The sequence below is a fragment of the Mesoplodon densirostris genome, chromosome 9, assembly GCF_025265405.1.
Source record: "Mesoplodon densirostris isolate mMesDen1 chromosome 9, mMesDen1 primary haplotype, whole genome shotgun sequence".
In the NCBI taxonomy this organism is placed as follows: Eukaryota; Metazoa; Chordata; class Mammalia; order Artiodactyla; family Ziphiidae; genus Mesoplodon; species Mesoplodon densirostris.
Window position 1 is genome coordinate 56,081,126 of NC_082669.1, and position 72,089 is coordinate 56,153,214.

The following is a 72,089-nucleotide window of genomic DNA, read 5'->3' on the forward strand; positions in this document are numbered from 1 at the left end:
TCCCATTTGGTTATTTTTGCTTTTGTTTTTTTGTTTTAGGAGAGAGATCCAAAAAAACATTGCTACAATTTATGTCAGTGTTCTGCCTATGTTTTCTTCTTGGAGATTTACAGTTTCCAGTCTTACATTCAGGTCCTTAGTCCATTTTGAGTTTATTTTTGTATATGGTGTGAGGGAGTGTTCTAATTTAATTCTTTTACATGTAGCTATCCAGTTTTCCCAGCAGCACTTATTGAACAGACTGTCTTTTCTCTGATGTATAGTCTTTCCTCCATTGTTGTAGATCAAATGACTCTAAGTGCATGGGTATATTCCTGGGCTCTCTATTCTGTTCCATTGAGCTATATGTCTGTTTATGTACCTGTACCATTACTTTACTTTAATTAATTTACTTTAATTACTTTCCAAAGGTAGCTGTCATCATTTTTCCCATCCATGCATGAATATGACATGCCTCATTTCCAGAAGTAGAAAGTACCACAGTAAAGAGAACTGGCATTAATGGATTTACAGGCAAAAACATCTGATCTTTATTAAACATCCAGCTTACCTGGATGTGTGTGTACTTAGGGGAGAATAACCTACTAGCCATAAATTCAATGTGCAATAACACCTATCTGATCATTTTACAGAGGTGTTAGTTAATCCAGTAATTTGGTCTGGTTAAGAATGTTTCTATATATTAATTTGATAATTGAAAAGAAAATCCATTAGTAGACAAGAAGAGGAAAATAAACTGCAATATTCCTGGGAGAGGTAATAACTTTTGAGGGAGAGGAATATATCTTATGATAGAGAGGAAGGAGGATTGTGTGAAAAGAAGGTTTGGACTACCTGAATTAACTTAAGAGGTAACTGGATGGGAGAAGAGAGGATTCATTGGACAAAAGCTGTTGGAAGCCATCCTGGAGCCACTGCACCATGACAAAGTCATGAAGCAACGGAAGGCGAAACTGCAAGGCAGTTTCCGTGCCAGGAAGGTGGACTACAGCTCTGTTGTTATGTTTTATGATAATAAATTTACACATAGGGGAAATTTTGGGGGGATGTTGCTCCATGTGAAAGAAAAATTCCTCTAGGACTCCGCCTCCTGAAACTACCACAGAATGGGAAGTAGCCACTAAAGCACTGGGGAAATAGGTAAAGAATTAAGAGCCTGGAACTAAGGGAATGTTTTTATGAAAAACACACTCTAGTATGGAGTTATGGCCATGGGCCGGAGTTTCTGATGACATAGGAAATTTATGGTTCTATTATAAAGGAAGATTAATTATAGAAAAGCAAATGACTAGAGCAGAATTGGTTGCTAGGGTAGGGAGAAAACACTGTCTCAGTTGAAGGAAACAACGAGAAAGGGCATGCAGGGTATATTGTAAATATTTTCATGGAACCATTGTAAAAGGTTGCCCATGCAAGAAGAGAAATAGGAACAAGTAGCTCCAACTTTTACAAATAAAATAATCATATAACTGCTTGGCTTGGTTACTAAGAAATAACCTGTGATTAATGGGAACTTGGGGAAGTATTTTAATAGGACATCTAGAAACTAGGGGATATTTTTTTTAAAAAAATCTTTATAGAATATTTTGAGGTTTGATTGTGCTAAGATTGTTTGGCCACGTACCTGGTAATGTAATCAACTACAATATATAAACCTGTGATTGTAAACAATAGAAGAAGAATAAAGACATGAGAAAGAGAAACATGCAATGCTGATACTTTAAGAAGTGTAATAGAATTATTTCCTTCACCGACGCTATCCATCCCTCGGGTATCCCTGGACTCGCTGGAGCTGGACTCCAGCAAAAAGCATATTAAGTCTGGGCACTCTCTATTTGGCCATATTGACAAAGTTTATACCTAGTTCCTCAGGTCAATTCAAAAGATGTGATGCTCCCACATAAAACAGACACAGAAAGCTGAGGGCAATTTCTCAGCAGTCTAAATGCATGAGTTCATTTCTAATAATCAGTGTTTGATTTAATGGCATCAAACAGGCAACTCATGGGGTTATGGATAAAAAAACTCACTGTCAACATATAACTTTGCCAGAACTCTTGTCTCTTAAGGTGTCTATAAAGTATTGGATTATTTCTGTATGAAAGAGTGGTTTGAATATTGTACATCATCCATATGTCAATTAAAAATATATATATATATACACACACACAGCTTAAAAAAAAAAAGTGTCCCAAGGAGCTTTTCAATGTGTGTGTAGCTCATCATAACTCTAATAAAACTTGTATCTGATTCTTCTCCCCTAAAACTGACCCCTGAGTTTGTCCTCCTGGCTAAGCTGTGGTCTGCTAATCTAATCAATTTTATTTTACCTCTGATTTATCCTGGTCCACATTTTTCAAAAGAATCCATCATAGAAATTATTATCTGTGAAACTGGGAGGAAGATACAATTTTGAGCCTTATTGAATTTATGTCATTTACCTTTGCTAAATATTGCAACAAAAGGACATGGAAGTCAAATTAATTTTTTACTACTCAACTAATGAAAATCACCTGTGATAAGAACTGGTGCTCCTGAATTTTATTTTAATTAAAAGTTAATATAAAGTTTTTCAAGTCCAAATAAAAATCATTTCAATAATGTTGTGTACAAATTTATATTAGAGTCTATCTCCACTGATTGTGTCAAGGATTGGCTTTGAGTTTTTAAAAAATAAGCTAGCAATAACTAGTTGATTTTGGTCTTTTTTTCTCCCTTAGGAGAGCCATACCTGACCGAAGAGGATAATTTGTATTCCCCTTTTAATTTCTGGTTCAGTTCAGTTTAACCAATAATTACTTAACCTCTATTATGTACCACTTGCACTAGTGCTGGGGAGGCTAAAGGCACATTAGACATGACCCACATCTTTGAAGAACTTCCAGGAGATAGTCACAGAGATTTTAAAAAAATTATAGTATATTATAGTGACTAGTTAGGATATAATAGGCATAAAATAAATACATTTTGATTGATAGATTAGAAGTATGTTCAGGATTTCAGGGAAATCTTTCAATGCAAAGGTTCCTACCTGCACCTGGGGCTTCCTGAAGGAAATAATAGCAGACATGAAGGATAGAAAGCTAGGTGAAGGAAGGTAGGAAGTGCATACAAGGCAGTGCTCATTGAACTGTGAAATTCCTGTAGGTTTACTAGAAGCATTCTGGCATTTTGGGGGCTTAAAGTGGTAGGTGATAAGTGATCAGACGGAATGAAACTGATCTTTGATTTATTATTAACAAGATTTGAATTTACTCTGTAGGAAATGAGTTACCTTGGGAAGGTTGAAAGCTTGAGAATAACATTCTTATGTTTATTATTAATACTCAGTGATTAAAATATTTAGGAGGGTAGAGTTGAGACTGGTAGCAAGGAATCTTCTTAGGATGCTAGCACAGTTAGTTGACCCTTGAACAATGCGGCGGTTAGGGGCGCCTACCTTCAATGTAGTCACAAACCTGAGTATAACCCATAGTCAACCTTCTCTATGCGTGGTTCCTCCGTATCTGCTGTTCCACATACATGAAGTCAACCAACCCTGACCCTCCAGGACTGCAGTATTTATTATTGAAAAAATATATGCATATAAATGGACCACAGATTTCAAACCCATGTTGTTCAAGGGTTAACTGTAAATTAATTCCAAGTGGGGGAAGATAAAAGTGTGGGCAAGTCCTATTTATCAAGGGATTTGAAAACTGAAAAGATCATGTCCCATTTTTACCTATGCAGAAATGCATGTTTCCTGATAACCATGGGGATATATTGGGTCATGTAAGAAACCCAGCTGTTCTTATTGAACAGGGGCTGAAACTGTTCAAGCCACAGAGGCTAGAACTGAAGATGTCTACAATGACTTAGGAACTTATCACAATCTCAGGTTGATTTCAACTAAACTACTCCTTCTTGGGTGATTACAGGACCAAAACTTGCAGGTCATAATGGGTTTTACAAAAGTGACTTAAGCATCATTTGAGAATAAAGATTGCTGATTTACATCTAGAGAGAAGTTCTAGATCTCAGAGAAGAGAGAGGCATTAAGATTCAGGTGTTATAACACTAGCAGTGTCATATGTAGATTATGTTTATCACTCCCACCAAAGACTTCATTTTATTTCCCAAAGTAGCATATCACAGAAGGGGAAGTATAAAAATAATTAAAGCATAATTTGAGTACTAATTGGTCACATTAAATAAAAGCACTCAGCATAACTCCTGTTGAAACAGGATACAATGGCACTATTAATAATGCGAGTCTAAAAATATTTTTTTTCTTTTGAAATCTTCTTATTAAACTATTAAACTCAAGACAGCAACAATAACACATGGATCAAAAATTCACGGTACAATTTATTACACAAACCCATCCTCCTTAAAATGGAAGGTACTGATACAGGAAAAATATCTCCCCACATATTTCCACATATTTTGAATTGCTTAAGGTTTCCACACAGAAGGTAAAATAGAGGGGGGAAAATCACTTTTATTTAAAAATTTAGTTCAACAAACATTAACCAAATGCCTACTATTTGCAAAGTCCAGTGCTAGTATTGTAAGAACTAAAGCGTCTTCATGAATCCTACCATCCTGTTGAAGAATAAGACAGGGAATTAAATTGTCATAAAAAAGTACGGTAAGCACTATGAAAATTACAGCACCCCTCCACCTAATGTGCCCCCTGCACCAACACACACACACACACAAAGAAACAAGTTAAGTAGAGGTAATGCCCTGTGTTTGTTATCACATACTAACAGAGGAGTTCACAGGTAGTGATGTCATTATATTTCTTTAGATCTCAGAAACGTACCTTCTAGGAATTAGTAGGAAGGCATATAATTAACAAAAAAAGCAATACCTTTGCAATAGGTAAATCATATTTCTTTGAAGTTAAACCTATATTTGGAAGTTTATCACCTAGACCTTTTGCAGGGTTTCAGGGTGAGAATCTAAGCAATTTTTACCTTAGGATTCAGATAGATCTGTACTTGTATGAGCTTTGGTCTGATGGACCAGCCTACCAGGAGTCTAAGGATAGAGAGATGCCAAGAAGGGCAAGTGTGGTTAATGACAGTGTTTTTCTATCTGAGAGAGAAAAGTTTTCAAGACACCTGGGAATGTTATCTGAAATATCTAGGACATTAATAGATGGAATAACAATGGCAGAGATTTAATTATTAGATGCTTCAGGAATCGAAGTGTAGATGGAATTTTATACTGCATGGTTTTGAAAATGGCCTCCTTGAGAGGACTAAACTGACAACAAAATATAATTCAGGTTTCTAACACTTATGGTAAGCTTTGCTCCTTAAAAACATATTTGCAATGCTGTGAGAGTTTTCATGTGACCTACCCATTTAAGGAACGTATTTCACATAGCTTTTGAACTTGAAAGTTGATTACGGATTGAGTAATCAGAGTGATAAGGACCTTTAAATAAATTCCACTTAGGATTATAGTGAATTAAAACCCATCTCCCAGACACAATTTTACATTGATTTAAGAGGATATGAAGCACTACTTTGGAGGGAGATCTGATAGTTTCTTTTTCCTTTGAATCCTCAAAAAAATTCAAAATACTTCAAGCATAATAAATGAAGAATTTAGAAGACCCAAATCTGGACTTTTAATATGTGTTAGTGGAAGAAATGAGAACTACTTCAGACATAAAGTGTTTGAACAACAGTTTGTGAATCAGTGGAATTAAGTGCTATTAGAATTAGATATGTCTAAGAGATTTTTCTTTTTTTTTTTTACCATTCATTGAAACAGCTTTTAAACTACGAAGCAGAGTTTTGAAGAAGAATTTTTCATTTGAAAAATGAAAAAAAAATAACAAAAAGTATTCAGAGATAATCTCATTTATTTCCAAAGAGAGATCTAGTATCTCTAACCCTAGCAGGGACAGTGTGATTTGGTAAGAAACACACAAGTCTTTCGAAATAACTAGGCGTGAACCCTGGCTCTTCTGCTGCTTGAATTTGAGCAAAAGTATTATATTCTCTGAACCTTGGTTTGCTTGCCTATAAAATGTAGATAAGTGTCTTTTCAGAGAAGATATTTAAATATCAAACGAGATATACTATGAGAAAGTAGTCTTTAAAGTCAGAAACCCCATAAAATTCATATATTCATTTAGCCAGTGTTTGCACAGTACGCTATGCTATGGACCCTATGACATGAGCTGGACTAGGTACCATGTATGCTTCTCCATATGGACTACAGTGGTGAATATTGATTATGTGAGTTATTATCTTTAAAAGTTGGCTTGTTAAAATTCCACAATGTAAAAAAAAATAAAATGTCTTACTTTTCAGGGTGAGTTGTCATGTAAAGTTTTGCTCTCATCCTTCTATTTCCCTTCGGAAGGTATAAATGCCCAGTTGGCCTCTGAGGTGGTCCAGTGATCCACCATAGCATCTTCCACAGCATGTTACCTAAACTCCCCTAAGCTTATACAGTCTACAACTTTCCTTGGCAATTCACTCCATTAACAACAGTTGTGTCCAGAAATCCCTCTGTAATGGAGTCTGACTTCAATTTTGATGTTTAACTGCTGAGAACTTTTAAAACTCACCATTCCTCTTTTATTCCTGCCTTACACCTTGGCAAGCTAATAAGAAAGCCTAGGTGCTCCCTCCTCTGGAAGAAGGTTCAAACCACAAAAGCCCCTTCCTGTCATCCCTTAATCATCATTAAAACCCCAAAGCAGTCTCTTTTCTCTGTTCTCTCAAGCCACTTTCGGACCTGTTTGGGAAGCCTGCTGTCCTCCTTCCAGAAAGTCGCATTGTGTAAATAATAAACCTTTCTCATACCCTCTTGGTGTGTGCCTGGAGTCTTCAGACTTGACATCCAAAACAAATTTTGGTGGGGGCCCGTTCTGTGTCTGTGTATGGTCCCTGTCTCTGCAGAATGAATGACCACTGTTGGCTCTAAGAGTGGAGTGCCGAGACAAAGATCACCATCACTTGGGTGGGGTGAGGTGGGGGGTGGGGGAGAGGTGTTCCTTCTTTTCTTTGGCTTGCTCACTGGCTCTGCTGCCTAGATAGCAGGCATGCACTTTGAGCTGCTGCCTGCTGGCTAGCCTGCAATTTGAGCTGTGCTACTTTGTGCTACAGTTGCTGAGTTCTACTGAGCTTCTGTTATAGTTCTAACTAATCTAAGTCAGAAGTTTCAATAATTAATTGGCTTTCAGGGAAAGAAGTATGGGATTCAGGTCCTCATTAAAGCAGCCCTGGGTCATGTGTCTCATATGCCCAGACCCATCTGTGTGTCTTAGATTAAATCATGTGTGTCAGTTCACACATAAGCTGTTACTGACCCTAGATTCAGAGAATGATTCTTGCCCTGTGACCAACTGTGACCTGGTTTGTTTCATTCAGGTGTACGCCCTCATTCTATAGAGCATTCAGGGGAAAGATTACACCCTATGTAATAAATGTGGGTTTATTGGGTGGTAACACATAGAGGAAGAACAGTCACTCACTATGTGAATAGCAGTCATTATTTGAAAATTTGAATTGTGGAATTCCACACTCCTAAAAGCAGGTGGCTCATTAGGACCCTACAAAATGCCTTTGCTGGTGCTGCTACTGTTGTACTTATGTCTCTGCTGCCAAAAAAGATACTGATCATCAGAAGTACAGGGAAAAATACCCATGGCATTCCTGTAGTACAATCAAGGATTAATTCAACTGTTGCCAGAGGGGAGGTCCTTAACCCTGATGATACTGATTTGAGGCTCTCTGGAGCAAGGAGTATATAAATATGACCAGGGTAGAGAGGAACCCAGTAACCACACACACACACACACACACACACACATACACACACACACACACACACACAGAGGCACACACAAAGCAAGCAAGCAAGAAACCTGGATACAAAGGGAGGAAACATATAAAAATGAATAAAAAAGAGGTTCACAGTTTGATCCAACTGGAAATCCAAAAGTTACTAAAATAATTTACACAGCATAAGAAAAAAAAAGGGTGCTGATTGGGTGTTGTGCCTCTACAGCAAAGGTTCTCAATTAACTTTAACAACTGCTGAAATGCACAAACTGGCAAAACTTCATGGTCTTTCATCATATGGAGGCTCAATTTACAGTTACACTGGGGAATCCCACTAAACTGAAACAAAGTACACCCCCTAAGATCTCAGAGGAGTTATTGAACATAAAGTAGAGGACATGTGCTTCATTTTAGCCATTGGAACTACTGCCTTACCTAAATTCCCCATATTCATAGCAACTATTGCCCTAAAATATTCTATAATGAGCATAAATGCCCTGACTTAATGAACAGTAAATTAAAATTAAACTGTCTTTGCGCTTACAAATTAATTTGACAAAATGGGACCACATGGACCCTTCTCTCTAGTTAAAATAGTTAATACAGCTCAAGGGTAAACCAGAACCGGCGACTTCAAGGATTGATCCCCATTATAAAAGACCTATTTAGGAAACAGTGGTTATTCGCACTGTTTCTCCATTTAGTAGTTTAATTTTGCATCCTCTTATACTTAGAAAGAATGAATGGCATCACAAAGTAGATTACCACAAACTTGATGCCTTGGTCTCATGCATTAAGGTTTCCATACCCAATAATACTGAAATTATTGACTCCACACAAACAGCAACTGGTGAATATTTCACTATTGTAGATTACAGCAAAAAGCTTTAGAATCTATCCAAATTGTGACACAGCAGGCACTCTTGTAAGTGTCCCCAGAGAATCCTTTACTGTAAAGGCTTTAGTAACTTCCTCTCATGTCTTTTGCCGTTTCTGGACCACCTATAATGGTCATAAGTTGTTCACAGGCTTCAGGAAAAACTGCCCTCCTTCATCCCATGTTATATGTCATTATTGTGGCAATTTCTGGACACACACTGGGCATGTGACCTGATCCTCCATACCCACCTACCTAAATTGTTGGGTCATGGAAGCAGCAACTCTCAAGCTCAGCATGACTACTGAGACTGCTTGTTATGGGACAGAGCCAAACCTGGGCCCTCTGACTTATCCCACGTTTAGGAGTGGTTGCCCTCTTCTGTCATGTGTCTTTTGCTATATATCAGAGTGCTAGAGAATGTAACTCCTCTCCATGTTCCTCTGGCTACCTGAGCTCCTTGGAATCAACTAAATGAACAGCAAAGGGAATTTGTAAACTTTATGGATGACATTATCACTGTCACAAATGATGGAGCTCACTGGAGAGCAGCTGCTTTCCATCCCTTAACCAGGATGTCCTTGATGAAGGACAGGACACAAGGGTCAACACAATTGGTAAAACTTCAGGCACTGAAGCATCAGATGTCAGGCATCTTAGCACTGGATGCCTTGGCCAGCAATCAGCCCTATCTGTACAATATTAGTCTCCTGAGCCATTACAAATGATCTGGCTGTTTGATCCACCCAATGGCCACAACAACAATCCTTTACGCGTTATTGCCCACTTATGGGTAAAGAATTCTGATAATTTCTTGCCTCACAGATACTCAAAACATAAATCAAGGTCACACGTGTCTCCATACAAACTAAAGTACAGCCCAAGTCCTCACCAAGATGCTCCTGACTCTCTTCAGAGTTCCAGATTTATTGATAGTGACCAAGGCTTTTATTTTACTTTTCAGAATATATAATGCCTTTGAAGAAGACATTTTTTCTTTCTCTTGTCAGTCTCATACAATATAGGCCTCATAGAGTGCAATAATGGCTTACTTAAATAAGCTCAAATTCAATTACATGAACATGGCACGTTTCAGGCATCAGTCAAACATCAGGAGCTGGATTATAGCAAAAAAATTGACTCCAGTTTTGGATGTTTGATTGTTGAAAGCTTTTGAGCCTCACTACTGCTTCTTCCCCTTTGTCTTACACCTGGACAAGCTTATAAGGAAGCCCAGGTGCTCCCTTCTTTGGCACTGACAGGAAATTCATGCCCTTTTTCGCAAGGGAACCCTTACTGCAGCCCCGGTCCCTCTCCCGACCATAAAAATCCCAAGCCCACATAATACTTCGCCTGTATCAAAATTTTCTTTACCAATGCAAAATAGAGAAATGCAAACCTTAACAAATTTTGTTTTTTCTTGACCTTTCTATTAAAAGTAATACACAGATGGAATGTTTCTATTTCCTGCCCCCCAGACAGGACCTATGTCCCCAAAAGCTAAAAAGTATTTATCCCTTTGTTGTTCGATGAGACCATATCATCTCATCTCACTTGTTAAAAGAATACCTGGTGTAATGGTACATAATTAGTCTGAGGGCACCCATGGCAGACTGTGTTTGGGTATATACAATGACATTCTTTGGATTTCCCTCAAGAACACTGCTAGGTTACCAGAGTCTTTATCTTTTCCTGGCTTTGCCTGTGATTGCCCCTCTTCTTCAATTCCAATTATATTTATATTGTTTCCGTATAAATATCCCAAAACTTAGTGGCTTGAAACAACCACCATTTTATTTGCTCATGATTCTGTGGGACACGAATTTGGACAGAGGATGATGGGAATGGCTCAGCTCATCTTTGCAGCACACGGGACCAGCTGGTGCAGCTCAAGTGATTGGGGGCTGGTTACGTCAGTTCCACTAAGGTCATATGCCATGGGCCTCTGTTCTTACTGTTGACTGATCACCTCATCTTTCATCCATGTGGACTCTTCACATGATCAGCTTGACCTTCCTCAGTGCATAGTGTTCTCAAGGTAGCCGGACTTCTTACACGGCAGCTGGTTCCTCTTAAAATGCAAAAGTGCAAAGTGCAAAAGCAAAAATTTCTGGGTTTTCCTAAGGCTTCAGGCAAGAACTGGCACAGTGTTACTCCTATTACATTTTATTAATTAAAGCAGATTCAGAGCCAGCCCAGATTTAGAGGGGAAACTTCACAAGGATGGGGTACTGGGAGGCTAGTTAATTAGCTGATAACCAAAGTAACAGTACCCGCCAAACTATCTAACTATCTATTTCCAGAGCTCCTACATTCTCCACACAAACTAGCCTGACTCCTGGCAAATTGGACGTGTTTTGGCCACAATATTTGTGAATAGCATAATTCTGTAGTGGTAGACACCATAAAGTACCACACTTAAGATCAAGTGTGCTAGAGAATATGAAAAATATTGGCTAAAAAACAGAGAGAACAGGAAAGCAGAGCTCAGATTGCCTTTCTCTTAATAAGACTGTGAGGTTGAACAACTATGAGTAGTTTTCCAAAATCTAACTGGCCCAAGGTCTCATTTCTATCATATTATAATGTCTTAAGCTCACTATATTTTAACAGAATATATTGTGAGAAATAATAGCTACCATTGAACTCTATGGGGTTTTCTATTTTATATCAGTTTTGTTTATCTTTTAGAAGTATTTAAACAGTGTCTGCTTAAAACTTATGTGGGGGAGGGAGAGAGCAAGAAAAAGGGGGCACTCATATGTGCATAGATTATAAAGAGAGGGAAGCAAAGTGATCGAGTGAAAATGAAATGAATTGCCGAGTGTTCATTTAGATAACAAGCAGGATAGTGTTATTTACTGTTCTGCTCCATTACTGACATTTTCTTTCACCACAGGTTGCCATGACCCCTCATTTTATAGCATTTCATGATTGGAATTCTGCCACATGACATTTCACTAACCACATTTCACTGAACATCTCTTAACCCTTGACATTTGGGCACTGATGATATATTTGAACCTGAAATCCTTTTCTAAGAGCAAGTAATGTTTTAGAGTCAATGAAAGGGATGGACATGTCCACTCTATTTTAAAAAGACATTTTCAATATGTAAGATTTTCTATTAATATTCTTTAGATGCAAGTTAAAAATATGATTTTCCACTCTATCATGATTTTCTTAGCATATGTTATAATCTTTAGTAACTACTAAAAGCTGTTCAGAAGAAATATCTTTTCTTTTAAGAACTATAGGTAGCTTATTATTTTTTAACTGTTCTTTGCTCATCAGAGTCTACTTGCCAAATAAGACTTTTTCCCAGCTTTACTCAGGTATAAAATTATATATATTTAAGATATACAACTTAATGATTTGAAATACATGTACATTATGAAATAATCAAAGCTATTTAGCATATCCATCACCTCATAAAGTTGCTATTTTCTTTTCCTTTCTTTCTTTTTTTTAATGTTGAGAATACTTAAGATACACCCTCTTAGCAAATTTCAAGTACACAATACAGTATTGTTAACTTTAGTTATACTGTTCATTATACATTAGATCTCTGGAACTTACCAAATAGACTCTGATTCAGAATTTTTATTTGTAAATTTCCATTGTGTTCTACAATTTTTAAAAAGCTGAATTACAATTTAATTTTATTAAACTTTTAATTTTCCTGTTGAATTTCTATGTAATCTTTAGAAATCCAATTAACTTTCATGTCTTCCTCAAATAGCTGACAATACTTGATAACCAACTATATCAGAAATTGGCAAACTATAGTTCATGGGCCAGTTATGACCCATTGCCTGTTCTTTTTTTTTTTTTTTTTTTTGCTGTACGCGGGCCTCTCACTGCTGTGGCCTCTCCCGTTGCGGAGCACAGGCTCCGGACACACAGGCTCCGCGGCCATGGCTCGCGGGCCCAGCCGCTCCGCGGCATGTGGGATCCTCCGGGATCGGGGCACGAACCCGCGTCCCCTGCATCGGCAGGCGGACTCTCAACCACTGCGCCACCAGGGAGGCCCTGCCTGTTCTTGTAAATAAAGTTTTATTGGAATATAGCTATGCAATTCATTTATGTATTATCAATATCTACTTTTGCTTTCCAACGGCAGAACTGAGTGGTTGCAAAAAACAGTGTAGGCTGCAAAGTCTAAAATATTTACTATCTGGCCCTTTACAGAAAAAGTTTGCTGAACATGAGAATATTGTATAACTTAATAAGACAGCATTTTGAAATATTTTGACTAACTTCTGAAAAACAATAATAGTTCTCTATCTCAAAATGAGATCAGATATACACAAACTTCTTGACACCTACAGAAATTTACCTGTTCTTCTCTGTCACCCACTTTTGTATTTTATTTTCCTTTCTCTTCCTCTGTGCAATCTCACTGATTCTTCTCTTTAGTTGCACTTCTTTTAACGTTTCTCAAAATGTGATCCTGGACCACCTCAAGATCCCCCAGTCCTCGTAAAAAGACAGATTATTGAGTCCCATGTCAGACCAGCTGATGATTCTTCAGCTTTCTAAAGGCATTTAGGGTAGGCATTCCCATTCCACTATACTTCCCACTGGTCAACACAGATGGCAGGTTTATAGTAACCTCTAACTCCTTTCGTGATTCACTATCAGAATCAGTTAATAGTTTTTGATATCACTAGAAAGCTTCGGGGATCAGCTGCCTAAAAGCAAATGCTGTTCTTACTCTTGCAATTTAGCTTTACCAGAAACAAAATGGGTATCTTGATCACTCTCTGACTTTTGTCCCTACTTCTCAGTTGAGTTGAACTCCAAACATAAGGGGTGAGTGATAATTACACTAAGCCAGACAGATGCCATCTGCAAGGGACTTGTGCTGGGACACAAGGACTCTAATTAGTCTCTTCGGAGCACATGGCTTTGAAATTTAGGCCAAGCCAAATGGAACAATCCCAGTTGAAATGGATTAGCTTTTAAACATAAGTTAGTAAACGGATTAGCACAGAACTACAAATACATAAAGTACCAGAAATTTTATTACATAAATGTATTTGGAAATATTCGCTATAATTGAAAAATCTTAATGAGAGAGAGATAGAAATGTATCTGTGTGTAGAGAGAAGGTTGAAGACCGGAGCAGAGAAACTATGGCATAGAAATGGAAGGGATGGTTATGATTAATAAAAGAGTCTAGTTTTTGCTCCAGAAACTTATTAGGCCCAGTTATAGCCCTTGAGATATGTAAAATATCCATGTATCCATATAATAAATTTCCATATTGATCTTAATTGGTTAAAAAAAAAGCAGGGGTGGGGGAATTTGGTGAAGGGGGTCAAAAGGTACAAACTTCCAGTTATAAGATAAATAAGTACTAGGAATGTAATGTACAACATGATGACTGTAGTTAACAATGCTTTATGGTATATTTGCAAGTTGCTGAGACAGTAAATCCTAAAAGTTCTCACTACAAGAAAAAAACATAACTTTTTTTGTAACTATATGAGTTGATGGATGCTAACTGAACTTATTGTGGTAATCATTTCACTATACATATATATGTTAAGTTATTATGCTGTACACCTTAAACTAACACTGTGTTGTATGTCAATTATATATCAATAAAATTAGGGGGGAAAAGAAAATGTTATTGATTTGAACCAGATTGTTCACATAAGAGAAGAACTTACATGGTTTCAACAAACTTCTTGACATTTGGTAGTTGTATTAGTTATCATTTCTGCATAGTACAAATTACCTCTAGAATTTAGCAGCTTAAGATAACCAACATTATGTTGGGAAAGCTGGCATGGCTTATCTGGATGCCTCTGGCTCAGGGTCTCTCAGAAGGCTGCAATCAAGCTTCTGGCCAGGATGACAGTCATCATAAGGCTTATTTCCAAGTGCACTCATGTGGCAGTTAGAAGGCTTCAGTCCTTCGGGAAAGCTCACAGCATGGCAGGTGACTTCACTCAGAGCAAGCAAGCAAGAGAGCAGGAGAGGCCATCACAGATGCCACATTTCAAGCTGCCCTCATGGAAAAACCCATACAGGAAGGAACTAATGTCAAGGGCCAGCAGTCTGTGAAGCCACGTGAGGGCTCTTGGAAGCTTACTCCCTTTGAACCTTGTGATGAATGTAGCCCCTGCCAACACTGCAGCCTTGTGAAAGACATGGAGCTAAGAAATGCTCCAGAGAACCTATTTAATACAAACATCATCCAAAGAAAGTTTGTGTTGCTATATCAAATATCAAACAAAAAGGGCGGTAAGGCAAAAAATATAACCATAAATTAAGAGAGGCCTATCATAATACAATAAGGCTTAATTCACCAGGAAGATAAATAATTCCAAATTTTCATGCACCTAACTTACATAGCCTCATTAAATGTAAAGCAAAATTTAATACAAGTAAAAAGAAGGACAGACAAATGTGCAGTTATAATGGGTCAAATTTACATACTTTTATCAGTAATTGATTGAGCAGACCAAAAATTAGCAAAGACATAAAAATTTTAAACCATGCCATTAGCAAAACTCACCTAATGGAAATGTAGAGAATAGCACATAGGACAGTCATTCTTTCCAGGTACAGAAAGAACATTTTAAAAATTCACCATATGCTGTGCCATAACGTTAGTCTGAACAGATTTCAAAGGTCGAAAGAAAAAAAAATATGTATCTATTTCTATCTCAGGTCAATTACAGTATAAATGGAAAAAACCCAATATTCTGTACTTACCATTATGGATTTCACATTCTAGAATACTATATAGTTATTTATTTATTTTCTCTATTGTCTACTTTACATTTCCCTCCACTACAGAACAGAAATTTTTAACTTTTGGGTTTTTGTTTGCTTGCTTTTTGTTTTCGCTGATGCATCCATCTCCAAGCACCTACAACAGTGTCTGGAACATAGTGATATTCAATATATATTTGTTTGTGTTGATGTTGTTGATTGTTAGGGTCCAAAAGAGAAGTTATATGTCACCTAAAAGAACTCCCCCCCCATTTTTGTTTTTTTGAGTTATGGCTCAGCAACTCGTAACTGTGTGACTAAAGCAGGGGTAGTGAGGAAGGAATATGGTCTTTCAGGGATAGTTGTAGAAAGGGGAGAGGCTGAGGAGATGGCTGCGGAATACTGATGGAGGCTGATGCAAAATTAGCACTGAGGCACTGAGGGTAACACTGAGAACAACATTGTTCAGGTGAGGGTGGGGACGATTGCTGGACAATTGCTTAAATAGTTAAAGGAGCATTAGTAAAAGTAGAGATTACATTTAATTATACATGATGTTTTCTTTGCGTAGTTATTCTAATTTCTTTGTTCAGCTGTGTCTAACATACTGGTAAACTTCCATCAAGTCCTTAATTTTATATTTGCAATTTTTCAATTTTTCAGTTTTAGAATTGCCACTTGCTTCTTTTTTAGAGTTTCCAATTTTATGCATGAATTTCCTATTTTGTGTTTTATTTCCTTACACATATTAAGCAAAGTTAATTTAGATGGTATCTGATAACTATTATCTGAATCTCTTTTGATTCTGTTTCTATTGTCTTTTATCCTGTTTTTTTTTTAAATTACATTGGTTAGTTTTTACTGAGTGCAAAACATAAACAAAATGTTTTGAAGATAATTTGAAACCTGATATGATATTATATTCCTCCAGACAGACATAAATTCACTTCGGCAGATAATTATAGACACTAGCTATCCTGGAATTTCATAATTCAATTACAGATTAGACAATTTGTATCTGGCTTTCAAACTTGAAGAGGAAGGTTCTACTTTACTTTCATTCTTATTTTTAGGCTAGAGGTTTCAAGGTCCCCACTCAAACTTGGAGGTTTAATACTTCCCTTCCTTAGTGATCCTGAATTCCAAATTTTTTTCTTAGTCCAGTAAGTCCTATTGAAAGTCCTTTTCATCTTTCTCTACCTCCTTTCTACTTCTACTGCAATCAAATAATGCTCCTTGGGGAAAAGTGTCCCCAAATGCCAAATTCATCTCTGGATTTTCTTCTTTGCCCTGATGTTTGCTCCATAATTCTCCCCTGCCTTAGCAGCCTTCAGATACCTTCACATAGGATTTTTTTTTTAATAATTTGACCAGCTTTATAAATTGTTCTCAGTGGAAGGACTGGCACAAATGGTAAATTCTGCCATTGTCAGAAGTGGAACCACATTTACTTGACCTTCTGGCACAATATAATTTCAAGGTTCTGGCACAAACTCATGGAAATTACTGTGAATAAAATCACAATTATTACTTTATATTAGACTCTTGTCTATTCTGATAGGTTGTTACTCAGAGAAGACAATTTTAATTATACAATAAAACATAAGACAGCTTCACACATGGAAGAACTTTTCAAATCTCTCATAATTGACTTAGTTATCTTAGGTCATCTAGAGTGGAGACTTGGCATTAAAAGAATATTAAGAAGTCTAGTCAGAAAAGGTTTAAGAATAAAATAAGGGGAATTCATGCAGAATTTTTCATCTATCCAATTAGCAGAAATTATTTCAATGATCACTTCCCATGCCAGCAAGGTCTCAAAACAACCTGCCTATACTATTATGGTAGAAGTATAAATTGATATTACCAATTCTAGCAAGCAATCAAGAGTTTTTCTAAATGTTTATACTCTCTAACCAATTAATTCCATTTTTAGGAATTTACCTTAAGGAAAGAATTAGAAATGCACACAAATATTTCTATGCATGGATATTCATCACAGCAATATTTGTAATACTGAAAAAAATGAATACAACCTAACAAAAGGGGAATGGATAAATTATTTATGATCCACTTATATGACTGAATGTTATATAGTTATCTTATCTTCAAAAATACTCACTGAAATATTAGCCGATGAAATGATGTTCTCTAGACTTTGCTTCAGATAAATAATCCGGGGGGGGGACAGTAGAGTTATACATGAAATGAGATTGGCTGGTTGACAAATACTGAAGCTGGTTGGTGGATTCACGGGGTTGGCTAAACTATTCAGTATAGTTTGAAATTTTCCGTAATAAAGTAAAAAAATACATGGGGAAAAATGTCCCGTGTGTGCTTTAAAAAAAAAAAAAAAGTCTAGTCTTGACCATGTGTCTTCCATTTATTCTTCCTCTTCTCTCTCAGTTCAAATATTCCTCCCTCTTTATGTCTCGGAAACATTGAGGACTAGTGATACATTTGCATTACATTCTCTCTCTTCCACGTGCCACCACCACCTTCAATTTCTCCTCTTAATGTCTGTGTCTCACTCTTTACATGTAAGTCGCATTCGGGATTACTGTAAGAGCACCTGGCCAGCACTCCTCAGCACCTAAGCATACAGGCTTGTAGGCCAGATCATATTCTGTCTCATGCCTTCCAGAAAGAGAGAATTGCTGATGTTGGCAAGTAAGGTTCAGAAATTTGGGCATCACTTTATATGTGGGTGTGTGCCTGCCTATGGAAGTGTGTGATAGTGATTAAAATTTTTGACATTGATACTGATTATGGGTACCAGGAAACTAGCAGAATGAACCCAGGAAAAATTTTTTAATTGTTTTGTCTGCAAAAAATTAATGTTAATTACTGTCATTTCTGTGAACTACTTACCATTTATTCTTAATTACAATATAGCAAAATAATAATTATGTGTGATTAAACATGTTTTAGATTTACTTTAGTATAAAAAGCTTTTTTTATATAAAAGCAGAAAAAATTGCGTATCAGCATTAAAAATTTCCTGGATTCTAACAGCTGGTGACTAAGAATGGATCCAAATTAAGTGAACTCAAATTTTACCATTTTGCTTACTTTTCTCATATGCAGGACATATTCTATGACCTCTTAAATGGGAACTTGGTATCAGAAGAGTTTAGGAAGTCTGGGCTTGGCTATCTTTACATGCATGAAATGACTTCAGCCTCTAGCAAAGGCTCCCCTATATTTCTATGATTGTCTGAGAATGTCCCGTGTGCGCTCATAAATAAGCAAGATCAGTGCTTTGCTGGGCTCCACAGTCCTAGTCAGGGTCAATGTTGCTCTTCTAGGCACTTGTTCCTGCACCAGGGTTATCTCTGGACTATGCCTGTACCTTACTTGATATAGCATTCCCTCCAAGTACCACGACCTCTGACGTTGCCACCTTTGGCATCGTATTCTCTGCTGTGGTTTTATCAGATTCATCAGGGTAAGAGAAGTCTGCTTGTATCCCCAAATGTTTTATAGAATTGGGGGGGAAGAATTTGTCTGTCTCAATTATAGCTTCCCTATTCTGCATAAGACTCTTACATGGAGGTGTTGGGGAGCTGGACTGAAAGACAAGTCTGAGTGGTAGACACCATGCAATATTCATAATCATCTCTTTTTCCCCAGTGATTACTTATTTGATGCAGGTCAATCTTTCCAAAGCAAATAAATATCATTGATCATGGGCTGTCGTACCATTCTTCACATAGGCTCAGAAATGTTTGAGCCCCATTGGTGAACTTGCAAAATCCTAAATTCAAGATGAGATTGCTGCTCTATCAAACTGTATAGTATGTGGCAGCATGAAGTTGTAGTACTGACAACCTAAAGACTTTAGGAAAGCATTGTCTCTAAGTTTGTAAGAAAGACTCCAAAGAATAGTTGCCAGAGGCAAGGTATATATTTTGTGCTATAATCAGTAAAGTATACACAAGATCAAAGTGCATTAGAGTTGTATTTTTAAAATTCATAAACTAATAACAATTTGTAATAACACATGTATGAAATCAGAAAGCACACTTTTTATTTGTTTGCTTGTTTTTAACTTCTATTAGCATGAGCCCAGCATATGGTGGGTCCTCAGTAGATACTGATTGAAAAAATAAAATTAAAAAAAGTTAGTTTCCTATTTAGGATGAACTTTCTAGCTGTAAGCATGTTTTCAGATGATAATTTTAAAATCCTTAAATCAGAAAGCCTGGGGAATGTCTTTTTTGGTCAGGCCTGTCAGTGACAGAGGGTTTAGATCTCTTCTATGGTGTATCTGGTTCAGTGATAGAGGCAGTTCTTTCTTGTATCAGTTGACACAAGTACAATTATTTCTGTAAAAGCCCTTTCTGTTCAAAGTTCTGGAATAAGTACCTTTAAGTAATATACATTTTTCCCTGAGTAAAATCCAACTTGCCCTTCAAAACCAACTTTAAAATTGAGCTAAAAAGGGTCAATCTTCTAAGTGCATAGCACTTTTTAAAAACTGTGATAGCAGACTAAAATGATAGCAAAATTTACTTGAAAAAATATAAGAAGCAAGTTTAATGTTATAAAAATTGAATTTTCCCTCAGCTTTATGAGGTATACCTGACAAATAAAAATTGTATGATTTAAGGTATACAACGCATTGTTTTGATACATGTATACACTGTGAAATGATTATCGCAATCAAGCTAATTAACATTTCCATTTCTTCACATGGTTATCTTTGTGTGTGTCTGTAGTGGGAACACTTAAGATATAATCTTTTAGCAAATTTCAAGTATACAATACAGTATTATTAACTGTAGTTACCATGCTGTACATTAGAGCTCCAGAACTCTTTCATCCTGCACAACTAAAACTTTACCCTCTGACCAATATCTTCCTATTTCCCCCACTTTCCAGTCCCTGACAACCACCATTCTACTCTCCGTTTCTATGAGTTCTACTTTCTTAGATTTTATATATAAGTGAATGGCTTATTTCTTTCTGTGTCTGGCTTATTTCACTTAGCATAATGTTCTCTAAGTTCATCAATGTTGTTGCAAATGGCAGGAATTCCTTCTTTTTTGAGGCTGAATAATATTCTATTATGTATATTATATACCATATATTACTTATATAGTATATGTATTATAATAGGCTATATGTTTCATATATATATATAAAATATACCACATTTTCTTTATCCATAGATCTGACTTAGGTTTATAATGATTGAATTTTCTAGGACATTTTGCATACACAGATAAGCTGGTGATAAGGAGGGAGAACTCTGAAATAAATGCAGATCTCCTGTCTGTTTAGGTCAGTGTTAGCTCCACTGAAGTCACTGATATAACTGAGATGAAAACGTTCCAAGATCATAATTTAATCTTACTTTAAATTTTTAAAAATTTCTTCCCTTGCAGAATATTATAGTAGAATATTAGGAATTGGCATAAAGCAATTCATTTATGCTAAACATTGTTGGTAGTTACCAGAACACATCATAGCTTTATGAACTAGATTACTAAAACTTCCCTTGGACAAGATTAATTCAACATTTTAGTATTTGAGATATTTACAGTCCCTGATGATCCACCAACTCTGTTAGTGAGATAATTCATAGTTTTTTGGTATTTCTCCAAAGTGATTGCAATTTACCTCATGGCTGTACAGATAATGTTAGACAGATATCTCTGATTTTATCTATTTGGGAAAATACTATAACTTCCTATTAACAGGGTATAATTTGATTCCATTTCCAAAAATACATATGTTGAATTTTCTTTGATATTGTGATAATATCTCAAATTATACATACCTGAGAAATAAAGAAATGTGATGTCTTTTTCTAAAAACTATCAGTTCATAGACGTTTTCTTCTGTCATTAAAAACAACATCATTGAGAGACCTTCAAGATGGCAGAGGAGTAAGACATGGAGATCACCTTCCTCCCCACAAATACATCAGAAATATCTACATGTGGAACAGCTCCTACAGAACACCTACTGAACGCTGGCAGAAGACCTCAGACCTCCCAGAAGGCAAGAAACTCCCCACATACCTGGGTAGGGCAAAAGAAAAAAGAATAAACAGAGACAAAAGAATAAGGAAAGGACCTGCACCTCTGGGAGGGAGCTGTGAAGCAGGAAAAGTTTCCACACACTAGGAAGCCCCTTCACTTTGGAGCCACGGAGGAGAGCGCAGCAACAGGGGTGCAGAGGGCAAAGCAGAGAGATTCCCGCACAGAGGATCGGTGCTGACCGGCACTCACCAACCTGAGAGGCTTGTCTGCTCACCCGCCGGGGCAGGTGGGGGCTAGGAACTGAGGCTCAGGCTTCGGAGGTCAGATCCCAGGGAGAGGACTGAGGTGGGCTGTGTCTACACAGCCTGAAGGGAGCTAGTGCGCCACAGCTAGCCGGGAGGGAGTCAGGGAAAAGGTTTGGAACTGCTGAAGAGGCAAGAGACCATTGTTTCGGGGTAGGCGAGGAGAGGGGATACAGAGCACCGCCTAAACAAGCTCCAGAGGCAGGCACGAACTGCAGCTATCAGTGCAGACACCAGAAACTGACATGAAACGCTAAGGCTGCTGCTGCAGCCACCAAGAAGCCTGTGTGCAAGCATAGGTCACTATCCACACCTCCCCTCCTGGGAGCCTGTGCAGTCCGCCACTGCCAGGGTCCAGTGATCCAGGGACAACTTCCCCTGGAACACGCGGCATGCCTCAGGATCCTGCAATGTCATGCCGGCCTCTGCCACCGCAGGCTCCCCTGCATTCAAAACCACTCCCTCTCCCCAGCCTGAGTGCTCCAGAGCCCCCTAATCAGCTGCTCCTTTAATCCCGTCCTGTTTGGGTGGAAACAGATGCCCTCAGGTGACCTACACACAGAGGCAGGGCCAATCCAAAGCTGAACCAAAGGAGCTGTGCCAAAAAAGAAGAGAAGGGGAAATTTCTCCCAGCAGCCTGAGGAGCAGCGGATTAAACCTCCACAATCAACTTGATTTACCCTCCATCTGTGGAATACCTGAATAGACAACGAATCATTCCAAAATTGAGGCGGTGGACTTTGGGAACAACTGTAGACTTGGGGTTTGCTTTGTGAATATAATTTGTTTCTGGTTTTATGTTTATCTTAGTTTAGTATTTAGAGTTTATTATCATTGTTAGATTTGTTTATTGATTTGGTTTCTCTCTTCCTTTTTATATATATATATATATTTTTTTTTTTCCTTTTCCTCTTTTTGCAAGTGTGTATGTTTATGCTTCTTTGTGTGATTTTATCTGTATAGCTTTGCTTCTACCATTTGTCCTAGGGTTTCATTTGTCCGTTTTGTTTTTTTTTGTATAGTTTTTAGCGCTTGTTATCATTTGTGGATTTGTTTTTTGGTTTGGTTGCTCTCTTCTTTCTTTTTTTAAATTACTTTTTAATTTTTTTAAATCTTTTTAATTTTTTATTTTAATAGCTTTATTTTATTTCTTTTTTTCTCCCTTTTCTTCAGAGCTGTGTGGATGACAGGGTCTAGGTGCTCCACCCAGTTTCAGGTCTGTGCCTCTGAGGTGGGAGAGCCGAGTTCAGCACATTGGTCCACCAGAGACCTCCGGGCTCCATGAAATAACAAACAGCAAAAGCTCTCCCAGAGATCATCATCTCAACGCTAAGATCCAGCTCCACTCAATGACCAGCAAGCAACAGGGCTGGACACCGATGCCAAACAACTAGCAAGACAGGCACACACCACCACTCATGAACGAAGAGGCTGCCTAAAATCATAATAAGGTAAAAGACAGCCCAAAACATACCACCGGATGCAGTCCTGCCCACCAGAGAGACAAGATCCAGCCCCATCCACCAGAACAAAAGCACCAGTGCCCTCCATCAGGAAGCCTACACAAGCCACAGAACCAATCTTAGCAACTGGGGGCAGACACCAAAAACAACAGGAAGTATGAACCTGCAGCCTGTGAAAAGGAGACTCCAAAGACAGTAAATTAAGCAAAATGAGAAGACAGAAAAACACACAGCAGAAGAAGGAGCAAGGTAAAAACCCACCAGACCAAACAACTGAAGAGGAAATAGGCAGTCTACCTGAAAAAGAATTCAGAGTAATGATAGTAAAGATGATCCAAAATCTTGGAAATAGGATGGAGAAAATACAAGAAACATTTAACAAGGACCTAGAAGAACTAAAGAGCAAAAAAACAATGATGAACAAGACAATAAATGAAATTTAAAATTCTCTAGAAGGAATCAATAGCAGAATAACTGAGGCAGGAGAAAGGAGTGACCTGGAAGATAAAATAGTGGAAATAACTACCGCAGAGCAGACTAAAGAAAAAAGAATGAAAAGAATTGAGGACACTCTCAGAGACCTCTGGGACAACATTAAACGTACCAACATTCAAATGATAGGGGTCCAAGAAGAAGAAGAGAAAAAGAAAGGGACTAGGAAATATTTGAAGAGATTATAGTTGAAAACTTCCCTAACATGGGAAAGGAAATAGTCAATCAAGTCCAGGAAGCACAGAGAGTCCCATACAGGATAAATCCAAGGAGAAACACGCCAAGAAACATATTAATCAAACTATCAAATATTAAATACAAAGAAAAAATATTAAAAGCATTAAGGGAAAAACAACGAACATAGAAGAGAATCCCTATAAGGTTAATAGCTGATCTTTTAGCAGAAACTCTGCAAGCCAGAACGGAGTAGCAGGACATATTGAAAGTGATGAAAGGGAAAAACCTACAACCAAGATTACTCTACACAGCAAGGATCTCATTCAGATTCAACGGACAAATTAAAACCTTTAGAGATAAGCAACAGCTAAGAGAATTCAGCACCACTAAACCAGCTTTACAACAAATGTGAAAGGAACTTCTGTAGGCAGGAATCACAAGAGAAGGAAAAGACCTACAATAACAAACCCAAAACAATTAAGAAAATGGTAATAGGAACATACATATAGACAATTACCTTAAATGTAAATGGATTAAATGCTCCAGCCAAAAGACATAGACTGGATGAATGGATACAAAAACAAGACCTGTATATATGCTGTCTACAAGAGACTCACTTCAGACCTAGGGACACATACAGACTGAAAGTGAGGGGATGGAAAAAGACATTCCATGCAAATGGAAATCAAAAGAAACCTGTAGTAGCAATTCTCATATCAGACAAAATAGACTTTAAAATAAAGACTATTACAAGAGACAAAGAAGGACATTACATAATGATCAAGGGATCAATCCAAGAAGAAGATATCACAATTGTAAATATTTATGCACCCAACATAGGAGCACCTCAATACATAAGGCAAATGCTAACAGCCATAAAAGGGGAAATTGACAGTAACAAAATCATGGGAGGGGACTTTAATACCCCACTTTCACCAATGGACTGATCATCCAAAATGAAAATAAATAAGGAAACACAAGCTTTAAATCATACATTAAACAAGATGGACCTAACTTATATCTAGAGGACACTCCATCCAAAAACAACACAATACACTTTCATCTCAAGTGCTCATGGAACATTCTCCAGGATAGATCATGTCTTGGGTCACAAATCAAGCCTTGGTAAATTTAAGAAAATTGAAGTCGTAACAAGTATTTTTTCTGACCGCAATGCTATGAGACTAAATATCAATTACAGGAAAAAATCTGTAAAAATACAAACACATGGAGGCTAAACAATACACTACTTAATAACCAAGAGATCACGGAAGAAATCAAGGAGGAAATCAAGAAATACCTAGAAACAAATGACAATGAAAACACGATGACCCAAAACCAATGGGATACAGCAAAGGCAGTTCTAAGAGGGAAGTTTATAGCAATACAATCCTACCTCAAGAAACATCTGAAATAAACAATATAACCTTATACCTAAAGCAGTTAGAGAAAGAAAAACAAAAAACCCCAAAGTTAGCAGAAGGAAAGAAATCATAAAGATCAGATCAGAAATAAATGAAAAAGAAATGAAGGAAACGATAGCAAAGATCAATAAAACTAAAAGCTGGTTCACTGAGAAGATAAACAAAATTGATAAACCATTAGCCAGACTCATCAAGAAAAAAAGGGAGAAGACTCAAATTAACAGAATTGGATATGAAAAAGGAGAAGTAATGACTGACACTGCAGAAATACAAAGGATCATGAGAGATTACTACAAGCAGCTATATGCCAATAAAATGGACAACCTGGAAGAAATGGACAAATTCTTAGAAAAGCACAACCTTCCAAGACTGAACCAGGAAGAATTAGAAAATATAAACTGACCAATCACAAACACTGAAATTGAAACTGTGATTAAAGTCTTCCAACAAACAAAAGTCCAGGACCAGATGGCTTCACGGGTGAATTCTATCAAACATTTAGAGAAGAGCTAACATCTGTCCTTCTCAAACTCTATCAAAATATAGCAGAGGGAGACCCGGGAGCTGTGAGAGCAGAGACAGGGAAATCTCTCTGTGCAGCCTCGGAGGCAGCGGATTAAAGCTCCACGGTCCATTTGATGTGCCCTGCGTCTGTGGAGTGCATGAATGGACAGCAAATCATCCCAAATTGAGGAAGTGGACTTTGAGGACAAGATTTAAGACTTTCCCCCCTTTTTCCTCTTTTTACAACGAATCATCCAAAATTAAGGAGGTGGACTTAGAGAGCAAGATTTCAGACTTTCCCCCCTTTTTCCTCTTTTTACAACGAATTATCCCAAATTGAGGAGGTGGACTTGGAGAGCAAGATTTTTGATTTTTCCCCCTGCTCTCTTTTTGTGAATGTGTATGTGTAATCTTCTGTGTAGGATTCTCTCTGTATAGCTTTGCTTCCACCATATGTCCCAGGGTTCTATCGGTGGATGAAAGGCTCTTGGTGCTGCAGCCAGGAGTCAGTGCTGTGCCTCTGAAGTGGGAGAGCCAACTTCAGGACACGGGTCCACAAGAGATCTCCCAGCTCCACACAATATCAAGCAGCGAAAATCTCCCAGAGATCTCCATCTCAACACCAGCACCCAACTTCAGTCAACGACCAGCAAGCTACAGTGCTGGTCACCCTATGCCAAGCAACTAGCAAGGCAGGAACACAACACCACCCATTAGCAGAGAGGCTACCTAAAAACATAATAAGGCCATAGGAACCCCAAAACACACTACCAGACGTGGACCTGTCCACCAGAAAGACAAGATCGAGCCTCAACCACCAGAACACAGGCATTAGTCCCCCCCACCAGGAAGCCTACACAACCTACTGAAACAACCTTAGCCACTGGGGACAGACACCAAAAACAACGGGAACTACGAATCTGCAGCCTGCAAAAAGGAGACCCCAAACACAGTAACATAAGCAAAATGAGAAGACAGAAAAACTCACAGCAGGTGAAGGAGCAAGATAAAAACCTACCAGACCTAACAAATGAAGAGGTAATAGGCAGTCTACCTGAAAAAGAATTCAGAATAATGATAGTAAAGCTGATCCAAGATTCTATTTCCAAGATCCATAATCTTGGAAATAGAATAGACAAAATGCAAGAAACAGTTAACAAGGACCTAGAAGAACTAAAGATGAATCAAGCATCGATTAAAAACACACTAAATGAAATGAAAAATACTCTAGATGGGATCAATAGCAGAATAACTGAGGCAGAAGAACGGATAAGTGAGGTGGAAGATAAAATAGTGGAAATAACTGATGCAGAGCAAAATAAAGAAAAAAGAATGAAAAGAACAGAGGACAGTCTCAGAGAACTCTGGGACAACATTAAACGCACCAACATTCGAATTATACGGGTTCCAGAAGAAGAAGAGAAAAAGAAAGGGACTGAGAAAATATTTGAAGAGATTATAGTTGAAAACTTCCCTAATATGGGAAAGGAAATAGTTAATCAAGTCCAGGAGGCACAGAGAGTCCCATACAGAATAAATCCAAGGAGAAATACGCCAAGACACATATTAATCAAACTGTCAAAAATTAAACACAAAGAAAACATATTGAAAGCAGCAAGGGGAAAAAAACAAATAACACACAAGGGAATCCCCATCAGGTTAACAGCTGATCTCTCAGCAGAAACTCTACAAGCCAGAAGGGAGTGGCAGGACATAATTAAAGTGATGAAGGAGAGAAACCTGCAACCAAGATTACTCTACCCAGCAAGGATCTCATTCAGATTTGATGGAGAAATTAAAACGTTTACAGACAAGCAAAAGCTGAGAGAGTTCAGCACCACCAAACCAGCTTTACAACAAATGCTAAAGGAACTTCTCTAGGCAAGAAACACAACAGAAGGAATATACCTACAATAACGAACCCAAAGCAATTAAGGAAATGGGAATAGGAACATACATATCAATAATTACCTTAAATGTAAATGGACTAAATGCTCCCACCAAAAGACACAGAGTAGCTGAATGGATACAAAAACAAGACCCATATATATGCTGTCTACAAGAGACCCACTTCAGACCTAGAGACACATACAGATTGAAAGTAAGGGGATGGAAAAAGATATTCCATGCAAATGGAAATCAAAAGAAAGCTGCAGTAGCAATTCTCATATCAGACAAAATAGACTTTAAAATAAAGACTATTAAAAGAGACAAAGAAGGACACTACATAACGATAAAGGGATCGATCCAAGAAGAAGTTATAACAATTGTAAATATTTATGCACCCAACATAGGAGCACCTCAATACATAAGGCAAATACTAACAGCCATAAAAGGGGAAATCGACAGTAACACAATCATAGTAGGGGACTTTAACACCCCACTTTCACCAGTGGACATATCATCCAAAATGAAAATAAATAAGGAAACACAAGCTTTAAATGATACATTAAACAAGATGGACTTAATTGATATTTATAGGACATTCCATCCAAAAACAACAGAATACACATTTTTCTCAAGTGCTCATGGAACATTCTCCAGGATAGATCATATCTTGGGTCACAAATCAAGCCTTGGTAAATTTAAGAAAATTGAAATTGTATCAAGTATCTTTTCCGACCACAATGCTATGAGACTAGACATCAATTACAGGAAAAGATCTGTAAAAAATACAAACACATGGAGGCTAAACAATACACTACTTAATAATGAAGTGATCACTGAAGAAATCAAAGAGGAAATTAAAAAATACCTAGAAACAAATGACAATGGAGACACGACGACCCAAAACCTATGGGACGCAGCAAAAGCTGTTCTAAGGGGGAAGTTTATAGCAATACAATCCCACCTTAAGAAACAGGAAACATTTCGAGTAAACAACCTGACCCTGCACCTAAAGCAATTAGAGAAAGAAGAACAAAAAACCCCCAAAGTGAGCAGAAGGAAAGAAATCATAAAGATCAGATCAGAAATAAATGAAAAAGAAATGAAGGAAACAATAGCAAAGATCAATAAAACTAAAAGCTGGTTCTTTGAGAAGATAAACAAAATTGACAAACCATTGGCCAGACTCATCAAGAAAAGAAGGGAGAAGACTCAAATCAATAGAATTAGAAATGAAAAAGGAGAAGTAACAACTGACACTGCACAAATACAAAAGATCATGAGAGATTACTATAAGCAACTCTATGCCAATAAAATGGACAACCTGGAAGAAATGGACAAATTCTTAGAAATGCACAACCTGCCAAGACTGAATCAGGAAGAAATAGAAAATATGAATAGACCAATCACAAGCACTGAAATTGAAACTGTGATTAAAAATCTTCCATCAAACAAAAGCCCAGGACCAGATGGCTTCACAGGCGAATTCTATCAAACATTTAGAGAAGAGCTAACACCCATCCTTCTCAAACTCTTCCAAACAATATCAGAGGAAGGAACACTCCCAAACTCATTCTACGAGGCCACCATCACCTTGATACCAAAACCAGGCAAGGATGTCACAAAGAAAGAAAACTACAGGCCAATATCACTGATGAACATAGATGCAAAAATCCTCAACAAAATACTAGCAAACAGAATCCAACAGCACATTAAAAGGATCATACACCATGATCAAGTGGGGTTTATCCCAGGAATGCAAGGATTCTTCAATATACGCAAATCAATCAATGTGATACACCATATTAACAAGTTGAAGGAGAAAAACCATATGATCATCTCAATAGATGCAGAGAAAGCTTTCGACAAAATTCAACACCCATTTACGATAAAAACCCTGCAGAAAGTAGGCATAGAGGGAACTTTCCTCAACATAATAAAGGCCATATATGACAAACCCACAGCCAACATTGTCCTTAATGGTGAAAAACTGAAACCATTTCCACTAAGATCAGGAACAAGACAAGGCCCACCCTCACCACTCTTATTAAACATAGTTTTGGAAGTTTTAGCCACAGCAATCAGAGAAGAAAAGGAAATAAAAGGAATCCAAATTGGAAAACAAGAAGTAAAGCTGTCACTGTTTGCAGATGACATGATACTATACATAGAGAATCCTAAAGATGCTACCGAAAAACTACTAGAGCTAATCAATGAATTTGGTAAAGTAGCAGGATACAAAATTAATGTACAGAAATCTCTGGCATTCCTGTACACTAATGATGAAAAATCTGAAAATGAAATCAATAAAGCACTCCCATTTACCATTGCAACAAAAAGAATAAAATATCTAGGAATAAACCTACCTAAGGAGACAAAAGACCTATATGCAGAAAATTATAAGACACTGATGAAAGAAATTAAAGATGATACAAATAGATGGAGAGATATACCATGCTCCTGGATTGGAAGAATCAATATTGTGAAAATGACTCTACTACCCAAAGCAATCTACAGATTCAATGCAATCCCTATCAAACTACCACTGGCATTTTTCACAGAACTAGAACAAAAAATTTCAAAATTTGTTTGGAAAAACAAAAGACCCCGAATAGCCAAAGCAATCTTGAGAACGAAAAACGGAGCTGGAGGAATCAGGCTCCCTGACTTCAGACTATACTACAAAGCTACAGTAATTAACACAGTGTGGTATTGGCATAAAAACAGAAAGATAGATCAGTGGATCAGGATAGAAAGCCCAGAGATAAACCCACACACATATGGCCAACTTATCTTTGATAAAGGAGGCAGGAATGTACAGTGGAGAAAGGACAGCCTCTTCAATAAGTGGTGCTGGGAAAACTGGACAGGGACATGTAAAAGTTTGAGATTAGATCATTCCCTAACACCATACACAAAAATAAGCTCAAAATGGATTAAAGACTTAAATGTAAGGCCAGAAACTATCAAACTCTTAGAGGAAAACATAGGTAGATCACTCTATGACATAAATCACAGCAAGATCCTTTTGGACCCACCTCCTAGAGAAATGGAAATAAAAACAAAGATAAACACATGGGACCTAATGAAACTTCAAAGCTTTTGCACAGCAAAGGAAACCATAAACAAGACCAAAAGACAACCCTCAGAATGGGAGAAAATATTTGCAAATGAAGCAACTGACAAAGGATTAATCTCCAAAATTTACAAGCAGCTCATGCAGCTCAATATCAAAAAAACAAACAACCCAATCCAAAAATGGGGACAAGACCTAAATAGACATTTCCCCAAAGAAGATATACAGATTGCCAACAAACACATGAAAGGATGCTCAACATCACTAATCATTAGAGAAATGCAAATCAAAACTACAAAGCGATATCATCTCACAATTGTCAGAATGGCCATCATCAAAAAATCTACAAACACAAATGCTGGAGAAGGTTTGGAGAAAAGGGAACCCTCTTGCACTGTTGGTGGGAATGTAAATTGATACAGCCACTATGGAGAACAGTATGGAGGTTCCTTAAAAAACTACAAATAGAACTACCATATGACCCAGCAATCCCACTACTGGGCAAATACCATGAGAAAACCAAAATTCAAAAAGAAACATGTACCACAATGCTCATTGCAGCTCTATTTACAATAGCCAGGACATGGAATCAATCTAAGTGTTCATCAACAGATGAATGAATAAAGAAGATGTGGCACATATATACAATGGAATATTACTCATCCATTAAAAGAAACGAAATTGAGTTATTTGTAGTGCAGTGGATGGACCTAGAGTCTATCATACAGAGTGAAGTAAGTCAGAAAGAGAAAAACAAATACCATATGCTAACACATATATACGGAACCTAAAAAAAAAAAAAAGGTTCTGAAGAACCTAGGGACAGGACAGGAATAAAGACGCAGATGTAGAGAATGGACTTGAGGACACGGGGAGGGGGAAGGGTAAGCTGGGACGAAGTGAGAGAGTGGCATGTACTTATATATACTACCAAATGTAAAATAGATAACTAGTGGGAAGCAACCACATAGCACAGGGAGATCAGTTCTGTGCTTTGTGACCACCTAGAGGGGTGGTATAGGGAGGGTGGGAGGGAGATGGAAGAGGGAGGGGATATGGGGATATATGTATATGTATAGCTGATTAACTTTGCTATAAAGCAGAAACTAACACACCATTGTAAAGCAATTATACTCCAATAAAGATGTTAAAAAAAACCTGGTTTCTTCCAGAGCAATTAAATTTCATTTCCCCACAAGGGGGATAAATAAAAAATCATTATTATCACTATTAAAGCTTAGAGTTAAAAAGTGAAAAAAGAAAAAAAACAGAAATGTATCTCCCATCACATAAAACCTTACTAATAATATATAGAGAAAGGGAACTAAACAGGCTGATATTAATAATATTTTTCAAAGCCAAATCACAAGAAAAAGATCTGAAGTTTTAAACTAAATACTGCCACATAAGTTTTTACAATAAAATTGTATATTATTTTTAAAGGAAAAGAAAAAAAAACACCCTGAATTTAAAGTAAGTGTTCTTTACATCCTTTAAAAGTATTCATCCTGGAGGTCTGGTCTCTAACTTCCACAATGCAGGAAGTTCTCAAATGTTGTAGAGTACTTCTTTTGGAACTACTGTTAGAACTAGGCTGTGAAAATAACAATAACAAAAAAACACAAAAAAGAAAAACAACATCATGAGGTAGGCTTTCTCTAGTCAACTGATGTAGGTCATAAAAAAATTCAAAATCTGATGATGCTTTAGATTAATTCCAAAAGAAAAATATGGCCAGACCTGTTTACCCTCAATTTTGAACAGGATGAGCATATTATGTCCTATTTGCTCCAATTCTGAAGAAAACACAGACATTTACAATTACCCCTGGCTCTTCAGAGAGATGCCAATATTTTTCCCACACCATTTTGTGCCTTTTCTGCTTCGACTTGTCAGGCAGAAGTTCTGCAGAAGAGCCAGGCATGAATGTACCTATTTAATCAGTGGCTCTCAACCCCTAGCTACACATTAGAATCACCCACCAGGGAAGTGTTTATAAAATTGCAATTCCCAAATCCCATCTCAAGATAATTAAATCAGAATTGATTAGAGGTAGAGCCTGAAGAATGATAGTTTTTAATATCTCCTTGAGTAATTCTCTTGTGGATACAAGAATGGGAATCACTGCTTTAGATGACACTAATGGGTGGGGAGGGATTATTAGTGTTCACTCATGCCAGCTCTATTCTCATTTCTTGGCACTTTCTATTCCCTTGAATTAAGTGGGGCCATGTCACAAGCTTTGGCCAATGGACTGTAACTGATAGTAAATGGGCCACTTCTGAGTTCAGTTAGCAAAAAGTTTCTGCTTAAATCTCTAGCTGTCTCATTTTTTGATGCCAACTTTGGAAACTCCATTGACATGGAAGAGCTGCAAAGTAGAAGCAATGTGGAACCCTGAGTTACTGAATGAAGGAGAACCGCCCTGGAGAGTGTCCTAAGCTTTTCAAAAGAGGAAAGAAAGTTTTGTTGCATTAAACTACTACGATTACATTGTGTTATTGTGTTGTTGTTAATAATGCAGCCTAGAACCTTGTTACCCAAAGAGTCCACAGACCCAAAGCATTTACATTAACCTAGAGGCTTGGTAGAAATGCAGATTCACAGGCCTTATCCTAAAGTTACTGAATCCCAAGGAGATTTGTGTTCACATTAAGGTTTGAGAAGTACTGATCTAGCATATTCTGACTAATCCATTATCCTTTTGTGAGATATCCTGGAGGCAAAAGCATAGCCAGAGGCAAAGGCCAGTCAGGAGAGTCTCTGGGGCAGAATTACTCATTCATTCATTCATTCATGCACCCATATATCTATCCTTCTATCCAGGAATTAAGTCAAAGAATGTATTTAGCTTTTTTTTTTTTTTAACATCGATTCACTAAATATTTGTTGAGAACCTATACTCAAAGGCACTGGAAGTATAGCAATAAGTCAGTTAAGGTTGCACACATAAAAGTTATAAACTAGTTGCAGGATAGAAACAAGTATGTAGAGACTTCCCTGGTGGTAGAGTGGTTAGGAATTCGCCTGCCAATGCAGGGGACACGGGTTTGAGCACTGGTCCGGGAAGATCCCACATGCCGCGGAGCAACTAAGCCCATGCGCCACAACTACTGAGCCTTCACTCTAGACCCCAGGAGCCACAACTACTGAGCCCACGTGCCACAACTACTGAAGCCCACATGCCTAGAGCCTGTGCTCTGCAACAAGAGGAGCCACTGCAATAAGAAGCCCGCGCACCACAATGAAGAGTAGCCCCCGCTCGCCACAACTAGAGAAAGCCCGTGCACAGCAACAAAGACCCAACACAGCCAAAAATAAATAAATAATTATTTAATTAAAAATTAATAAAAAAAGAAACAAGTATAAAGCAAAAATGATAGTAGCATGGGGAATACTATGATTATCGATGGTCAAGGTAGACGGTAACATGGATGCACATGGGAGACATAAGGGAAGGTTTCCTAGAAGATGTGACATTTAAGCTAAGATCTGAAGGATGTGTAGGAGGTATTCAAATTAAGTTGTGAGAAAGCTATTAAATATGGCTGGAATAGAGTGGAATTTGTGCAGGACGACAAAGAAAGAGCACGGATAGATAAAAGCAAGGGCCTGGGTTCTGTGCTCAAACATATAAAGAAGAGCAAGGATAACTGCAAAAAGGGTTAAAATAATTTTTCAGTGGCATGAATAAGGTTTGTATTCAGACCATTCAAATCTTGCAAGAACTCAAGTTGGTTGGTCCACTAAAGAAGATCGGTGAGTTCGGCAAAGATACAAATACTGTTTCATGCCCCTGCCTAGTTTTTTCCATTTCAGGTGTCAAGTAAAGAATGTTTCTAGCTTTCCACTGACATCAAAACATTCTGACCTATGCTTGTTGCCCTTGGACCTGGTGAACTGGTAGGTGAGCATCTCTTTCTTCTGAAATCCTGAGGAGCTTCTCCCAAGGCATGTATTAATGGCATGTTAATATAGCACATATTGAAATGGAGTTGGATGGATATCTTATTAAACAAATTGGTCATGACTAGTTTATTTGTAAGAACTAGAGGCAACAAGCTTTGGAGCAATAATTTAAAAGTCTAGAAGTGTTTCAATTCAGAAGGTGAATATTGCCATAACCATGAAAACAGAAGAACAAAGACTCAATATGATACGGTTTGCACAGGAACCAAAAGAGCTGGGAATAGCAGGGAGGCTGTTAGTGATTTAACAATGTGGTGTCTCTATTTCTATCAACCCCTTTTCCTTAATTTGCCAGTTCAAGGACTTCAGAAAGCAGAACAGGCATGCTCATTGATCACATGATCTTTTGTAGTTATGGATCTCATTCCTGATAACTGTTTTCCAAGCAGCCTTTGGGGAATCAAAGGCCCTGGGTACATAAAAAAAGCAAATGTATAGACTGTAAATTCTGGAAAACTTTGTATGAGAGCCCTCATTTAAATGTTGCCAGTGTATCTGCTTATATAATGACAGTAGAGTTAGAAGTCAAAGCCCATTATTATGAAATCCGAGAGTTATCCTCCATTCTTCTATTGCTAACATTTTATTAAACTGAATATTTTCAGTTATCAGGATTAAAAATATGTTTTGCAGATATATTTGATATTTTAGCTGCATCGCACAAGTTTGGTATGCTGTCTTTTCATTATCATTTGGTTAAAAATATTTTCTAATGTCTTTTGGATTATTCACAGATTATTTAGAAGTGTGTTAATTTTAAATATTTGTAGTTTTCCTAGGTGTCATCCTGTTAATCTCTAATTTAATTTTAATGTTTTCAGGGAACATACTCTATGATTTTAATCCTCCTAAATTTATTGAGGCTTGTTTTAAAGCCCAGCTATTGTTTAGCTTAGTGAATGCCCATGTGTACTTGAAAAGAATATGTATTGTGCAGTTGGTGGATGTAGGACTCTATAAATATTAGTGAATCATGATAGTTGTGTGTTGTCCAAATCATCTTTCTTTACTCCCATCAAATTTTTAATTGGAATGTATAGCCTATTAATTTTTACTGTAATTATTGATATGGTTGGATATAGAATTACTATTTTCTTATTTTTTTCTGTTTGTCACCACTGCTTTGCTTTTCTGTTTCTCCTTTCTTTTCCACTTTTATATTATTAAATACTTTTAGAATTTCATTTTAATTATCTATTTTTTTAGCTATACCTTTCTGTAGTATCTTCAGTAGTTATTCAGATAACAATACACCTATTTAACTTTTCAAAGTCTACACAGGTTCTCTCCTCTCTTACTGCGACTATAATTCCTTGAATGATAGACCTTTTGCACAGGTCCCTTAGTACTCAATTTTCTTCCCATGCTTTTTGCTCTCTACTTCAGACTGGATCATTTTTATTGATCTATGTTCAAACATACTATTTCTTTTTTCATCTCCATCTTCCAAATAAGTCCATTTTATGAACTGCTTATCTCAAACCTATGTTTTATATTTATAAAATATCCCTCTCTTTTATACTTTTATTTTTCTGATAAAATGTCTTATATTGTTATTTGTGAAGATTTTTTTTTCATCTCACTGAACATGGTTATAGTAGCAGCTTTAAAGTCCTTGACTGAAAATTCCAACATCGAGGTTACCTCAGAGTTGGGCTCTACTGATCATCTTTTCATTTTAGCATAGTTCCTTATATGTCAAGTAAACTTGGATTGCATTTCAAACATTGTGAATATTATATTGTAGAGCCCCTAAATCCTGGTACACTACTCCAGAAAGTGTTGACGCTTTTGTCTTAGCAGGGAAATAACAGGCTCAAACTCCACCTCTGATTTAACTTAGGTAGGCATCATTTTCAGTGGGCTTTCTGGCTTAGGCTCTCTCCTCTCTAGGAGTTTCCTCCTCACTCTCTGAGATCTATTGTTGCCAGAGCTCTGTCTCCTGGTTCCTCATCCTGTAAAGATAGGAGACTTTCTATAAAAGTTTTAACTGCCGGGTTTCCCTGGTGGCACAGTGGTTGAGAATCTGCCTGCCAATGCAGGGGACACGGGTTCGGGCCCTGGTCTGGGAAGATACCACATGCCGCGGAGCAACTGGGCCCGTGAGCCACAATTACTGAGCCTGCGTGTCTGGAGTCTGTGCTCCGCAACAAGAGAGGCCGTGATGGTGAGAGGCCCGCGCACCGCAATGAAGAGTGGCCCCCGCTTGCCACAACTGGAGAAAGCCCTCGCACAGAAATGAAGACCCAACACAGCTATAAATTAAAAAAAAAAAAAAAAAAAAAGTTTTAACTGCCTACTCTACTCTGCAATTGCGGCTTGCTATCAGGCCAAAGTCGCAAAATGAGAATCTCACATTTTATATCTCATGTTCTCTTAAAATGAGAAAATGGCAGTCTCTCTCCAAAGTTTAACTACCTGTTTCTGATCACTCTCTAGAGTCCTCAAATAGTTGTTTATTTTGTACTTTTTCACAGTTTAGTATTTATTTACTAGATACTTGGTTATGAGTTTCCTCTTTCATATCAGAAACAGAATATTCATACTGTTTTCACTATAGGGTATCTCTTAATACTTGAAGGAACTAGCTTCCCTCATCAGCTTTGACTCTGGATTCACTTTTCTCTCTAGGTTTCAGGGAGGCTGTTTGTCTTGTAACCTCAGTTCTCTAATGAGACAAAGAAAAGTCACTGATTTTCAGTTTGTTCAGCTTTCACTTATTGTAAGGACAGGAGCAATGACTTCCAAGCTCTTACATGTTGAGGCTTGAAACTAGAAGTCCCTATTATGTTTAAAATGTCTCTTCAGTTTATCATCTTTAATTCATGGTGTTCTCTTACCTCCAATTACATTGTTTCATTCATACTGACATGTACAACACTACATTCTCTGCCTCAAATGTTTGTGTATGTGTGTTTCATTTGCTTAAACACATTGATACTTATTTCCTGTTTTCTTCATGTTATGTGGTTAAATGGATTCTGGGTTGCTTATTCTGCTCATGAGGATATCTGATGAATTTTCTGAATAACCAATAGCAGGTGATCTTAAGGGGGTGGAGGGGGTATTTGTAAAGTTTACTAAATTTCCTCCTGAAATTTACCAAACTCTTACTTCACTACCTTCCTCTTTCCTCTTTACTGTATCCACAGTAAAAGTGAAGTTTCCTTAATAAAGGGTGTTGGCTTTCTTTCTTTTTCTGTTTTCATCTAATTCTTTGAAAATATTTCATTTCTTTAGAGCCTTTTTTTTCTGCCACTTCCTTCTTTGCCTCTTACCATCATGTCTCCAAGGGATACCTTTCTTTTCAAGGTTCTCCCACTTCTCCAAAATAGTGCTGCCTTTTTTTTTTTTTTTTCCGGTATGCAGGCCTCTCACTGCTGTGGCCTCTCCCGTTGCAGAGCACAGGCTCCAGACGTGCAGGCTCAGCGGCCATGGCTCACAGGCCTAGCCGCTCCGCGGCATGTGGGATCTTCCCGGACGGGGGCACGAACCCGTGTCCCCTACATCGGCAGGCGGACTCTCAACCACTGCGCCACCAGGGAAGCCCAATAGTGCCTTCTTAATACTGTTGCTTCTGGGCTGCATACTTTCCAATTTCTTAGTGTTCACTATTTAGTAGCCAAGTGTTTTGATCAGATCTTAGACCTGTTCTCAGTGTTTCCTGAGTCAGGATGGAGACCACTTCCTGTGGGCTTGAACCCTAGTGTGCTGTCTGTGACCCATCACTTCTCTTGCATTTTCTGTTCATTTCTTGCCTGAATCTCTGTTTTTATGTGAGCCCGAGAGACAACACTGCTGGTTTCAGATTTTTATTTCTCTACCTAAAGGTAAATTTAAGATTATTTTATCACCCATCTCCCAGCTGTGCTGTAGGAATAAGCAATGGGTAGTTTTATTCTCTCCCATTTTATTCTCTATGGTTTTACTTTAGATGTGTGAAGATATGAGAAACATAAGTAGCCCACTTTCTTTACAAATGGAAAAGAAAGTCTTTTACTGGTTCCCTTTATATTATTTTTTGTTTAACCTTTACAGTAAGCCTATGAAATAGATATTGTATAACCCCCATTTTGCAGACGAGGAAACTCTGAAAAGTTAGTTTACCTGTAATTATTTCCTTGGAAAGTGAGAGAGTAAGGGTTAAATCCATTTTTAACTCTATAGTTCTTTTTTTTTTTTTTTTTTTTTGCGGTATGTGGGCCTCTCACTGTTGTGGCCTCTCCCGTTGCGGAGCACAGGCTCCGGACGCGCAGGCTCAACGGCCATGGCTCACGGGCCCAACCGCTCCACGGCATGTGGGATCCTCCCAGACCGGGGCACGAACCCGTGTCCCCTGCATCGGCAGGCGGACTCTCAACCACTGCGCCACCAGGGAAGCCCCTTAACTCTATAGTTCTTAATCACAGTATTATACCATGTGCTAGCTGTGACCTTCAGTAAGTCATGGAACCCAGAGGGCTTAGAGAACCTCTAGTTATTCATCCATAAAATGAGGATGGTGTAGTGCTTTTCCTTAAAGGAATATCTTAATATTAGATGCAATAATCCATAGCAAATATTAAGTACTTAATATATATTATTTATATTAATTCCTGAAGAATATTAAACTGGTTGAGGCTGTTAGTGTTTTCAAGTATCTTCGTGGTTTCTAAATTTGAGCACATAAAAAACAACAATATTACAATATTAAGTATTTGACTGCAAACTTCTTGAGGCCAAATTCAAAACAAACTCCAATTTGCTGATGTCTCCTCTCTGCTTGACCCCGGAACCATTAATTCATTTTAGACTTCCCCTAAGAGATAACCCTACTAATAGCTTCCGGTTTTCAAGGTCTAACTGCACTCTAATCACATTGGAGTGCTGCTCTATCTCTCTGTTCACGGGACAATTTCCCTAAAGCATCCTTTTGCAATCAGATTAAATCCCCTTGCTTTTAGTAGCTCCCAAAGGTAGTTGAATTACAAATTTTCCCACTGAAAATGATCACGTTGAAGAAAACAAACATATCTCAAATTGGTCACACTAGAGGTATAGATTTGAAGTAAATATTCCTGAGTGAAGCTAAAAGAAGCATTTTAATAAAGCTACTAGTTGGCATCTTCCATGACACTGAAATGATTGTTGCTGAGAGAAGAGAGGAAATGATTGTTTATTTAGATAGTTTACACCCTGATGCCTCCTAAGATAAATCTGAGGAAGTAAAAGAAAAAAATATGTAAATTATTTATGTAATTATATATATATTAAAAATATGTAATTATATATATATTATATATATAAATATTTTGGCATTCATTTTATATATATATTTTTATATATTTATTTATATATTTTTATACATATATATAGAACAAATGCCAAAAATATTCAAAAGAGTAGAATTATTGCACAGCCTTTCCTCTAGAACAGATTGTTCGGGTCATGAGTTGTCAGTGAAGAATTCTCCTTGAAATGATGTCTAATATCTCTTCTCATATAAAATATGACATTTCTATCCGTAGGCCAGCAAACTGCGCTATCACAGTTAGAAAACAAAAGTGAGAATTTATTTTTAAAATGGTAAAACGGAAGCTAGTGCTCCTACGCTCTAGGTTTCTACGCTTCAATATAATCTCATGTTCACTTTAGAACTGCTGAAAACTTGGCAGAGCAGAAAAGATTTTGCTATTCTATTATACTGTAAATCTACAATGTTTGTGAAGTTGCCTAGTCTAAAAAATCACGGGTACTTCAAATAAAAGAACTATTGAGAGGATGAGGTAGTAAATGTGCTTTTCAGATTTATTTTTCAGGGAAAATATGCCTCTTCAACTGAAGTTGGAATCTCTACAGTGCATCAGGGAAAATGTTCTGACTTAGCTCTATGTTCGGTGTAGATAAACTAAATTATATTCTGAGCTCTCCCATCCCTAAGATGCATTGTTGGATTGTGGTTTACAGAATTGTTCAGATTTTGGAACTATTATTAATAATTATACATTAGTGCAAGGTTATTTTTACTCAATTATTTTCTGACTCCTCCCCTCATCTCTCCATTTCTAGGAATACACATATGTTAAAATAATAACTACCTGCCAAGATACATCACCCTAGAGTGAAAAGTGGGGAGGAAGGGAGGATAGTGGGGTCATTTTGTTTAACTTAACATTTTCTGCCAATGGTAAGAAACAGCAAAGAGAGGAAAGATGATATAAAGCAGGAGGGCTGGGAGGCCAATCTGATGCAGCAAAGCATACCTGCTCTCTCTACATCCAGAGACACAGCTGCTTATCCTCTTGGTATAACTTCTCTTAAGTCACATATGCTCTAGCATATTCAAACTATAAATGACCTTATTGATAACAGTTCAGAAATAGGGCCTGGGTATGTAATATACTCAAAAGCTGCACAGTCGTATCTGTTATATCACCACAACTGAGAGCCATCAGTGCGGACAGAAGGACTTGATGAATGCATTGTTCTCTTACAATTCTAAGATTTGTGGATATTACAAAAATTGAGTTTGCTAGAGCCTCAAGAGTACACATTTAATTTCTTCATAACGTGTGAAATTGGCCTAAAGTGGAGGATACTTCAGTACAGTGAACATTTGAAGATGCATGGTTGGCAAATCAAGTCACTGACAAAAGAGATGAGCTCTTCAACTTTTCCCAAATTTTAGTTTCATGCTGGGTGCTGTCAGCATAAGCATCAAAGCCAGAGAACAGCCTGATTTGAATTGCTTTGTATTGTTTGCAGCCTAGTGTGATCTATATAGATATTTTGATAGTATTTTTTCTATAACATTAATTTGGCACTAAATAGTGTTTCTAAAAATAACAATTAAATGGATGCCCAAATTTAAAATGCATGTTTTAGCATTAAAATATGTCTATATATACACACACATGAAATGTTATATATATGACATATATATATATAAGTACTTTTATACTTTTATTTCAAAGTAAAAGATCTATATTTGAAGGCACCATTATCTATTTATCAGTATATTGTTAGTGGGGTAAATGATATAAAAGAAACAAAGATGAATGAGACGTTCCTTGCCATCAAGAAGTATGCCATATTCAAGGAAGATTTTAGAAGTTACCTAAATGTCCCCAGACTTGCAAAACTCTGGCTAAAAAGAGTTTAATTTAATTTTTATATATAGATTATTGTGACCTATTTGTGTGAAATTACCCTCATCTACGTACACCAGGTTTGGGAGAGTTTTCAAGCCACACATTTGTTCTGGAAAAACTCCTCAGTTTACATTGTTCTCATTTCTGTTCTGTCATGATGCTGGTTAACTTCATGAGCCACATGAAGGTAGTGGCTCAGACAGTCACAGCTTATCTAAGAGAGGTGACACTGCTCAAGGTCAAGTAAACATTTGTCTAATCACCTTTTTCCCTCTTAAAATTTCAACCTCATGTCACTTTAATTCAAAGATGATGATTAAATTGTTTTATATTGTGAAGAAGCCACATGGTGGACCCATATTATTCATTTTCTCTCTCTCTCTCCATATATGTGTGTGTGTGTGTATATACACACACACACATATATAATTTCTATATATCTATAACCTCTATATATAGTTTACATATGCAAATATATATAGTTGATATATAAAATACATAGTATATAAATGAAGACATAAATATATACAGTTTATATAAAACTTAAAATCTATATTATATATAGTTTCTTTCTTTAGGTGTAGTTTCTGTCATGCTAGAGCTATGAGGGGCAGGGCAGTAAGACATATGAGTGCTGTTCTCAAGGAGCTTACAGGTCATGAAAGGACTGGAGATAAATATAAATAACCATGATATCAATAGAAAGGAATATAAATAAAATTATATGGAGATTAGTTAGAATCAGGAGATATTACTTCTGGTTGAAGGACTCATAGAAAAGGTGACAGTATAATTTATTATATAAACTTGCACACTTTTAAGAATGAAAGGGAGAACAATTGACAATAATGCCAGGAAAACAGGTGTTAACCATGATTGTTGCAGGCAAACCAGGACATATGAGTCACCTTGGAGGGAGGGTCTTGGAGAAGAGATATCATTTCATTTAAAGATTGAAAAATGGCCAGAAGCTGGACAAATAGAAATAAGGCAAGGGTCAGATAGAAGCAACACTATAAGCAAACTCATAGACATGATTTTTAAAATATGGATGTTTTTTTAAAATCAAAGATGATAAATTTATATACTGAAAAACACCAACAAATATAGGTGCTGTTTTGTGATCCTGGAAGGAATCAGTTGGCATGATCAAACTGGGTAATTCAATAAAGTGACTATTTACAGACATGCATGAAAGTTTATGAAACTATAATGGATAATTAAACCTCCCACACCAGCACCAACTGTGAGTTGTTTCCACCCTCTAAACTTGAAGTGGCAAAGGGAATGGAGAGTTTCTGGAACCTGATGAGGGCTACTTGATAGGACCCATGACTTTCAGTAAGGACCATCACCCACTTGCAGTGACCTAGAATAGAGACAACGATACTGGAATAAATACCCGAAGTCACAAGTCACTCCCCTCACACCCACTGATCTCTTGCTGTTACATTTCACTGGCCAAATCTAAATGGAAGCCAGCAGGTAAAAGAACTGTTGACAACATATTGTTCAGCTACCTGGGGAACAATACAGGATGGAGAAGGGTGGGGAATGGATCTGGAAGTACAAAGAGGATATACCTAAAACAGATATCATAGCTGGGAGCAAGTTCAGTAAAGGAGAAGATGAAAAGCTGATTCTGAACATGGATAGATCTAGGAGTGGAAAGAAAATATAGGATTGAAATTTGGAAAAGGTCAAAATTCTTTTGGGATCAACTAAATAATGTTGAGATTAACACATTTAACCCTGGTCTCCTTTACCTCTTGGGGTCTGGACTGGTTTTTATGGTATAATGTTTTTACATAATGTTTGTAATGGTGACTTTAATGATTACTAGTTCAGATAGATTTGTGTAGCTCCTTCGTATGTATGTATGAATGAATAAAAGTATGTGAAACAAGAGCACCTCCTGAAAAGTGAAAATTTAAAGACCTTATATTAAGATAGAATCAAAGATGACTCTTGCTCAAATCCAGTGTCATGCCCTGAGGGAATTTTCAACTAGAGCAACTTGAGAAGTTCCTATAAGCCTACTGTAAGTCATAAGGATGAAATGACCAATGCATTTTACTCATGGTATTACTTTGGAACTTCAGTCGTGGTATGGCTAAAACAATTTTATTAAGTAAGCTCTGTCTTTGTATCCTGTACCTGGATTTTTGACTTATTTATCTTTGTTACCATTCTGCCTAGCTCTTATTCCTCCTTGCCCCTATTATCTATTTCTCTTACAATCCCTAGCGTTCCAGTTTATTGACTATAACCTCACTAACATATATTAGACTTTCCTGAGGCCAAAGTTTTTGTTGGTAATGCTAAGTGTCATTTAGGTTTTGTGCTATTTTTGAGCCCCATATCGTATTAGTACAGTTTTTTTTTTTTTTTTTGCGGTACGCAGGCCTCTCACTGCTGTGGCCTCTCCCGTTGCGGAGCACAGGCTCCGGATGCGCAGGCCCAGCGGCCACGGCCCACAGGCCCAGCCGCTCGGCGGCACGCAGGATCCTCCCGGACCGGGGCACAAACCCGCGACCCCTGCATCAGCAGGCGGACTTCCAACCACTGCGCCACCAGGGAAGCCCAGTACAGCTTGTTTTTAATGTAACTTCTCATTCTTATCCCGCAGTAATAGCTGCTCAACTGGATTATCATCTGTTCTCTTCTATTGTTCCTAATTAATTTATTGCACTTATCACAGACTGGACTTCATCAACATTTGCAAATGAAACAGGTTTAGTTCTAGAATCCAGCTCCTCTCAGCTGCCAAAGCATGCTGTAATTGCCTGGGCCATATCTTCTTTCTTTACCACTTCCCTGAAATAATGCTGGCAAAATGCACCATTGATTACCTAAATGTCTAATCCAATGCACACTTCTGAGTTCTTATTCTATTTTTATACTTGCTGCTTGTAATAACTTTTTTTCCATCTTAAAACATCTCCTTTCATTTCTGAGACACTAATCTCCCTTAGTTCTCCCTAAATTTCTGACTCTTTCTTCTCCCTCTCTTTTGCTGACTCTTTTTCTGCTATGGCAGACTGTCTCCAGCACGGTTATCAACGACCCTTGCCTTCTGGTATTTACACTTTGTGTTGGACCTTCCACACTGAGTAGGGCTGACCTATGTAATCAGCTGTAAAGGATATTGCAGAAATGGTCATGTGTGACTCCTGTGGCTAAGTCACAGAAGACATTGTAGCTTCCACCTTACTCTCTAGGATCACTTGCTTTCAAGAAACCAGCTGCCAAATCAGAATGCAGTTATTAAAGAAGCTAAAAAGGTAAGTAGAGTTTTTATGAATTTCAAAGTCCTGAAAAAACAAACAAACAAAGACTGAAATCAATATGCATTAAAGAGCAGAGAACCTTTAGATGTGAGATACCACAGAGGGTAAGACCTTTGAATTAGGGCAAACTGGAAATAGGTTAGTCTTGAATGCATCAAGTTGATCTACCTGTACTCTTTGCCTACCCAGGAGAAAACTGTATCCTCTCTGGAGGAAAATGGCACCAGTGAAAGCGTCAACCATTTTTTCAGACATGATGTCTAGAATTCAATTAAAAAAATTAGTAGGTATGCCAAGAAACAGGATCAATTAATAAAAACCAAAGGTAAAAAAAAAAAGTATAAGCAAATTAAAACAGTATAAACGTGATTAAGATGTTTTTAAAATGGAAAGAAAGTATAGGATATCTCACTATAAAGCAGGAATTTATGAAAAATAATCAAATAAAAATTCAAGAGTTGAAAAAATAACTCAATATATGATTTTTGAAATAGATTAGAGACTGAAAAAAAGAATATTAATAAACTGGAAGTCAGGTCAGTTAAAATTAAAGGGGAAAAGATGAGGGTGTTGAAAAGAGCATACAGACACATGGGACATGGTGAAAAAGTCTAACATATATGTAACTGGAGAAGGAGAAGGGTGAGAGAATAGAACAGAAACAATATTAGAAAACCTAATGGCTGAGAATTTTCCAAAACTAATAAAAAATCAAACTACAGATGCAAACATTCATACAAACCTAAGGAAGTATAAATAAAAACACCCACATTTTGGCATGTTTAGTAAAACTGCTGAAAAACAAAGGAGAAAGAGAACATCATAAGCGTAGCTGGAGAAAATAACACATTATTTTAATAAATGAGATTGATTAGCCAAATATCCAAGATGATAGAAACTAGAAGACAAAAAAAATAATTTCCTAGCAAAATCATCTTTCAAAAATGAAGGAAAAATAAAGACGTTTTCATAAAGCAAAAGCCAAAAGATTCAATGTCAGCAAGCTCACACTAGAGGAAATGCTAAAAGCAGTTCTTCAATTAGAAGACAAATGGCCCTTGGAGGAAGTATAATAACTCAGGAAAGAATGAGACATACCAAAAGGTTTATGTCTTTGATAACTCAGACAGTTTTGAGGAGTACTAGTCAGGTGTTTTATAGACTATCCCTCAGCTGGGATTTATCTGATGTTTTCTCATGATTAGACTGAGATTATGAGTTTTTGTGGGAGGAAACCACAGAAATAAAGTGCTGTTTTCATCACACTATATCAGTGGTATATACTGCCCATTACAAAATGTTGAAGTGAAACTTGGTCACCTGGCTGAGGCAGCTTTTGTTAGGTTTCTCCACTGTAAAGTTACTCTTTTTCTCCCCTTTCCATATGGTAATCTTTGGAAGGAAGTAACTATGTATGGGCAATGCACACTTAAGGAGTAGGAAGTTATGTTCCAACTCCTTGAGGGCAAAATATTTACATAACTTATTTAGAATTCTTAAGCATGGGTTACTTGTCTCTTCTCCCTCACCTATTAATTTATTCAACCACTTATTTATATTAGGATGCACTCAATGAATATTTATTTTATACTTTGGATTATAATTTAATACCACTTTATTCTGTTGCTTGAGTCATTCCAGCTTTGGCCATTGGGAGCTTTTTAACTTGGCTCTATAGTTTTGTCTTTCCTGGATATCATATAATTGAAATCACACAGGTCATAGACTTTTTAGACTGGCTTTTTTCACTTAACAATACGCATTTTAGGTTTCCCCATATATTTTCATGGTTTGATAATAGATCATTTCTTTTTATTGCTTTATATTCCCTTGTATGGATATACTAGTTTGTTCATCCATTTACCTATTAAAAGACATCTGCTTGCTTCCAGTTTTTGGCAATTATGAATAAAGCTGCTATAAACATTCCTATGCAGGTTTTCCTGTAGGCATAAGTTTTCCAATCATACGGGTAAATACCTAAGAGCATAATTGCTGGGGTATACGGTGAGACTATGTTTAGCTTTGTATAAAACTATCAAACTGTCTTCCAAAATGTCTATACCATGTTTCATTCCTACCAGCAATGAATGAGAGTTTCTTTTGCTCTACCTCCCCATCAACAATTTGCATTGTCATTTTTTTGGACTTTAGCCAACCTCAAAAATGTGTAGTGGCATCTCACTGTTTGTCTTAATATGCAATTTTCTAATGACAAATAATGTCCAGCATATTTTTATATGCTTATTTACCATGTCTATATCTTTTTTGATGAGGTGCCTGTCTTTGTTCAGATATTTTGCCCATTTTAAGTTGGGTTGTATATGCATGGCCTTCTAGAGTCACAGTAATTTGTAGGACTTTTCAAAGCCCTCTATAGACATTGCATTGTTCAGATTTTTCTTTACAGTTTCTTGATTAGCCTGTTTTTTTCCCCAATTGTTTTCCACTGCCTCAGGTAGTCATGATGTTAATTAATTGCCTCTGATCTTTTTTGACAAACAGCCCTAAGTAAAAGGCTGTTAGCACTAGGCAAGCTCTGAATCAGTTCAAATAAAGTCAGCCTTGAAAATGTGGTCTTCCATTGAACCACCAGACATGTCAAATAATGATAGTTCTCTGGGATTGGGATTTTAAAGGAACTTCAACTCCATTCTACCCCTTTCAGTGACTCCAGTTGATTTCTTTTCACTGTGATTGGGGGCTGTTGGTTTTCCAGGCTATTGTGGAGTTAAGGAATGAAAAAAATAGGGCAACCTAAAATGCCATAAAGCTCACTGTTCTTACAGAGATTCAGCTGCTTTTCTCGAATAAGTTCTCCACAAGTTTTTGTTTAATTCTCAGAGTTCTTACAAAGTTGAGTCTAACAAGTTTTGCAACTGTTCTTATTGCTTTCATGGATGAGAGGATTTTTTAAGGTCCTTACCCCACTATTTTCACTGTTTCACTTGCTTGTTATTTTAGGCTTTCATTTAATTTTGCTGTAGATTTTGTCAAATTCAGTAACAGAACCCTGTCCGAGTTTGATCTTAGAACTTTTTCTGAGAAAGCAAGAGTGAGTGAATACCTGCATACAACTGCACAGTTACTTCCCAACTAAGCCGTTTGAAGTATATTAGCCTACTCTATACGGTCTGTCAGCCTATTGTGCTATAAACTTGATTGATCAGCATGTTATTCTCGGATTGTGGAAGCTTTCTTAAATAATTCATGATGCATAGAACCATCTTTCAGTGAAAGCTCTTTACTTATGCTATTGATGTAACTATAGGGCATATTCCAGTTCAGTAGTACAAAAACTGGCTCTTTCTAATGACAACAATGTGTCTATAACCATGAGGAAGTTAACAATCGCTGTAATTTTCAAAAGCAACCCATTATTTTTCTCTTGTCGCAAGTTCGCCGTCTTACTCAGATTCCAAGAGAAAATCAGTTAAAGTTTGAATTTTGGATTCTAACTGAGAGCACTGGATCCTACATACTAAAGGGCAATGTATGCAGGATAGAGTAGCAGTGAAGAGCACAGACTCTGAAGCTGGAGTGCCCAGGGTTGAATATTGACTAGGGTTGAATCCACCACTTTCTTCTGGTGTGTCTTTGGGCAAATTTCCCAAAGTCAGATGACCTCTGTCTTCTCAAATCAGCATGTCTTTCATGCTTTCTGTGGGTTTTCTTCACTTTCTATCATGCCTCCAGCAGAAAATCAGGGCAATCACAGGAATCACTTCATTTGTTACCCTTTCTTGGGGATAATGGTCCTGTGCTGCCTGCTGTTCGATGTCTGAAAACAGTCATTTCATTTATTCTGTCCATTATTCTACTTATTTACATCAGAAGGGCAGATTCAGAACCACTTACTCTGTCATGGCTGGAAGTGGAAGTCCTTCATTATCCTTACATTTTAAATTATCAAATTCTCTCAAACTTTGCCCATGGAAGTCTCTTCAAACTCTCACCTTTGCCCCTTTGATTTTCATGCATTATTATTTTTTTGAAGTTTTTATAAAATATTTTTTGAAGCAAAATATACTCACAGTACATTGCACAAATATAAGCATATGGCTTGATTATTTTTGGTTTTGTCAATGATTGTTTTTATTAAATGGTGATCTGAGCATGATAATGCATTATGTCTAATTTAAAATTTTGTATTTCTTAATGCCCATATATATGGTCAACTTTGTGCATGCTCAATGGATGTTGATGTGGGATGGGCCCTAGCAGATCAGAAAGGATGAATAACTTGCCTGAATAGGGTCCTCAGGGTCCCTGTTCCCACTGTTTAGTTGCCTTAGCTTTTAACTATACCTTTGGTCTTAAAGAAGCTCCCTATGGCCAGCTACCCCTGGAAGAAAAAATGTGGTCTGTTTTATAGTTAGCAGAGGAAGAAAAGTGTTTTTTCTTCATGATATTCTGGTACCAGCAAAAGGTTGATAGCCACTACATAACAGAGCTCCTCAAGGCTGACCCTGAATGACAGCAGTGAAAGAAATCTTTCTAGCTGGTCTGCTTGTCTACTGTCCATGGTAGGAGAGTTGGCCCAAAGTATTGATTTACCCTATTTCTTCAGCAACTCCAAAGATTTTTGTAAGCCTTTAAATACCTAGCAATAAATATCTCTCTGCTCAAACCTGCTCAAGAGCATTGAAGTCTCTGCAAATGAACCCCAACCAAAGAAACTTAACGAATATTTTATGACTTAAGTATATATTATGTTTCATGATCTTAAAAGCATTATAGTCAAATGACATATATAAAGAACAACTGTTGCTCTTGTTTGCATTTAGCAGAAACTGTTCATATGTGTATATATATATGGTTGAGCTAAAGTAATCCTCTTCTTGACAGAGTGATGGAGCTATTATAATATAGCTAGGAAAACTTGCTTAAAAAATAATTTCTCAGACCCTAAGAATATATAGAGAGGTGAATTTGACAAGTCAGAATACATTTGCCTGATGAGAACCACAAGAGGTTAAACACTATGTTTTGGTTAATAAGCCAACTCTCCTGAATGCCTAGCGTCATAAAATGTCTAAGCCATGGTGTGTTGGGAATTTAAACTGCAGCTTTACGTGACCTGGGTGAATGACTGAAACATTGACGTAGATATTATTCTGGAAAGAACATTAACTTTCCTTCTTAATTTAAAAAGTCATATTGAGCTCCATCTAGCTGGCCCGATAAATAAACCACCCTTGAGAAAGTAGCAGCAACTGATATGCACCTGATTTGACCGAAGGAGTGAAAAACTATAAACTAAATAATGTAAAGGTCTTGTTTCTGGGAACCTTCAGGCCAAATATGCCTCCTTTGTAAATGTCAATACAAAACATGTAAATAGTGACATTTAATCTATTTCTTTACAAAAAATAATAAAATTTATCTTATAAAGGTTGAAGGATTTTTTTTCCTAGAGTGGCAATCCTGGAATTGTTTATTAAATTTCTTTAGGGCTACGATAAATAATACTGACAATAATATCCATTAGTGTCTAATAAGTCCCTGCTATGTGACTGGCTCTGCATTAAGTATCTCAGATAATTTAAATAACCTCATCAAATTAAGAGATAAAATCTGAACCTGGTTTGTCTGGCTCCAAAACTTGCAATTTTCCTCAGTACCACTGAAATAAATACATGTGGAAATACACTTGGAAGAACATTTCATAACAAAGGACTAAGTGATTTAGGTGTTGATTTAACGCAGGAAAGTGCTGGGCTATTCATGTTACTTAAATGGCTTCACAATATTAGGATGATGAATACTCAATAAGAACGCTGTAGTTTTCTCATATTTATGCCCAGCTCCGGGCTACACTGTCAGAGAGGTGAAGGTGTTATGCCTTTTTTTTTGTAATTTTTTGCTACCTCCTGGCACAAGAGTCAAACTTGAGGTCTTCTGTCTTCTCTGGCTGATCAGTAAGACAGAATACATACCATTGCCTCCATTCCTGATGCTATGGCTAGTCCATTCGTGTGCCTGTTCTGAAAGCACTAGGATGAGAACCTAGTTGTTTATTAAATCTCTTCAGGGCTTTTTTCAGGCTTTATTAAATTTCTTTGGTCTCCCTACCACTTTCTTCCTTTGATAATGCCCTGCACTCTAAAAGTTACATGTCACTTCGTTTCTCAAGTTCTCAAGCACTGCCACTTCCAAAAGAGAATTCTTCTCTCAACAAATAGCTAGCAGGAACAAGAAAAGTATGTGCTTTTTTGTATCTCATATCAACGCTCACCCATTGCAGAAGAGGTACTAAGCAATCATATGGCTAACTTGACATCTGGTGGAGATTAGCCAACCTCCCTGCTCAGTCATCCCAGTGCTTTCACAACAGGCACATGAGTGTAATAACCATGGTGGCAGGATGGAGGCAATGCATACACCTAATGGTTTGTATTCTATCTCATTAAGCCTGATTAACCATTCTTGCTCCTGAATGTTCAACCCAATAGCAGCAAAAATTGACACTAAATCCTCAATATGGTACCATCCCTTGATGAATCCAACCACTCCTTGATAGCAATTTGAATATATCTGATCCCTTCTTCCCTAGAGGATACAGAAACTTGTCTTTATTGGGACTGGTACATATTCCAGTTATGGGTTTACTTTTTCTACCCACAGAGCCTTGGCCAGAGGAGTCCAAGGACTCACAGAATGTCTAATGAATTATAGCGTGATACTGCATAACACTGCTTCATACCAAAGGATCCACTGGTCTTCCATATCCTGCATCACCTGTCAGCTGCCGGACTGATAGAATATTGTCATGGACTCTTACAGGGGCAGCTAAATCACTAGTATGGGCATATCTTGCAGGGTTAGGGCACGTTTATGGTGCTATTGTAGGCAGTATACTGAGTCCTGGAATCCAAAGGATGGAAGTAAGAGAGACTGCTCTCACCATCTTTCCAAGGGATCGACTTGAGAAGTTTTTGTTTTCTACCCATATAAGTTTAGGCTCTGCTCTACTTGAGGTCCTTTTTCTTTGGTGGGAGTGGGAGCTGAGGTGAGGAAGGATTCTTTCACCAGAGAATCCAATAACCTGTGAATTGTCACCAGGTCATTCAATGCTCTTCAAAGCATCAAAGAAAGGAGTTACTGTATCAGCCACTCTGACTGACCCTGATCATCATGAGGAAATAGAGTTGCTGCACATATGTATGAATGGAGGCAGATATGTCTGAAACTTGAGGAATTCACTGGGGTGCCTGTTTTGCATCCATGTTCAGTAACTGACAGAAATGGGCATTTATAGCAACCATAGCCTGAAAAGGGCATAATAACTATTATTATAGTTATAATAATAACTAAGAGTGATGAAGGTCTGGGTCTCTACCAGGCCAGCAAAAGTACTGGCTGAGGTTGAGGGGAATCCAGGAATAGTTGAGGAGGGAGGTGATGAATATCAGTTGTGAGTTCAGAAACAACTGCAGCTAGTTTCACCAGTTCCCCTGTTTTATAAAGTGTCACTGACTACTGCTTTAGAGAAATAATAAAAAGACAGAATCACTTTAATATAGGACATGCATAAATCAGAATATTAAAGTGTGGACCTTAACTAGTATTGTTCATCTCACTCCAGCTTTGCCACTTCAGTGGACTCCAGGTGACGTCCAGTTCTTTTAATAGCTAGTATCTGCATCTCTTTGTCCCAGGGCTTTCTCCAAAACTACTTTTGCCCTGCACAGGTTAGTCTGAGATTGTCAGGAAATTAACTCCCCTACCTCCCATACCCCAGAAGGGACAGCTGTCAGTCAATGACAAACAAGAATTGGTGGATGAATATCCCAGTTCCCTCACTCAGAACTGGCAAATATCACTTTGGAAATTCTACTTGCAAAAATCATCTCACCTCTGTTCCCTTCTTTCTAAAATCTAGGTCCCTCTAGTCTTAACTGCTTCAGTAGATCTCTAATGCCTTTGCTGATTTTTCCTTTTTAAATTTAACAACTTTTCTAGGTGTTTTGTGGGAACATGTTTACTGCAAACTAACCTATCCTAATCATCAGTGGAAATCTTCTGTGAGTCATTTTTTAGTTTCTAACATCATTCCTGGCTATTTTTTAAAGCATGTGAATAATAACATTACTGAGCAATTATGATTTGACATGCTCTATATTGGTCAGCATGCATACATTATATCTAATTTTCCCAACTACAGACATTATTCCTATTTTAAATATAAGAAAATGAACTAGAGAGAGGCTAAAAAGCTTTCTGAAGACCACACATTTAATTAGTAAGTGATATTCTTTAATTTAATGATAAGTTTGGTTCCAAGCTTTTTACTGCCTTACCAGTGGTCCTCAAGTTTTATATGCACAGCAAAATAAATGTAAAATTGTATAAAGAGTGTATGCCCAGTCCTAACTCACAGATATTCTGATTAATTTTGCCTGTAGAGGGCTTCAGAATCAACAACTTTGGCAAGCAATCCAGATAACCTGACGTACATATTCCAAGACTATATTTTGAGAATAATACCCTATATCCAATTGCCTATCTATTTTGCACCTTATATAAGTATATAAGCTTTAACAAAATTGTTACTTACTTGAATTCAGAGGTCAAGCATTACACTTTGAATATGATTATCATAGGATGTAACACAGAACACAGGAGGGCTTCAATAAATATTTTATGACTAACAGCAAATACTGTAAAAGAGGGACTGTGTACATGATTTGATATTACTAGGGTCTAACAATAATAATAATAAAACAAGAAAAATTTCATTGTCAAAGTGCAAGAAATCTGTGCCTAGCACAGATGAGAATATAGTTTTAAAGGACATTAACATTGTAATTATCCTGCTAGACATATGGGGCTATATTATTTATTGTTTTTAAAACTAATCAGAAAAATTATTGTTTTTAAAACTAATCAGAAAAATTACTTGAGATGTACCTAATTTCGAGTCAAATCAGCATCTTTTTTTTTTTTTTTTTGTGGTACACGGGCCTCTCACTGCCGTGGCCTCTCCCGTTGCGGAGCACAGGCTCCGGACGCACAGGTTCAGCGGCCATGGCTCACGGGCCCAGCCGCTCCGTGGCAGGTGGGATCCTCCCGGATCGGGGCACGAACCCGTGTTCCCTGCATTGGCAGGCAGACTCTCAACCACTGCGCCACCAGGGAAGCCCCAAGTCAGCATCTTTTTATCAAGCATATTCATTTTTTTAAATAATTAATCTTATGAAAAAAACTCTCTTATGGAAAAACTGAGCTCCAATATTTAACATTTTCAGTAACTTTTACAAAAATAGTCTAAACCCTAAGGAATATTCTAAAGTTTTAGATATCAGTAAGAATCATTTTAATGCAGCATGCATTTATTTAGCATAAAATTTTCATTTATTTTATCATAAGTGTATTTGATGGAAAAATCATTCTATCCAATTTGTTCACCTTGATTCCATTAAGTACAGAAGGTCTTTGCAGCAGATGCTCCTATAAGCCATTTCTATTTGGGAGTGTAATGACACCCCATCTGACATAAACATATTTCAGAGTTTTCATTTCTATGACACAAGGAAAACTTTGACTTCAGCCCATTTGATATATTAAGTGCTTGAAGTGGAATTTGGGGCTAAGATATGGCAAAAGAGCTCATCTTTTTATCAAAATACAATTTGTACTGACAAAATAACAATTCAGAAAAATATTAGAAATAAGAATAACAGGTTAACCATGTACAGATACTTTCTACTAATTGAAATGTCAACTTGAGAGAAATAAGAAATATAAAATTAGAGCACAAAGCCAGACTAATACTTCTGGCATGAGAATTATATTATGTTCCAGGTATGCTAATAGAATGTGATATACAAACGAATGTCATCCTTCATGCGTGTAAAAGCAGAAGAAAAAGGTTGAAAGCCAGCATTCTATATTTCCCCTAGGTATTCAGCAAAGAAAACATAAATAATGTAATAAAACATTCTTAAAAAAGCAAGTAAAATGTGTCAGAAAAGTATTTGTCTTAAAATTCCCCAATAAAAGAGCAAACCCTATTCTGAATGGCAAAGAAATAAACTTTTGCCCAGATGGAACTTAAAATAGATAATGATAAAATGAAGTAACAGATGGCCTTCCCTGGTGGCGCAGGGGTTAAGAATCCGCCTGCCAATGCAGGGGACATGGGTTCAAGCCCTGGTCTGGGAAGATGCCACGTGCCACAGAGCAACTAAGCCTGTGTGCCACAACTACTGAGCCTGCACTCTAGAGCCCACAAGCCACAACTACTGAGCCCATGTGCCACAACTACTGAAGCCCAAGTACCTAGAGCCCGTGCTCCACAAGAGAAGCCACCGCAATGAGAAGCCCATGTACCGCAACAAAGAGTAGCCCCCACTCACCGCAACCAGAGAAAGCCTGGGCACAGCAACGAAGACACAATGTAGCCAAAAATAAAATAAATAAATAAAAAATAAAAACTTTATAAAAATGAAGTAACAGAAGTTTTGAAATACTAAGATTTGAAAATTAAAATATTAAGAGTATACTTCTGGGCAGGATGGATTAGGTTACAGCAGGCAAATGATCCTCCTGCAGTAACTAGATAAAGTGAGATAAATTCAAAATGTCATGTTTATATAGATGTTTGGAGAGCTGTGGAAGCAATGAGAACTGAAGAAAATAAAATGCCTCGGAAGAGCAGAGAAGAATTTTTTCCAAGACAGGGTGCTTAAAAAACAAAGATTTGCTGGAGAGGAGGGAGGAGTATGGAGGACACAGTGAACACTCACAATGGGATTCTTAGAAAATTAGGACTAGGAAGGAACTCCCTCAATCTGGAAAAAGGAGTATCTTCAAAAGAACATACAGCAAACACAATAATGAATGGTGACAACTTCCCCCGAGATAGGAAAGACACAAAGACGTTCTGTTACCACTTCTATTCAAAATTAGACTAGAATTTCTATCCAGTGCAATCAGGCAAGGAAAAGAAAATAAAAGACATTAGGATTGGAAATGAAGAAGTAAACTCCCATTATTTTCAGATGACATGGATGTGTGTGTAGAAAATCCAATAGAATCTACAGTTATGAGAAATAAGTGAACATATCAAGTCCAATATAGAAAAATAAAATACTTTAAAAAATTACCTTTATAATTTTAAAACATAAACATCAAACACCTAGCAATAAATTTAATGGAAAAATGCATATAACTATATTGAAAAGTACAAAATTAAAAGAGGCCTTTAAATGAAGGGATACATAATCTTCATAGATTGGAGGACTCAGTGCTCTAAAGATGTCTAGTCTCCTTCAATTAGTGTATAGGTACAATGTAAACCCAAACAAAATTCTAGCTAATATATTTTTTGAAAATCAACAGCTGATTCTAAAATTTATATGGAAATTCAAAAGCCCAAGAATAACCAAGGCAAATTTATAGAAGAGCAGAAAAATCAGACATGACCTATTATATAATGCTCTAATATTTAAGATGCTGTTGGATCGGTGCACAGATAAACAAAAATACCAGTACAGAAAAGGATTCACAGTTCTCTAATACAAGGGGTAAAGTTGATCTGTCACTACAATGCAAAGAGAATGGTCTTTTCAAAAATGATGCTAAATCAATTGGATATCTATATCTATCTATCTATCCATCTATCTATCTAAGACCCATTCTTCAAACTACACATAAAAATTAATTTGACATGAATTATAGATCTAAATGTGAAAAGTGAAACTATAATGCTTTTGGAAGAAAACATACGGACAAGTATTCATAATCTTGGGGTAGGTAAAAGTTTTTTGAAAAGTACAAAAAAGCACTAGCTATAAAGAGAAAACAGAACAAATTGCATTACATTAAAATTTAAAATGGCTGTTTATCCAACAATATTGTGGGTTTTTTTTGTTTTTTTTTTCCGGTACGTAGGCCTCTCACTGCTGTGGCCTCTGCCGTTGCAGAGCACAGGCTCCGGACGCGCAGGCTCAGTGGCCATGGCTCACGGGCCTAGCCGCTGCGCGGCACGTGGGATCTTCCCAGACCGGGGCACGAACCTGTGTCCCCTGCATCGGCAGGCAGGCTCTCAACCACTGCGCTACCAGGGAAGCCCCAAAGATATTGTTAACAGTATAATGGCATGTCATAGACTGGAGAAGAGTTTTGAAGACTTATATTGGACAAAAGATTTATGTCCAGAATATATAAAGAACCCTCACAAAACAATTTTTAAAAGGTAGACATACCAGTAAAAAATTGACCAAAAGATTTGAATAGGTATAGTCACAAAAAATAATGTGCAAGTGGCCAGTACACATATGATAAGGTATTCAACTTAATCAATTACAAGGAAGTGCAAACTAAAACCACAATTTTATATTTATACACCCTCACCCAAATGGTTAACCTGAATATGACAGATGAAATCAAGTGTCAGCAAGGGTAAGGAACAGTTGAAACACTCATGGTCAGCTTATGATAGTGAATTGATAAAACTGCTTCAGAAATCAGGTTGGTAGTATGTACCACAGCCGAATTTATGCAAAAGCTTGGACCCAGCAAGTCCACTCCAAGGATGAACACAATGGAAATGAGAACATATGTAAACCAACGGATATGTATAATCATTTTCATAGCAGAATTATTTAAAAACTAGAAACAATCTAATGCTCATCAACTATAAAATTAATAAATTGTGATATATTTGTTCAATGGAATATTAAGCAATGCAAATGAACAAGCTATAGCTACAAACAACAGCATGGATGAAACTCATAAGTTTGAATTAAAACCAGAAGTAAGAGTACTTAAGGTATAATTCCACTTACATAAATTTGAAAAACAGTAAAAAGGGATCCAAAGTGTTAGAAATCAGGATAAAGATAATCACAGGTATTGATAATGGTCAAAGAAGTTTCTGGGATACAGGTAATGTTCTGTGTCTTTTTCTTTTCTTTTTTTAAAAATTTTATTTTTAACATCTTTCTTGGAGTATAATTATTTACAATGTGGTGTTAGTTTCTACTGTATAATAAAGTGAATCAGCTATATGTATACATATATCACCATATCCCCTCCCTCTAGTGCCTCCCTCCTACCCTCCCTATGCTACGCATCTAGGTGGTCACAAAGCACTGAACTGATCTCCCTGTGCTATGCAGCTGCTTCCCACTAGCTATCTATTTTATATTTGCTAGTGTATATATGTCAATGCTAGTCTCTAACTTTGTCCCAGCTTATCTTCACGCTCCCTGTGTCCTCAAGTCCATTCTCTACGTCTGCATCTTTATTCCTGTCCTATCCCTAGGTTCATCAGAACCATTTTTTTTTAGATTCCATATATATGTGTTCGCATACAGTATTTGTTTTTCTCTTTCTGACTTACTTCACTCTGTATGACAGACTCTAGGTCCATCCACCTCACTACAAATAACTCAATTTCGTTTCTTTTTATGGCTGAGAATATTCCATTGTATGTATGTGCCACATCTTCTTTATCCATTCATTTGTCCATGGACACTTAGGTTGTTTCCATGTCCTGGCTGTTGTAAACAGAGCTGCAATGAACATTGTGGTACATGACTCATTTTGAATTATGGTTTTCTCTGGGTATATGCCCAGTAGTGGGATTGCTGGGTCGTATGGTACTTCTATTTTTAGTTTTTTAAGGAACCTCCATACTGTTCTCCATAGTGGCTGTATCAATTTTACATTCCCACCAACAGTGCAAGAGTGTTCCTTTTTCTCCACACCCTCTCCAGCATTTATTGTTTCTAGATTTTTTGATGATGGCCATTCTGACTGGTGTGAGATGATATTTCATTGTAGTTTTGATTTGCATTTCTCTAATGATTAATGATGTTGAGCATTCTTTCATGTGTTTGTTGACAATCTGTGCATCTTCCTTGGAGAAATGTCTATTTAGGTCTTCTGCCCATTTTTGGATTGGGCTGTTTTTTTGCTATTGAGCTGCATGAGCTGTTTGTAAATTTTGGAGATTAATCCTTTGTTAGCTGCTTCATTTGAAAATATTTTCTCCCTTTCTGAGGGTTCTCTTTTGGTCTTGTTTATGGTTTCCTTTGCTGTGCAAAAGCTTTGAAGTTTCATTAGGTCCCATTTGTTTATTTTTGTTTTTATTTCCATTTCTCTAGGAGCTGGGTCAAAAAGGATCTTGCTGTGATTTATGTCACAGAGGGTTCTGCCTATGTTTTCCTCTAAGAGTTTGATAGTGTCTGTCCTTACATTAAGGTCTTTAATCCATTTTGATTTTATTTTTGTGTATGGTGTTAGGAAGTGTTCTAATTTCATTCTTTTACATGTAGCTGTCCAGTTTTCCCAGCACCACTTACTGAAGAGGCTGTCTTTTCTCCATTGTATCTTTATCCTGTTCCATTGATCTATACTTCTGTTTTTATGCCAGTACCATACTGTTTTGATTACTGTAGCTTTGTAGTATAGTCTGAAGTCAGGGAGCCTGATTCCTCCAGCTCTGTTTTTCTTTCTCAACATTGCTTTGGCTGTTAGGGGTCTTTTGTGTTTCCATACGAATTGTAAAATCTTTTGTTCTTGTTCTGTGAAAAATGCCATTGATAGTCAGATTGGGATTGCACTGAATCTGTAGATTGCTTTGGGTAGTATAGTCATTTTCACAGTGTTGATTGTTTCAGTCCAAGAACATGGTATATCTCTCCATCTGTTTGTATCGTCTTTAATTTCTTTCATCAGTGTCTTATAGCTTTCTGCATACAGGTCTTTTGTCTCGCTAGTTAAATTTATTCCTAGGTATTTTATTCTTTTTTTTTTTTTTTGCGGTACGTGGGCCTCTCACTGTTGTGGCCTCTTCCATTGCAGAGCACAGGCTTCGGACGCGCAGGTTCAGTGGCCATGGCCCATGGGCCCAGCCGCTCCGTGGCATGTGGGATCTTCCCAGACCGGGGCACGTACCTGCGTCCCCTGCATCGGCAGGCGGACTCTCAACCACTGCGCCACCAGGGAAGCCCGGTATTGTATTCTTTTTGTTGCAATGGTAAATAGGAGTGTTCCCTTAGTTTTTTTCAGATTTTTCTTCATTAGTGTATAGGAATGCAAGAGATTTCTGTGCATTGATTTTGTATCCTGCTACTTTACCAAATTCATTGATTAGCTCTAGTAGTTTTCTGGTAGCATGTTTAGGATTCTCTGTGTATAGCATCATGTTATCTGCAAACAGTGATAATTTTACTTCTTCTTTTCCAATTTGGATTCCTTTTATTTTTCTTCTCTGATTGCCATGGCTAAAACTTCCAAAACTATGTTGAATAATAGTGGTGAGAGTGGGCAACCTTGTCTTGTTCCTGATCTTAGTGGAAATGGTGTCAGTTTTTCACCATTGAGAACGATGTCGGCTGTGGGTTTTCATATATGGCCTTTATTATGTTAAGGTAGGTTCCCCCTATGCCCACTTTTTGGAGAGTTTTTATCATAAATGGGTGTTGAATTTTGTCAAAAGATTTTTCTGCATCTATTGAGATTTTCATATGGTTTTTATCCTTCAATTTGTTACTATGGCATATCTCATTGATTGATTTGCGTATATTGAAGAATCCTTGCATTCCTGGGATAAACCCCACCTGATCATAGTGTATGATCCTTTTAATGTGCCGTTGGATTCTGTTTGCCATTATTTTGTTGAAGATTTCTGCCTCTATGTTCATCAGTGATATTGGCTTGTAGTTTTATTTTTTTTGTGACATCTCTGTCTGGTTTTGGTATCAGGGTGATGGTGGCCTCATGGAATGAGTTTTGGAGTGTTCCTCCCTCTGCTATGTTTTGAAGGAGTATGAGAAATATAGGTGTTAGTTCTTCTCTATATGTTTTATAGAATTTGCCTGTAAAGCCCTCTGGTCCTGGGGTTTTGTTTGTTGGAAGATTTTTATCACAGTTTCAATTTCAGAGCTTGTGATTGTTCTGTTCATATTTTCTCTTTCTTCCTGGTTCAATCTTGGAAGGCTGTACTTTTCTAAGAATTTGTCCACTTCTTCCAGGTTGTCCATTTTATTGGCATATAGTTGCTTGTAGTAATCTCTCATGATCCTTTGTATTTCTGCAGTGTTGGTCGGTACTTCTTTTTCATTTCTAATTCTGTTGATCTGAGTCTTCTCCCTTTTTTTCTTGATGAGTCTGGCTAATGGTTTATGAATTTTGTTTATGTTCTCAAAGAACCAGCTTTTACTTTTATTGATCTTTGCTATTGTTTCCTTCAATTCTTTTTCATTTATTTCTTTTTTTTTTTTAAATGACATTTTTAGGAAATCAAGCTGAATTTTCTTTTTTTTTTTTTTTTTAATTTATTTATTTTTGCTGCGTTGGCTCTTCATTTCTGTGCGAGGGCTTTCTCCAGTTGTGGCAAGTGGGGGCCACTCTTCATCGCGGTGCGCGGGCCTCTCACTATCGCGACCTCTCCCGTTGCGGAGCACAGGGTCCAGACGCGCAGGCTCAGTAGCTGTGGCTCACGGGCCCAGCCGCTCCACGGCATGTGGGATCCTCCCAGACCAGGGCTCGAACCCGTGTCCCCTGCATTAGCAGGCAGATTCTCAACCACTGCGCCACCAGGGAAACCCATTTATTTCTGATCTGATCTTTATGATTTCTTTTCTTCTGCTAACTTTGGGGTTTTTTTGTTCTTCTCTCTCTAATTGCTTTAGGTGTAAGTTTAGGTTGTTTATTTGAGATTTTTCTTGCTTCTTGAGGTAGGATTGTATTGCTATAAACTTCCCTCTCAGAATTGCTTTTGCTGCATCCCAAAGGTTTGGGGTTGTCCTGTTTTCATTGTCATTTGTTTCTAGGTATTTTTTGATTTCCTCTTTGAGTTCTTCAGTGATCCCTTGGGTATTTAATAGCATATTGTTTAGCCTCCATGTGTTTGTATTTTTTACAGTTTTTTCCCTGTAATTGATATCTAGTCTCATAACATTGTGGTCAGAAAAGATACTTGATATATTTCAATTTTGTTAAATTTACCGAGGCTTGATTTGTGACCCAAGATATGATTTATCCTGGAGAATGTTCCATGAGCACTTGAGAAGAAAGTGTATTCTCTGGTTTTTGGATGGAATGTCCTATAAATATTAATTAAGTCCATCTGGTCTAATGTGTCACTTAAAGCTGGTGTTTCCTTATTTATTATCATTTTGGATGATCTGTCCATTGGTGTAAGTGGGGTGTTAAAGTCCCCTGCTATGATTGTCTTACTGTTGATTTCCCCTGTTATGGCTGTTAGCATTTGCCTTATGTACTGAGGTGCTCCTATGTTGGGTGCATAAATATTTATAATGGTTATATCTTCTTCTTAGACTGATCCCTTGATCAGTATATATTATCCTTGTCTCTTTTAATAGTCTTTATTTTAAAGTCTATTTTGTCTGATATGAGCATTGCTACTCCAGCTTTCTTTTGATTTCCATTTGCATGGAATATCTTTTTCCATCCCCTCACTTTCAGTCTGTATGTGTCCCTAGGTCTGAAGTGGGTCTCTTGTAGACAGCAATATATATGGGTCTTGGTTTTTTTTTGGGGGGGGTACTGTTTTTGTATCCATTCAGCCAGTCTGTGTCTTTTGGTTGGAGCATTTCATCCATTTACATTTAAGGTAATTATCGATACGCATGTTCCTATTACCATCTTCTTAATTGTTTTGGGTTTATTTTTGTAGGTCTTTTCCTTCTCTTGTGTCTCCTGCCTACAGAAGTTCCTTTAGCACTTTGTTGTAAAGCTGGTTTGTTGGTGCTGAATTCTCTTAACTTTTGCTTATCTGTAAAGGTTTTAATTTCTCCATCAAATCTGAATGATACCCTTGCTGGGTAGAGCAATCTTGGTTGTAGTTTTTTCCCATTCATCACTTTAAATATGTCCTGCCACTTTCTTCTGGCTTGCAGAGTTTCTGCTGAAAGATCAGCTGTTAACCTTATGGGGATTCCCTTGTATGTTATTTGTTGCTTTTCCCTTGCTGCTTTTAATATTTTTTCTTTGTACTTAATTTTTGATAGTTTGATTAATATGTGTCTTGGCGTGTTTCTCCTTGGATTTTTCCTGTATGGGACTCTTTTTGCTTCCTGGACTTGACTATTTCCTTTCCCATATTAGGGACGTTTTCAATTATAATCTCTTCAAATATTTTCTAAGAGCGTTTCTTTTTCTCTTTTTCTTCTGGGACCCCTATTATTCAAATGTTGGCGTGTTTAATGTTGTCCCAGAGGTCTCTGAGAGTGTTCTCAATTCTTTTCATTCTTTTTTCTTTAGTCTGCTCTGCAGTAGTTATTTCCACTATTTTATCTTCCGGGTCACTTATCCATTTTTCTGCCTCAGTTATTCTGCTATTGATTCCTTCTAGAGAATTTTTAATTTCATTTTTTGTCTTGTTCATCATTGTTTGTTTGCTCTTTAGTTCTTGTAGGTCCTTGTTAAACGTTTCTTGTATTTTCTCCATTCGATTTCCAAGATTTTGGATCATCTTTTCTATCATTATTCTGAATTCTTTTTCAGGAAGACAGCCTATTTCTTCTTCATTTGTTTGGTCTGGTGGGTTTTTACCTTGCTCCTTCATCTGCTGCATATTTCTCTGTCTTTGCATTTTGTTTGACTTACTGTATTTGCAGTCTCCTTTTTCACAGGCTGTAGGTTTGTAGTTCCCATTGTTTTTGGTGTCTGCCCCAGTGGGTGAAGTTGTTTCAGTGGCTTGTGTACGCTTCCTGGTGGAGGGGACTAGTGCTTGTGTTCTGGTGGGTGGGGCTGGATCTTGTCCTACTGGCGGGCAGGGCCGCATCTGGTGGTGTGTTTTGCGGTGTTTGTGAACTTAGTATACTTTAGGCAGCCTCTTTGCTAATGGGTGGTGTTGTGTTCCTGTCTTGCCAGTTGTATGGCATGTGTTGTCCAGCACTGGAGCTTGCCAGCTGCTGGGTGGAGCTGTGTCTTATTGTTGAGATGGAGATCTCTGGGAAAGCTCCTGCCAACTGATATGACGTGGGCCTGGAAGGTCTCTGGTGGTCTAATGTCCTGGACTCGGTTCTCCCACCTCAGAGGCTCAGGCCTGACACACAGCCAGAGCACCAAGACCCTGCCAGTCACATGGCTTGGAAGAAAAGGAAGAAAAAGAAGGAAAAAGAAAAACCACCAAACAGACAGAACCCCAAACCAAATGGTAAAAGCAAAACTTTCTACCTTGTCAGCCTGGCTTCTGTTTAGGATTTCCAAACTGCTATAATTCTGAGAGTCATTCTCATCTATGCTCTTCTCCAGTTCTTCTGAAAATTATGAACCAGGAACTAATCTTTGTCCGTGAATTTCAGTAGTAAAAAGCAGTCAAAAATGTCTGGTGTCATGGAGTTTATACAGGAACTGAATTGCCCAGCACTTTTGATCTCAGACTTCCCAACCCCCAGAATATTTCCTCGCAAACTGGAAGGGAAGATCCTTGAGGACAGGGAATACCCTTGTTTCTCTAATGCCTATTATAATGCCTGGTCCATCGCAGAAACTCAACGTGTAATCAGGAAGAACAAATCTGACTCCATACTGGACTAGTTTCTTTTACTTTAACCTTTGTGTTCGATTGCTTTTGCTTAGTTGTACTACCTCAAACAGGCATGAAACCAAGCAGGACCCTGTGGGGCCCTCGCAAGTACAAATCCTTCCCGTGTCTGTTCTGTTTCTTGATATGAACCCTGGCTATACATGGGAATGTGTTCACTTAATGAGAATTCATTGAGCTATACATGTATTATAATTCATAAACTTTTCTATATAAATTGCACATTTCAATAAAAGTTTGCAAAGTATGCATTTCACAAAGGAAATGAAATCATTTTGAGTGTATGAGTCAGAAAATTAAGTAATATTAAGTCATTGTAAATGTAGAACACATATGGCAAGGCATATTTCATAAAACTGTAATTTGTGTATCACTGGGAAATCAATGTCACTTCAAAATAGTAACAGGAACTTCCCTAAACAAAGTTACTCAAATTAAAGCATCAAGTTAAACTTTTAAAAGTCTTTATTATGTAGGGAACATAAAAGGGATATTAGTGTCTGATTTGGGAAAATTTTTGACCTCCCTCGAATATTGCCTGAATTTGATGCAGAATGTAGACATCTCTTCTTTTTGCTGACGTTCTATGGAAATATTCTCTCCAATATTTCAAAATGTCTTTCAAATGCAATTTGTTATTTCAGAGAATGGATTTGAAGGTTTTAGTTTATTCATTTATCATCTAATTCTGAAATTGTACCAGATGTATAAGGGAGTAGCTTTTCATTTGTTTTCCCAAGGGTAATAAAAAATTAACAAATAGCTTACATATTCACCCAAAACATTCACTGTGAAACAGAACACCACATGTAGCATGTACCATGTAATCTGTGATAGAGGATGGAAAATATTCTAATGAAAGGTTCAGAATGGCATATCCTTCCAAGAATAAAATGGATTATAGCAATGCAATTCTTAAAAGTACTATTTTATAAATATTGATAAAATGTAAGGGTTTTAAAATTTTTTGCATAAACATGAAGACATATTTCAATCAATTAATACTATTTTTATATTATGTAAATATAGATTATTTTTTAAATGATAAAGTTACAAGAATCAGTTCTACAGGTTTACAGTCAAAAAAGGCATACTGTCCTCCTCTTTATAAAACAAAAAATCCTGCTATGATTTGACCATATATGAATTCTGGCAAGAATCCCCAATATTTCTGTTTTGTCAGGTCTCTTCCTTGGAGTGCTTCTCATTTTGAAGTAATACAACATAGTTATTAAGAGCTTCTATGAGACGCAAAGCTGACCTAAATTTAGTCTCCCCTTCTTAGATGTTGTGTGGTTTTTGGTAAATTACTTAGCCTTAATATTTCTGTTGAGCTTACACTTATAAAATGCTTAACTCATTACCTGGCAATTAATATGCATATCAAATTATCTTACTTTCATTCTAAAATATATTAAACATCACCCGATACTGCCAAGCTTAGTCCTCCAGGAAAATGATTTATCTTTAAAATCATGAGCCTAAATTCTTTTCCTTGTTTCCCTCAGCAAAGCTGAGAGGTTGCCACTATAAAAATAACATAAAAACAAACCAAAACAAAATTTGCTCAAAACTTGGTGGAACCAAAAAGGAAATAATTACGAAAAATACAGTTGTATATAAAATATCTTATCTAAAGATTGGTCTTTTGACCTTCTAAATCCCAATAAAAGCAGAAAGATATTTTAATAAAGCCTATAATCTGCATTTTCCCACCTCCAGAAGCACTCTGTGTGTGATCCTATCTTCCAGTGCCCAGAGAATCTGCAGTGAGGCCAAGGAATCTGCATTTAAAAAGCTTTTCAAGTGGTCCAGTTTTGTAGCCAGGCTTGGGAATCACTGCATAACATCAATTAACCTAAATCACTACGAAATGATCCATGGTGACTTATTGGAACAGATCTTCCCTTCCTATTTCTCTCCCCAAGACACAAGCAGATCCTGGGAAGAAATCTTGTTCAAATCTGCATTTTAAGGTCACAATAATGGTTGCACCTTAACCCTTAAGCAATCGTAACATTGTCACAAAGAATAAATACACTATAGGAGAAAGAGTGTTGCTTCTATCTATTACAAACCCATCACTCCCTTCACCCACCATCTCCTACCTGTCATATCTATTTCATTCCAAAAGAACTTCTTGGTGTGGTGACATTATCTGCAAACAGTTATATTTCAGATGTTCATTTACAGCATATACCTCAGAAAATCCCTCTGAAGTCATTTGGTATGGTAACTGAATTTTAGAAATCAAAAACAGCAGAACTCTACTAACTTTAGAGAGATTATCAAATTTGTTCGACTATAATTTCTTTCATTTTTGTCAAGAAGAGTATGGTGTAACTCCTATGGACAGCCTTTGAACTTCCTGTTTAACTTCAAAATCCTCTTACTTTGATATTTAAGTAGTCTAAATATTAAAAAAGGAAAAAAGTGTACCTAGAATCATTTTCAAATTCCATACATCCAATACTTACATATTAGATATTGATTAATAAACAAATTGCCTGAAATATGTTTCTATTTTATTTTTAAATTGTTAAAACATAAAATAACACAATATAACACACCAACTAAATGCTGGATTTTGGAACCAAAAAGCCTGAGTTTGAATACTAACTATTCCACTTGCTCATTCTCAAACCTTTGCAAATTTACTTAACCTTTCTGTCTCTGCCCAGATTCCTTAGGAAAAAACAAAGGTAAAATGCATCACTAAGTTGGTCACAGCCATGTCGATAACTTGATTTCCTAAGACATCTTCAGAGAAGTCATATCTTACACGAATACCCTCTCTAAACAATCTATCCATAGAAGAAAGAGAAAGAAATTTACCTACCCACCTCTATTCCCCACTGGCCACGGTTTATTCCCATGGAGTGTTGCACAATATGGGGACCCAGCAGTTTCCAAGGTGTCTTTTGCCTTAAAAGCAACAGGGAAGACTCAGGACAGGATGCACAAAGTAAACATTGAGTTTGACACAATCGTATTGTGTCCATATGGACTTGGAGCAACCCCTGTAGTCAACCCAACCCCTGTAATTAACCCTTGGTGGGTAGTGGTGGAAGTGACAGCAGGTGGCAGTAGCAGTGTATTAGTCAACTATTGTCATGATAGCACTGCCTAACAAATCACTTTAAAACTTAATGGCTGAAAAAATTAAGCAATTCACCTTATATAGGTTGGCCTCAGCTGGGAAGCTTTGTTTTAGGATGTTTTATGTTAGTCGGATTTGGCTGCAGGTTATGGAGTCATGTATTGTGACCTCTGAACACAATTCAAGTCTGCTTGCTTCACATCTGCTAACATCCCACTGGCCAAATCAAATCACCTGTCCAAAGCCAAATTCAAGAGATGAAAAAGTGTGTGCCACCAACCATGAAGTCATGGGCAAGGATGTGGAAGAATCATTCCTTTACAACTGAGTGATGAATTAGGACCAGTAATTCAATCTACCACTGCGACACCTGTCTTCATGACTATAGGAAGCAGTACAAGCTGTTCTTAGGGCCACTCTGACCATGTATCAAAGCAAATCCTCAGATCTCAGTGACACATAAAATGAATCCAGTACTCTGGATAATCCTTAATTTTTTCACCTGTGAAATGGGGATAACAGTAATCCTTAATACATAGGGTTTATATTTAGGATTTTAAATGGACTAAGTTGTACAAAACAACTTTTAACACAATACCTGGCATCATGTCAAGAGATGTTAGTTAACACACATCTACCAAATAAAAAAGCCTGTTAAGCTATATTTCAGATACGTGCCAGTGGCTATGAGAGTGAGTAAACAAAAGACTGAATGTGTTTAGCTAGCTTATTTTGACTTGTTATTGTAGGGAAAAAAAACTCCAATAGTTTACTTCTTAATCATGTTGAATTAATTTAACAGTATTATCTTTGTAAATGTAAGATGGCCTATTTTAAATGAAAAGAGGAAAGATAACAGGGATCCCTCAGCTATTGTTTCATTTAGAAGGCTGTCCTGCATTACCCTTTCACTGAATTAATTTCAGTTGTAAAGAATGCTGCTTTTGGTACAGGCACGTGGTCTTTGCAATCTTGGAAAAAGAAGGAATTGAAATTGCTCAAGGAATTCTCTACAGTACCAGAGATACAATTTAAAATTTGGTTGTGATTAAAGGAAACAAACAATTAAAAATGTCAGGATGACAAGTCAGCACGGCTAATTGAAAAAGGAGTCACAGGAATCTGATACTTTTTTGGTAAATTTCAAGCAATGATTGTAAAAGTCTTAATGATGAGAAATCAGTTGGGAAGCCAGGAGAGTGGAAACCTGTAGGTGGACGTTCTCTTAGTGATCATACTCAGTCATTATTATTGAATATCTATAGTTGGAATTAAAAACATTTGTTTAAATAGACATGTATATTTATATAAAAAAGATTTTCTAGCACACTTGTCTGATGCTCATTTTATTTGTTTTACCTTCCAGTTCTTCACTCTTTGGATGATTTACTACCCAACACTGAATAGGTATTCCTTATACCCTAACTATGCTTATTCAAAGCTTTAATACTCTGTTATCAACTTTGTATTTCTATAGAAATACATCTGTATGTCAAGTCATGAGAATATATGAATAAATTATGTTTATGTTTTAGTGTCTACTACACACCAGTCATTTCACAAGAGAGAAGCCAAAATATCTATACATTCATGTTTGGGTTTTTTTTTCTTTCTTGAAATGATTAGAATATGCCCTTAAAATTTTAACATGGTACAAGTACAGCTCTCTCTATGTGATGGCGACAGTAAGAAGCAGAAAAGGGAGTTGATGGGAAGTTCTTCTGAAACCAAAACACAAGAATTTTTTAGTATGGTCTATTTAAAGAGCACTTTCTTTTAGGAACCCAGGAGAGATTTACAATGGTAGCTGTTCCTGTTTTTAGTTTTCACCATGTGACTTTGGGCAAGCCTTGATTTTCCAATACATCCCAAATAAGACAAGCATTAGTAGTTTGTGTCACAGACTTGCTTTCTATAGAATTTCAAAAGAGATCAAAAGAAGCAGAACTTGACTTGGTGGGTATGAAGTGTGAGGTCAGAAAACATAGGTGGGCTGCAGGCTTTACTGTGCTGGGCCAGGGGACCTGTGGGACCACAAAGTCTCTGATACTGACTCACTGGGGAGCCTCAGTATTCAACAAAAACCCTGCTCTGTACTTCCTCCAACGAGCCTAAGACCTTTAGGATATTTTCCCATGACTTCTAGTTACTTTTCAGAGAAATCTGACTGGTCCTTTCAGAGGTAGATTAGATTTCGGGCGAAGAGGTTACAATCACTGTCTGGCTTTTTCCTTCCTTTTAATTTGCAGTGTTGCAGTTTTATTTATTGTCTATTTTTTTTCACCAATTTTCCTTAATTGCCTTTGCATATTAGACTTTTTGGGTCCCTTTTTCTAAAACAAATGGCTATTAGAGTCCTGGTTTCAATCGGACTAACATTTGGTCTTGTATTATTTTTAGTTATTGGGTCTTCATGGAACAAAAATGCAATTAAAGCTAATTTTTTTTCAGCTTCATTCTTGTTTTACTCTTGGCCCTTTGAAATTTTATTAAGGAAAGAATTGCTCATCAATCTCTTGCATCTCAATGAGCGGGTGAGTCAACACATGCCATCTCCAAAGTCATTTGGCATATAAAGCCTCAGTTCTGTAGAAATAAAGCTATTAAGGCCAATTTTTCCAATTTATGAGCATTTTGTATGAAGCAGGAATTTTCTTAAATGCAGTTGAAATTACATTGTATGGACAATTTCCCACTTGGCCTACTTCACTTGGTTATTGCATATAAACATCTTCTTTCCAAAACTAAATTATAAGCTCCTTTAGCTCAAGGGATATTTGAAGGTACTTCTTTGAAGCCTTTAACAAGGCCTAAAACTAAGAATACCCTCACATACTTATTCATTACATTATATTTACTGATATGCCAGTATTTAGAATTATCATCCACATAATTGAATAAACACAGCTTCAAATCCAGATCTCATTCTTTGCATTCTGTCTATGGGCAGACCATGCTACATTGTAGGGACCAGGAAACCCCAGTTACATCCCTGTTACTAATGTCACTTGAAATCTCTGAGCATGTTTCCAGTTCTGAGCCAAGTCATTAAGAACCATCTTTATGAGCACATTTTAAATTATCCATTTAACTTTGTATTTTGGGGTTCATTACACCATACAAAACATGATGTTAAACCTTTCACAATACATCATGTCATTGAGCTATTCTCTTTTGTTCTGATGTGAGGATATTGCCTATCACTAGAAAGGAAAAATAAAAGTCTAAGTCTAGATATATTTTGCAAAACGATACCTATGAGTAATAACATAGAAAGCACAATGAGAAAATCTGCCTTGAACTCTGCTAACTGTATCTAAATTAATTAGGTATCTTTAATTGCAAAAGACAGAAACCCAACTCAAACAAGATTAATTAAAATAATGGAATTTACTGAGTGATGTAAGTAGAAAGTCAAGGTTACTTTGGATATGGTTGTATCCAGAGATTTATGTGATAGCATTTAGATTCTCTTTCATATTTCTATGCTGCTATATGCTTAGCTTCAATCTCAGGCAAAGATAATCATAGGAAGCCCCAGTCCTTACAGCTTGTGATCTCATATAAAAGAGGCAGTTGTGTCTGCACCAACATCCCTATCAATTCCTGAGAACTCTGATGGGCCCTTGCTTGGACTACATATTCACTCTTCTCATGAGTGAGTTGAGGCTATACGATTAACTGCCCCAAGAGCATCAGAGGGAGTAGAAGAGACGCACTTCCCAAAACAAAGTGTTTTAGGCAGCCAAATAGAATTAGAAGTCCATTGAATCACTGAAATTTTTATATCCTTCAGGTTATGTTCACATATAATCAATAATTTAGACGAATTATAAATATTGTGCATATGCAAAGAAAACAGCCTATATACTGAAATTTTCCTCACTATATCATCAGCTTCTAGTTCATAAAACATTATTATTGAGAAAGAAGTATTATAACAGAGTCTTATAAATTAGGTACTCCTAGACCCAATGCATGGCAAAGCTGTTTCATGTTAAAATTTTTATATGCTATTCAACTTGTATCTGAAACATACTGAGTTTGTATGTTTAATAATGGTTTTATAATTTACTGTATTTCAGAATGAGTTCAGAGTATGATAAAATATTTAATATATTACAACATCTCCGTTCTCTAACTCAGGTCTAGGCAAACATTTTCTATAAAGGATGAGATAGTAAATATTTTAGGTTTGTGAGTCATAAGGATTCTATTGCAACTACCAACTCTGCTGTTGTTGGAGTACAAAAGGAGCCATAGATAATTCATGAATTAATGAGTGTGGCTGTGTTCCAATAAAACTTTATTTACAAAAACAGGTGGTGGGGCCTCCCTGGTGGCGCAAGTGG